The 72089-nt window shown below is 44.5% G+C and overlaps 2 long non-coding RNA genes across 2 annotated transcripts; one reads left to right on the top strand and one right to left on the bottom strand.

Moving 5' to 3' along the window:
* Positions 1-23113: 23113 nt before the first annotated feature.
* Positions 23114-32615, bottom strand: LOC132434390 (uncharacterized). The gene is made up of 4 exons (XR_009521298.1): positions 32456-32615; positions 28303-28377; positions 27342-27377; positions 23114-23374 (listed from the first exon to the last, which is right to left on the bottom strand). It is a non-coding gene; the product is annotated as an uncharacterized lncRNA (long non-coding RNA).
* Positions 32616-44765: 12150 nt separating this feature from the next.
* LOC132434389 (uncharacterized) lies at positions 44766-47377 on the top strand. The gene is made up of 2 exons (XR_009521297.1): positions 44766-44885; positions 47251-47377. It is a non-coding gene; the product is annotated as an uncharacterized lncRNA (long non-coding RNA).
* The last annotated feature ends 24712 nt before the right edge of the window (positions 47378-72089 follow it).

The following is a 72089-nucleotide window of genomic DNA, read 5'->3' as shown; positions in this document are numbered from 1 at the left end:
AGCTTGAAACCAGCCCACGTGCACAGGGTGAGACACTGCCACGCCTGCAGAGAGAGGTCTTCCATATTCCAGTGGCCAGCCGGGTACACTTGTCAGAAACTTCCCCCAGGGGCATCTGGTCTAGAGAGTGGTACTTTCTGGGGCTTGAATTATGAGACAGAACCTCTTCCTACCATGGGCAGGGTGGCTCGGCTGCCAAGGTTTCCATTTTTACCAAGCAGCTCCTGGGGTCTAGGGTGCAGGGCTCTGCATACGCGCCCCCTCCCTGTACTGATTTTCTAGCCCACCAACAGTGGACTAGAAGCCCACTAGAAGCCCACCTGGTTAGGACCTCTCGGTGGAAGCCCCGAGAGAGATCAGGATAAGTCTGTGAGATATCACAGTTGGTTGTGTAAGGAAAACCGTATACCGTCACCACCCCATAGTGCATGTCAGCATCTATTGGGTGAGTGGAAGGAATGGCAGAGAATCCAGTTTCCAGAACGGCCTTGTGGATCAGTGGCCAGGCTGCATGGAGTACTACACACAGGGACCCTATATCCTAAAATATGAAGCCAATAACATTTATCATTACCATATCCAATTTCTGACTTGATAAGGAAACCTGAAATAAGGTTATGTAAATATCCCAGACAGGGGGGAAGGACAGGAGTGTTACTCTCACTTCAGCCGTGCAGTCAGGGCAGTTTTCTTTTCTTTTGTTTTGACCCTCGTCACTTTATAACACAAACCTCCTCAAATGGCTTAAGAGTACTTCTTAATGTATTGACACCACAGTTGTGCTGAAGGATGGGAGAAAGGAGGTTTCTGTTAGGAGGGTTCCTGGAGCAAGACAGCCCCTTGTCCCTAGAGATAAATGATTTCCATCCATAAATTGACTCTGGTGGCAGATTAAAGACGCTGCAAATGATGTGACTTGCCTCCTCTTGAATCTGCGTGATCTGTGATCACTTTGACCAATAGAAGTGGTGAAAGCTGCTTTGAGGACTTGCAGTTTCTGGCTTGGTCTTTGGGACTTAGCTGCTGTGTGAATGGTCCAACTGTACCGATAAAACGACCACGTGGAGATGCTCTGAGATCTGCGGGGATGCAGAGGGGCCAGGTGACCCCAGTTGTCCCCACGGAGGCACCCGGTGTCCCTGGATATTCCAGGTCACCTGCTGAGTGCCACCGAATGACCCAGCCGGTGCGACACAGAGCAGAACAATTGCCCGGGTAAGCCCCGCCCAAATTCTTGACCCACAAAAGAGTTATAAAAACTGGTTATTGTTTTAAATCCGGTATGTTTTAGAGGAGCTTATGACACAGCAATAGATAACCGCCCACCAAACCGCATGTATGATTATAAAATTAAATTAGCAAAAAATGGTAAATTATGAACCCCACGCAATCACAGGGACCGTAATTTTCTACTTTCAGAGCGGGATGGTGATCTGGTGAGTTCAGGAGAGCCAGAGGAAACTTTTCCCCTCAAATCAGGGATATTAAAGCACCAAAGCTTAATACACAGTATCACGTTCAGGTGCTCAACAAGGAAATGCAAATCCAAGAACAGCCCCAGGGCCGCTCGGTGCTCCACCTTCAGCCACGCTCACTGGGTCTGTGGTTTTCCCCGTCCCCAACTCCCCAGAGCATAAGGTCCCCGCCTTCCTTCTTTAGGACACAGCCAGCCAGGAACCCCTCCCTTGCCTCTGGGGGGAGAGGTCCCTGTGGCTGCCCCTGGTTGGCCTTCTGAGTGACAAGCCAGCAGCCACCAGGACTGGCTGTGGAAGGCTGCCTGCTCAGAGTGGAATTATAGCAGTTCATTTCCTAAAGTGCCAGGAGACCCAGGGATGAACCTGGGGGCAGAAGTAGAAAGCAACTACTGCAGCACCCTCAGGGAGAGGCCATTCATCCTGAGCATGACAGCTCTGTCAGCCAGAGGGCCGTCCTTCTCCTGCAGCACATAAGTGATCTCATTGCCTCTGTTGCAGCAGAGGGACCATGGAAACGCAGGGACTCCTACTAAATAACTCACCCTTTCCCAGGAGTCGGGGTGGGGCACGCATGTGTGGGGATGCAGAGCAGAGGCATGTTGGGGGGCCAGTCTATGCCCGCATGTTTCCTCCAATGAACAGTGAGGACAGTTCGAAGTGAGGGTAGTGTGGGGTGGGAGTGAGAACCAATTTTGTTTCTTTTCTTGTTTTTAATTGAAGTATTCCTCCCTCGTCTTGCAGCCGCCAGCCAGATCTCTGAACACACTCTCTACATCTCAGACTTGGTGACACAGGTGGGGCACGCATGACCTTCTCGCCCCCTGCAGAGCTCCAAGGTCCTAACCAGGTGCGTGAAAGGACCAGAATTCCCTGTTGGGACACAGGCGGCTGCCGGCATCAGATCTGATCTGACTCACACTCACTCTAGAAGTGTCCATTAAAAGAGCTAACGCATGTATACGAAATCTAAAAAAAAAAAAAAAAAAAAAAAAGGTACTGATGAACCTAGTTGCAGGGCAGGAATAAAATAAATAAAGATGTAGACCGCATAGCACAGGGAGATCGGCTCGGTGCTTTGTGACCACCTAGAGGGGTGGGATAGGGAGGGCGGGAGGGAGGCTTAAGAGGGAGGGGATATGGGGACATAGGTATGCATATGGCTGATTCACTTTGGCGGACAACAGAAACTAACACAGTATTGTGAAGCAGTTATATTCCAATAAATATCTATTTTTTAAAAAAAAAAGAGCAACCCCAAGTTCTTCTGCAGGTTTTCCTGCCGAAAACGTGCAATCGGGGTTCAGGGCAATTTTTGGCAAGCACGCTGCCCTTCCTTGCGAGTTTTCCAGAGGTGTCTCAACTCTTTTGTCTTTCTTTCCCACTCCACCCGCTTCCCGTCCCGGGCCATAAACCCACTGTTTGAGGCTTGTGATGCCTTGTTCAGAAAGCCTTGGATGGAGCCTCTGTCTCCGCGTGTTCCACAGCGGACGCCCCGCCCACCCCCGCACCCCTCCCCCGCGGGCCGGAGGCCCGGAGGCAGCGCGCCCTCTAGTGGCCGGTGCCTCCAGGCCCGCGCTGGCCCACCGGGGCTGCTGGCGGGGAGGGGGGCACCCTAAAGTGTTTTGAAGTTAACCCAGGCCCAGAATCTAAGGAGGAAGAAACACGTCCTTTGGGCTTTTAAAACAGAAATCCTTTCTCTACCCAATGCAAAAGATGTCCTGGGGTCACACCAGCAAAAGCATCCACCTGCCCTGCTCCCCCTCTGCCCCCCAGCGTAAGGAAAACACCAGAGGGTAGAGGTTTGGCTTATTATTGCTTTCTCTGGGCCTCTATCTCCATCGTTCATAGGTGAAAAATAGGCCTTCCTGAGCCATTACCTGGGGTGGCTCTCCTGCAGGTACCGTCTCTCTCTCTCTTTTTAAAATTTTATTTATTTTTATTGAAGTAGAGTTGATTTACAGTGTTGTGTTAATTTCTGGTGTACAGCAAAGTGACTCAGATATATATACATATATACACACATTGTGTTTTAATGCACCCCTGTGTGCATAGCAGCACTATTCTCTCTGCCTTTCTAATTCCTCCTCCATGTTTTCCAGCAGGTTCCGTTGCCGCCTCCTCCATGGACAGCAGAGTTGTCTACATAACGGCAATCTCATCCTCTGCTGAAAACTCCTCTGCAACAGGAACAAAAGCCTGACGCTGCATGTGTCCATCCCCTCCTTGACCCGTTCCCTACCAGAACCAGTGAGCTTCAGACATGGAGAATCTTAAGAGGACTTTTAAGGAAGTTTTCTGTATGTTAGATGATAAAATTACACCCCATCCCACCCCCCAGCTCCTAACCAGGTGGGTAAAAAGTATCCCGAATTCCTGCTGGGTGCAGGGAGGTCATAAGCAAGCCCAGGTTTTGCTTTTCAGGGGTTTTCCACAGCCTCTAGAGTGAAGCGAGTTGCTTCAGTGTGGGCCCCACCCCCAGGTCTGCATCTAGGAAAGAGCCTGCACTCCAGCCGCCCCCCTCCACTGCCATCTCTTCCCTGCAGGCGCCAAGCTGCAAGAAGGTTCCTGAGGAAGAGAGAGGCCTCTCTGGTCCTCGGGGTTCCACATCTGTGGCTTCTTGAACTAGCACCCAGGCTCCCTCCAGCTTCCCACTTGGTGCTCCCATGGTGCCACCCTGCACCCTCCCCTTAGCTGAGGTCCCTCCAATGAGCGCACACTACCTTAGCACTCACCACCCTCTCCTGTAACTGCCTCATTAGCTGTCTGTCCATCAAGGCATAGATTGACGGGGCAGATGAGAGCCCCACAAACTCATTCAGCTCGTCCTGCCCATTTCCAGGAGAAAATTGCACTCGTTTTCTTTGAAGACCTTACAGAGAAATCACAGCTACAACTTCCCACCATCATACACGGTATGCCTCACCATCTTATCTTCCTCCAACTCCCAAAGCTCCTTAATATTCAGCCTCAAGTCAGATTATTTCAAAAGAAGACCGATATTTGGGAATAAAAGTATTTTGTGGTCTTGAAGATCATGATTCAGCTCTAGTCTTTTTACCCCCTCAGGCCTTTTGTTATTCAGACAAACTTCTCTTAATTCCTTGAAAACCTCCTTTAGGAGATATAAAAATTGAAGACACATTCGCAGATTTTTTTTTTTTAAATTGGGGATTTTTGCCTAAGTATATTCTGTCCTCAAAATTCTTTCCTCTTGGCATCTTCCCACAAGATTTATCTGAAGAATATAATTGATTAATAAACATGAGAAATCAGAATAATTCTCAGGCCCAGCTCTTCGGTGAGAACAGAGGAAAGGTGTGTGTGGGGGTAACTTTCTTCCAGGTTCCGGGTAAACACAAAGGGAAGAACCTGTGGGATAAAGGAATTGGATTGACACGTTTCTGGGAATGATCTCTGCTGACTTTCTCGGCCTCACTTCCTCCAATTTTTGCTTATTAATGCAAAGGCTGAACTTTGCACTGCTGCATCATGGCCACCAGAAAATGGGTCTAATAAGGCTGGTACTTCCCCCGGTCAGCACTCCAGCCAGCTGACTATACCCCAGTGAACAGCATTCAGTTCTCCTCTTTACAGAGTCTAGCAAGCCAGGGGCGCAATGGAAAGCACCCATGTTAAGTCACTCAGTAGATTCATCAAAGAGCTGCTTCCTTGGTTGAAAAAGTCACCAGCCTGAGTTGTGGTCTTGACCCTGGTTGAGTCCCTCCCGCGGTAGGGGGAGGACTCTCTGTATAAGGGTCTTGACACTGATTTCTTAACAACAGCTTTGAGAAACTATAGGAGAGGTTAGATATTGATGGAAGGAAACTGATCTCCATCCCTGGAAGAAACCTCATGAATACTGCTTGTCACAGAGCCTGGTAAACATTTTCAATCTGCAGGGTTTGTAGCTGGGAAAGTCGAGAAGCCAAGACTCCCCGTTCTGGCCCGCTGAAGAATAAGTATGAAAGAGGAGGGAAGTCTTATCCCATGGACTTTCTGTAATAACAGAGATTTTGGCGTTGAAAACTGGAGACAGTGTGGCTTGGTGACAACATCATAAAAGTTCCTTCAGTGAAATGTAAATATGCCTCCTTGGTTCAGACACATGTGCGTGTACACACAGACCCACGCGGGGCTGGAGTGAGTCAAAGACTGTTGTCCAAATTAAGGGAGTGTCTCCTGCTTGGTGGAGCGAAGCAAATCTGAATTAGAGCAGATGTCACCCTGAAGGACACCCTGGGAACCGAGGCGGGAGGAGTGAGGTCCGGGCATGAGAAGCATGTCCCTCAGAAGCAGAAGACAAGGTCCAGAGCCTGCCGTTTGGGGTTTGCCAAGCTATTTGCCTGGAGGAAGACTCGCATTCTTGTGGCGTGTGCTTTCATGCATCTTTCCTCACTCAGTCTCCTCTGCCTAGAGGGATGATAAGGCTTCACAGGAGGGGCCTCCAGTGATTCCAGGGGGTCCTGTGAGCGGATTCCTTCCATGGAGTGCAAACAAGTACCCACCAAGGAGAGTCAGCACCCCCGCTCCAGCTAAAGGGGGACTGTTTTCTGACCCTTTGTCTTCATGCAGGTAGAGATTTAGACCAGTCCTTACAGATGGCAAACACTTACCTAGACGTTTCTTTCCTGGTGTGAAGATGGTCTCCTTTGTTAGTTACTCTAGGATTTTACACAGTGTTTTCCCCACTGGAGAAAAATCAATGCCACATATGCAAATGAAAAGCTCATATTCTCCCCCCCCCCCAACCCCATCTCTCTCTTTCACAAACACACACACACATACACACACACACTCAAGCACTGGGTTTTGGTTCATTTTGCCCAAACAAAGAAGCTGCAATGCGCTTTCTCTTTGGACATCCCCAACTGAGCGGGAATGGGGGGATTGTCTACGAGGCAATATTTCATTTGGTTTGATTCAGCCATTCATTGCTCTGTGGTTTCTGGCTAATTCCTTCCTTCCCTTCGCTGCAGTGCGTCCCTTCAGGGAAAGAGAAGTTTAAGGGTTACTTGGCAGCCTCACAACCTCCATTTGCTTAAAAATGCGGAGACACCTCCTAGATTCAGAAAAAAAAAAAAAGAAAGAAAAAAATGGAGAGTTACAAAGTCTGTCGCTCCAGGGAAGTACAGTCATCCAAACCCACAATTCCGTCCAAGAACTTCCCCGGTGGAGCCAATTCTCCAAGTCAGATACAGGAGCAAAGTCTCTCGCCTGGGCACCCAGACGCTTGATGAAAGGACCCACGAGAGGAAACAGAGTGGAAACAAAGGGGGTCTACGGAAAGGTGAAGACAGGTAGCTGAGGCTGAGCTCTACTTTTAAATGTGTTGGGGTCCCTTATGAGAGTATAGGTTCTGGGTAGATTCTGAACAAAACCTAAGACTGACGTTAAGCTGCAGTTGTCAGCAGCCATGTTCAGCTGTTAATTTCCCCTGCAGGGCAGGACCATCTCATCTATATTTGGTGGGTTAATATCAACATTCACTGTTACTCTCAAAGATAGCTGACTCTATAGGTTTGCAGGTCATCTGGGTTGATAAGAAAATTGGTTAACCATCAATAGTAGTATTTACTGAGTATTTATATAGAGCATTAGAAGACAATGTATTCCGCTTGGATCATCTCATTTTATTCTCACAATATTTCTATTAGGTAGGCACTAACATTTCCATTTCCTAACCGGGCTTCAAGGGGTTAAGTAATTTGCCAAGGTCACACATAGTTGGCTTTAAACACAGGCAATGGGACTCCAGGCCAGAGTCTGATTCCTAAACTTTAAGCTATACTGACATTTGCCAGTTAGAAACTGTAACAGTAACCCTTAAGACAACTGTCTCTGCTTCTCCTATGGCTCTGATTAGATTGTTAGTTTTCCAAAGGGTAGAAGTCAACTTCTCATTTCTTTTTTTTTATTTCCTTCAAAATACTCAACACAGAACTGGGCACTAAATAATGTTGACACACTCACTCAGGGAATTTGGCCAACAATTAACTCCTGCCATCTTGCTAAGTGTTGGCCTTTCTGTTTTCCCCTCAATTACTGCTTCAGTCTGTGAAAATGCTAAAGAGGGGTTTGGAAACAGGATTGTGTGTTGATAATTCCTTGTCCTGGAAGGATGAGAGGAAGGGGGTAAGGATGAGTTGCTCAGTGAGGGAAGATAGCAAGTGGAATCTTCTTAGAAGTGCAGAAGAAGGAAAGGAGAAAGTGGGGAATGAGAATGTAGGAGAATTAAAGCAAACCATTGATAGAGAAGGATGGTTCAGGGAGAATTCCTAACAACGCTATGTTTATATTGATGACAACTTAAGCATTTGATACACAGCCTTATGAAATGTTATTTGGATAACTTGAGCTTACAGCCACTTGGCTCTGGATTTAGGCAAAGGAATAAAAATGTAGTAAACAAATTCAAGAAATCTGGGATGAGAGCTATGGGGTCGGTGAGTGATTCATATAAGCTTCCAGTAGAGGGTGGGATGGATTTGCCATCCAGCCCCTTCTCCCTCTTCTCCATGGAGACAGAAAAGCTTGGCAAAGCACTCCGCTGTCACTCTGCTTGGGCCATGTTTTCTTGAAGACATTCAAGGATGGTGGTCACAAACCTATAAATGTCAACTAGACAATCAATAAGTAGGTATTTATTGAGTCCCTGCTTTCTCTCAGCATGGGACGATCCAAAAGATATGCTATGGGGCCTTCCATCTAATTTACCTGGAAAAACACCAAAACAAGTTTGGCAAATATGTGGTATATATACTACCCTTGGCTATGTTTGTCCTTGAGGCAGATTTCTCAAATCAATCATGATGCACATTCTCATCGAATTAGGATGCTGCATGAGAAATCCTTCTCACCCCAGCTCTCCACGCAGCCCCTACCAATCATTCAGCATTGACCCAAGAAAGGAAAACTGGTTCCTATTTTTGCCCTGGACCAACATGACTAGAACAGCAACATATAGTGAATTATTCTGTGATAAATGATACAGTATTATGAGGAATTTGGAAGACACAGAGATTCTTCAGGGCCATAGGATGTGGATGTCTTGACCAACAAAGTGGAACTTGAGCTCCATGTTGGAGGAAAGGTGTGACTGGAACTGGCATAAGAGAAGGAGGGTCTCCCCATGACAAACACATGGATGAAGGCACTGGAGTGACAGAGAAGACCCAACATCCACAAAAGACAGGGAGCAGCTGAGGACTAGCTTACTCATGTACAACTATCTGACAAAGGACTAAGGGGTCCAGCCGTGGTGGTTGCCGAAAGGGAAGATGGCTGACTGCCTAGCAAGGATCGCCAAGCACTATTCACTAAGGAGGCACAGGAGGAAAGGCTAGTGGCCAGGAAATGTAGTCAGCTACCAAAGCGGAGCCCCAGACCACCAGCTTACAGGACTGTTAGAAGCACCAGATAGAAATTGTGAGCTTCCAACATTAATATACGGGAAACTTGTTCACAGCGCTGAATCTTCAGTAGAAAATGTCCAGAGTCATGTACAGAAGTGGTCACAGGAGAATTAAAACGCCTTGTGGTTTTCCATCATGGAGAAGATAGAGCAGCTGAGGGTAGGGTGGAAGGTATTTACAAATGTCTTCAGAAGGTGGCCTGGGACCCTCTGTTTTAATTTTCACTGAGGGCAGAATAAAAAGGGTTATCTTGTAGCACGAGAGATTTAGGAAAGACACAAGAAGAACTTTCTTTTTCAGAGTTGTTGGAGACTGGTTTAGATCATCAAGAGTGATATGGTGTCTCCTTCACTGTGTGTCTTCGAGAACAGGAGAAGTGTCCATATATTTGGGCTGCATTACATACAGTTCTACCTGGAGGCAGAGAGTAAACTAAATAGACCCTGAAAAGCCCATGCCAGGCAGGATGCCATCCAGGCAGGACGCCACAGCTGTAGACAGTATGTGATCCTAGACTAGCTAAGCAAGGAAGTGTCTTGGAGAAGCTCTTTCCATCCACTTTTTGAGTCTTGAATTCTGGCCTTCCTGACTCCCTAGTCCCCAGATGTAACCACATCACTGCTTGTACATGTCAAGAATAGAATGTACCCAACTCACTGACTTTGGGTGCCTCCCAAACATCTCTTCCTTGGCTCACAACCTCACGTTGTAGGCATTGCCATTCCCTGGTGTGAGTCAAGCTGCTTTGCTGGAAATGAAATTAACTCAACAGAGATGGAACCAATGTGTCCCATTTGAAAAGAGGTAGTAGTTGCCATGGAGATCTGTATGCTCGGATACAGTTGGGAAGCCTTAGACGGGGTTGGTAATGCTGTCTGATCTAAACATTTTAGGCAGGATTATATTCCACTAAGACTTTGACCCCTGGTCTTCTGAGCAGAAGATATAATGAGGAATATACCAACCAGAACTCAAATTGATTTTTATTAAATGAACTTGAGTGAAGAATTTTAACTTCCTTGTGCTTTTATGTCCATTCTCCAAAGTGGGGTTAAGGCCACATATCTACTTAATTATTCAGACAGAGTGCTTGGGGAAGAAAAAGACTTAATGACCTAAGAACCAACTGGAGAAATCTTCTGCTGGTCTTGTATGTGGCACCAGAACAGAAACAGGGTATTAGTGGTTGGGCCACTCAAGGTCAGCACCCGTTGTCCAAGTGTGAAGGGCAGGCTGACTCCTCAGGTTCATGGCAAAAACCAAAACCAGGAGCAGGAGAGCCAGAAAAAATTTGTCATGAGATATCTTAGCACGAAATGACTGTACTCAAGAAGGGGGCAATTCTAAAATTATAGGGAGACTCTCCCATTGTCTAGGAAGACCCAGGAGGGCCTAGGGTTCTGTATATCCCCACAAATTCTCATTGCTTTATTTCCTTAACAAGGGACATGGAAGGCTGCCTTTTAGAGAGTGCTGCAGACAAAGTGGGGTATATACATAGGGATGTGTATGCATAGGGATGTGTAGGAAAGAGATGTGTATGCATAGGGATGTGTATGCATAGGGATGTGTATGCATAGGGATGTGTATGCATAGGGATGTGTATGCATAGGGATGTGTAGGAAAGAGATGTGTATGTATAGGGATGTGTATGCATAGGGATGTGTATGCATAGGGATGTGTATGTATAGGGATGTGTAGGAAAGAGATGTGTATGCATAGGGATGTGTATGCATAGGGATGTGTAGGAAAGAGATGTGTATGTATAGGGATGTGTATGCATAGGGATGTGTATGCATAGGGATGTGTATGTATAGGGATGTGTAGGAAAGAGATGTGTATGCATAGGGATGTGTAGGAAAGAGATGTGTATGCATAGGGATGTGTATCTATAGGGATGTGTATGTATAGGGATGTGTATGCATAGGGATGTGTATGCATAGGGATGTGTATGCATAGGGATGTGTATGCATAGGGATGTGTATGCATAGGGATGTGTAGGAAAGAGATGTGTATGCATAGGGATGTGTATGCATAGGGATGTGTATGTATAGGGATGTGTATGCATAGGGATGTGTATGCATAGGGATGTGTATGCATAGGGATGTGTATGCATAGGGATGTGTATGTATAGGGATGTGTATGTATAGGGATGTGTATGTATAGGGATGTGTATGTATAGGGATATGTATGTTTAGGGATGCATATGTATAGGGACAGTGCAATCAAGTTGACCTGGAAAGATTCCTATATACTCTCTGAGGGAAGGTAAAGGAAAGTCTTGGAATGCTTTCCACCATTAAGATATAGAAAAGGACATTTGTTCAAAAGGAACATAATGAAGAAAGAGTAGGAGATACAACAAACGAGTTAAAATATTGATCCCAAAGATTCAAGAAATCCACAGATAGACATCCAGTGTGTAGGGTTCAAAAATTTATACTGACTTCACAGGACTCTCCAGCAAATGGGCAAATGCAGCTCAGCCTCCAAAATGGACCTATTTATTTTCTGCCTTGGGTTTGGCAGTTGAGTCTGTGTCCTGCCCTCCTAGAGTTATTTCCTTTGAGCTGGGAAGCGAGATTCCTTCTCCTGTATCCACCGTCCCTTCTACCCTAGCCTCTGCCCACCCCCCTATTTTAGGAGCAGTCAAGAATCCCAAATAGTGTCACCGTGATTCCCCCTTTAATCCATTTATGTTAGACTTCAAGGGATTCCAGCCATTCTTCTGATAGCTATGCAAAATTCATGGTGGGTGTTTCCTCCGTGGAGGGACTGGTATCTTCAACTGACTGCATTTATCCTGTTGTTGGTATTTGGAACTGGTAACAAGTTCTCTGAGGCGAAGGTAGGAGTATGCATGGCATTTAGGGCCATCCTTCTGTTCAAGCCTCCTGTCGTGTACATGCTTCTCTTCTGGCCTCTTCTCCTTAAAGGCATGGAGTCCTTAGCTGGATACTGAATGCTATTCACTGGGTTTGGATGTTAGTCTCTGAGACTATATCAGCCCCTACATTCTGGGGTAAGAGACAGGAGCTCCAAGACAGCGGTGAGTGTGGGAGGACTTCAGGGGAGTTTTACTGCTGGGGTACTGTATTCGTTTCCTGAGGCTGCCTGGACAAATCGCCACGAAGTCAGTGGCTTAAAACAGTAGAAATGCGTTCACTCACGGGTCTGGAGGCTCAAAGTCCAAATCTCTCAGAACTGTGTTCCCTCCAGGCGCTGCAGGGGAGAATCCTTCCTGCCTCTTCCAGCATTGGTGGCTGCCTCGGCTTCCCTAGCATGTCATGGAATCACTTCAATCTCTGGTTGCATTTCCACATCCCATTTTCCTGGTGTATCTGTCTTCTCTGTGTGTCTGTCTTCTCTGTGGGTCTATCTTTTGAAGTATACATGTGATTGTATTTAAGGCCTAGCCCACTTGGACAGTCCAATATAAGTTCCCTTTTAAAGGACCCTTAAATCAGTCACATCTGCAAAAGGCTTTTTTTCCAAGTAAGGTAACATTCTCAGATCCCAGGGATTTGACGTGGCTATCTTCTAAGAAAACATTTCCAGCCCACCACAGTAGGGGAGAGAACTAACGTCAATTTTGGATGGCATACAGAACTCATTTTAATTCTACAGCTGTCTGACAGTTGAGTATTCGTATTCATGAAGAAATTTAAACTCAGGGAGACTTCCCCAAGATCACTGAGCTAATCAGTAGAGGGCTTGGGTTCTGTCTGACTCCACACTCACTGTGTTCTGTAGGTCATGATGAGTTAGGGGTTGTCATGCTGTCTTTAGCTGTGAGTCCCTGGGCAGTCCACTTACCTCCCTAAGGCTCAGCCTACTCACTGGATGATGAGATGGCCAAGTCCATTCAGCAATCCTGTGCCTGGGTGTATATCTGGGAAAGACGAAAACTCTAATTCCAAAAGGTAAGTGCACCCCAATGTTCATAGCGGCACTATTTACAATAACCAAGACAGGGAAGCAACCTAAATGTCCATCGACGGATGAATGGATAAGGAAGATGTGGTGCATATATACAATGGAATATTACTCGGCCAAGAAAACAATGAAATAATGCCATTTGCAGCAATGTGGATGGACCTAGAGATGATCATACTAAGTGAAGTAAGCCAGACAGAGAAAGAAAAATGTCATATGATATCACTTATATGTGGAAGCTAAAATATGACACAAATGAATTTATTTACAAAACAGACTCACAAACATAGAAAACAATCTTTTGGTTACCAATGGGGAAAGTGGGGGTAGGGATAATTGGGAATTTGGGATTAACAGATACACACTACTATATATAAAATAGATGAACAACAAAGACCTACTGTATAGCACAGGGGACTATTTTTAATATCTTGTAATAACCTATAATGGAAAAGAATCTTAAAAAGAATATATACATACATATATATATACATGTCTATAACTGAATCACTTTGCTATACACCTGAAACATTGTAAATCAACTATACTTTAATTAAAAATAAATAAATTTTTTAAAGAAAGGAAAAAAGTATAGATACTAAAAAAATATATAGATACTAAAAAAAAATATAGTTACTAAAAAAAAATATAGATACTAAAAAAAAATGTCCCTTTCATCTTTACGATTCTAGTACCAAATATTTTTAAAGAAAGGAAAAAATATAGATACTAAAAAAATATATAGATACTTAGAAAATATATAGATACTAAAAAAAAAATGTCCCTTTCATCTTTACGATTCTAGTACCAAGGAACATCGAATGCTCAAATGAAATTACAATGTGGTTTGGATAGAGTTATTGGACAGAGAAATGGTTTTTGACCTTGCTGTCACCAAGAAGTTCTTTATAGAAACGACCAGGCTTCTTGAGGGTAGGGGCTACCTTGTTCGGTCCCTATTTTCATTCTCCAGCACTACTATAATGAGAATTCATTCACTCAGTCAATCATTCTTTCATCGCACATTTATTAAGTCCCTTCGATGTTTCCAGGAACTTTAATAGTAACTAAGAAAACAGTTGAATTTTTGAAAACCTAAACCTAGCTCCTGATGGAAATTAAAATGATCAGATTGAAGAAGTCAGCCCACTTTCTCGGCAGCAGCATGAATCATTTAATTCTAGAAACCGTTAGAGCTGTGCTTCCCAAACTTCAGCCTGCGTCAAAATCCCCCAGAGGACTTATTATAACAGAGTTTCTTTTTCAGTAAGTGTGCGTTGGGGCCTGAGGATTTTCGTTTTTAAGAAGTTCCCAGGTGATGCTTCTGGTCCAGGGACCACACGTTGAGAAGCGCTGCTACAGAGGAGCCATTCCCAATCAGTGGCCCCAGGGCCCTAGGCCTACTGTGGCATTTTATGGGCAGTTAGTGTAGTCTACTGACTGAATAAACAAGAGCAAAACTACCATTATGTAGGCTTGTTTAAATATTTTGATGTCGAAAAGAAATTCTCCCTCCAGAAATTTAATAACCCTTGAACAAAAGCCAGGAAGTCCATCAGGTTTTCTCTCTCTTGCCAACGCTAATCTTTTGACAGAGATTTCTAGAGTGTTGTCTTGAAAACAAATCAAATTCTGAATTTTGGCTCAGTTAAGGAAGAAAACCATGATTGATTATAAATATTTGTCTAGATGAGGGAGAGGAAACGAAAGTCCTGTACCATGTATTTTCCTTTCTTTGACTTAAATATTGGAGCTGTTACCAGTTAGGCTTGAATCTCCTTCTCTGCTAATTTTACACGCTTACCCTTGGGCCATCTCATCTATCCCATGGCTTTAAATATCATCTGTATGCTGGTGACCCCATCCCATGTCCTGCCCAGCTCACTCCTGTCACTTCCAGACCTGTATTTCTAGCTGTCTCCTTGACATCTCCTCTTGGCCTTGTACATGCGTCTCACAGGTAACATGTTCAACAACAAATCCGTTTTGAAAAAATTTTTATGGTAGTTGATTTACCATGTTGTGTTAATTTCTGCTGTACAGCAAAGTGACTCACTTATACATACATATACATCCTTTTTCATATTCGTTTCCATTATGGTTTATCACAGGATATTGAATATAGTTCCCTGTGCCATACAGTAGGACCTTGTTGTTTATCCATCCTATATATAATAGTTTGCATCTGCTAATCCCAAACTCCCAACCTGTTCTCTATGTCTGTGGGTCTGTTTCTGTTTTGTACATAAGTTCATTTGTGTCCTATTTTAGATTCCACATATAAGTGACATCATATGGTATCTGTCTTTCTCTTTCTGACTTACTTCGCTTGGTATGATAATCTCTAGGTCCATCCATTTGTTGCTGCAAATGGCATTATTTCATTCTGTTTTATGGCTAATATTCCATAGATATATGTACCACATCTTCTTTATCCATTCATCTGTCAATGGAGGTTTAATTTGCAACAACAAATTCTTGATTTTCCTCCTCAAAATGCTCTAATCCCATCTTAATAAATGGTACAATCAACTACCCCATTATCCTGGGAAAAGTCCTTGATTTCTCCCTTGTGCTCATTTGCAATATCTAATCCTCCCCTACGTTCTGTTGATTCTACATCCAGAGCATAACTTAAATTCATTCTTCTTTCCATAGTCAGGTGGAACAATGCACCATCATCTCTCACCTGTACTGTGTCAACGACCTCAAGACTGGTCCCTGCCACTTCCATTCTTTCTCCCCTTCAATGCAAAGTCAAAGTGAATTCTTCGCACCTTAGATCGGTTGACAGTTTCCTATTTCATTCAGGATAAAATCCCAACATTTATAACTTGCCCCCAAAGGCCCTGCATAATCGTACCACTGCCCATCCCTCCAATCTCAGTCCTACCACTTCCCTGACTGGTTCTGCTCCGGCCATACTGATCTTTCCACTTTCTCAAGCACTTTCCCACCTAAAGGCTCTCACTCCTCCCTTGTCTTCCTGGAACCTGGCTTCCCCACTCTGCTGGAGACACACACACCCATCCTCTGGTCACAACTTAAAGTACCACTTCCTCAAGGAGGCCTTCCTGGATCCCCTCAATCTAAACTAAATCCCCCAAATACTCTCTGGTGGGACCCTATGAGTTTTCATTCCACAGAACCCAGGTTGCAAGTCTTTTGTTTGATGTGTGTGTCCCCACTAGACTGTGAACTTCAAGAGCACACGGGATGTGTCTGCATGACCTCACCACCAGACCGCAGCATCTTATTCAGAGCCTGCTGGTGCTCAACTCTTATTTGTTAAATGAAACAGTTAATAAAACCACAAAATCCTGAAACACTTTGCTGCTACTCTTAGGCTGTCCTCTCTTCTGCTTCTCTGTACACTTTCTCTGGGTCTCTGCTTCCTCCACGATGGAGTCTTGACTATCCCCAGACCAGACTGTTTGTCTGATGTTGGGACAGAGAGGGTAAATGGCAGATACGGTAGCAAATGTTCTCATTTATGCCAGCAACATTGCCCGAGTTCCCGGCCTGGGAATTAGCCATCTAAAGCCACTCCAGGCCCCCTCCCGGCCCCTGAGGACGGCACTTCTGGGTGGGTTGGCGAGTTCTGTGTGTGTCTGGGCCAGATCACAGCCCCTTTCACTCCTGACCACAAGAGACCACAGTACACACTGTGGGAGAAGGGAACCTGCTTGAGGCCAGAGATCTGGGACTGTCCCCACTCCCTGGATTGCTTTTGGTTTCGCACTTACAAAGTTTTACAACTCTTGGGATCTCCCTGGCGGTCCAGTGCTTAAGACTTCGCCTTCCAGTGCAGGGCGTGCGGGTTCAATCCCTGGTCGGGGAGCTAACATCCCACACGCCTCGCGGCCAAAAAACCAAAACATAAAACAGAAGCCGTATTGTAACAAATTCAATAAAGACTTTCAAAATGGTCCACGTCAAAAAAAAAAAAATCTAAAAACGAAAACAAAAACAAAATTTGACAACTCTCTAAGCATTGTTGACATCATCCGTGGTTGGATTCCAGATTCCACAGCTTGGGTTTGGGAGAGAGAAAGAGAGCAGGTGGCATACGGTAAGGATGGGTTACCAGTAGGGCTGAGAGGCGGGAGCAGCTGGAGGAGAAGGAGGCCACTGGCGGCGGCGAGCATCCTCTCCAGCGCTCTCTCTGCACAGCAGCCTGAGCTGTGGCCAGTGGTCCCCTGCTGAGCCCGGTCCATGCTCCTCTCTCTGCTCAGGCCTCCTGGAAACAGCATCTGTGGGCTTCAGCCCCTCCAGCAACAGGACTGTGGTGGGCTGGCTTGAATTACCCAGCAAAGGAGAAAGAGCAGAAGTGGAGGCGGTGGGAAACGCAAAAACATTCACTTATTTCTTTATGCACATACTATGAACCTGGTGTTTTGCTAGATCTTAGGGATACAAAAATCAAATAAAAGGGCTCCTTCCACCCCTTAATCCAACATCTAATGAAATCAAGGTCTAGTAAAAAGTGAAAACACACTAATTTATTAGGACATTTTCAGTTTTTCTGGTATTTATGAAACTAGCGAGTCTAGTTTTAGAATTTTCTTTTTTCAAAACTTTATTGTGGTTCAAGTTTTTTAAATGTTCAAAGGACAAAGCGGGGGCAGGTCACTTTAAGTATATACCACCTGGCAAGGAGCCAGAATTAGCTAATAAGAAAACCTTCAGAATTCTGAACAGAGTAGACTGTATATTCTCGTATACATTGGATAGAGTAACATCAGGATATTCGTATGTATACCAGGCAAGATAATTCTGATTGCAAGTTTATCATTCCTGGGTTTGAATCCTGGGAGTCAGGCTACTGTGTAGATTTTATTCTCCTTCCTTCCTTCCTCCCTCCCTCCCTCCCTCTCTTTCTTTCTTTCTTTCTTTCTTTCTTTCTTTCTTTTTCTTTCTTTCTTTCTTTCTTCCTTCCTTCCTTTCTTTTTCTTTCTTTCTTTCTTTCTTTCTTTCTTTCTTTCTTTCTTCCTTCCTTCCTTCCTTCCTTTCTTTCTTTCTTTCTTTCTTTTTCTTTCTTTCTTTCTTTCTTTCTTCCTTCCTTCCTTCCTTTCTTTTTCTTTCTTTCTTTCTTTCTTTCTTTCTTTCTTCCTTCCTTCCTTTCTTTTTCTTTCTTTCTTTCTTTCTTTCTTTCTTTCTTTCTTTCTTTCTTTCTTCCTTCCTTCCTTCCTTTCTTTTTCTTTCTTTCTTTCTTTCTTTCTTTCTTCCTTCCTTCCTTCCTTTCTTTTTCTTTCTTTCTTTCTTTCTTTCTTTCTTTCTTTCTTTCTTTCTTTCTTTCTTTCTTTCTTTCTTTCTTCCTTCCTTCCTTCCTTCCATCCTTTCTCTTTCTTTCTCTCTCTCTCTCTTTCTTTCTTTCTTTCTTTCTTTCTTTCTTTCTTTCTTTCTTTCTTTCTTTCTTCCTTCCTTCCTTCCTTCCTTCCTTCCTTTTCTTTCTCTCTCCCTCTCTCTCTCTTTTTCTCTTTCTTTCTTCCCCCCTCTCCTTTTATTTGTACTTTAAAACAGCATCCTAGAATGATTTTCTTTTGCTGATGAGATGATCCCAGTTCTTCAAAGAGGGGAAGGTGTAGCCATTTTAGGCTCTTGGAACAGGTTGGAGAAATACAATAATGGTCCTGGCTGGAGTAATCAGAGAGAGGATGCTTGACACTAAAGGGGGGAGGGGAAGAGAGGGAAAGTGGCCTGACTGTCCAGGAGTAACTTTTACTCCCAGGTCCTGCCCAGGCCTGAGGTGGGAGCGGAGCTTGCCCCAGACCCCAGGACAGACAGGACAGACAGACACTCAGACTCAGTGTCTCATGAAGGTTTTCTTTCCCCTTTGTTTCTGATCCCTGAAAGGAAGTCATGAAGCTTAATCAGAAAGATACTGGACTGTCACTAGGTGTTTGTATTTCTTTACATGTTATGATTTAATAAATTTGGTACAAATATGTTGTACAATTGCTAACCAGAGATGAATTGCTATTTTTGCTTTTTGTTAACTACAAGCGACTGTTTGTAGGAAAAGCAGGAGCAGCTGGACCAGATGTAAATCCGAGGAAATGTGAAGATTCAGGCCATTTGGTCACATCTCCAGGCATCAGCACAGAAGTGATGCCGAGCTTGGTAGAAGAATGCCAGCCATCACGAAGAAAGTAAGTTCTGTCCCCTGAGCTTGGATTGAGGAACATTAAGTGGTGACAGTTGTCCTACCTACATTCCTCCCAGGTAATTTCCTGACGCAGAACCTCAGGAAATGAAGGAGTCAACTGTTTCCCTGCATGCTTCTCCCATCCTCTGTCACCTGGACGTCTTACAGGATATGGTCTGACTTGTCAGGAGGACAAGAACTTGCTGTTCACCTAGGAACTTAGACTCCCCACACAGAAAGAAAGAAAGAAAAAAGACGGGCAGGAAGGGGGAAACTTGAAAATTCTCTGAAAGAGAAAGAGCAAAACAAAACAAAGCCAAGTTCATACCAGTTCATTAGATGCCTCCCCACAAATTTGTTTGTAGGTAAAGGGGATTAGAGGAGATGTGGAAGGAAAATAAAGCCTGTAGGTTGCGCACGTTGTCACACACACTTGCCCTGATTCTGGGGAGGAGGGGCAGCGGGGGAAGCTCTGAGCTGTGCAGCCTCACCTGATACTCGAATGTGTTCTGTGTCTGGGAGATGTTACCTTGGGGGCCCTGAAAGGAGGGAGGGAGAGGCTGTGAGGAGACAGAACACTGTTAGACTTTGTGTTCAGGAAGATGTAGTGCCTCTGGGCACAGATCGACCCAATTTAGCCTCCCATGTGGCACTAGGCAATCTTCCCCCAAGAGTGGAGGAACCCGAGGGCCTCCTGAAGCCTTGAGCCTGGGTGGGTATCCATTGCTTATTCATCCAATACTGTGAGCCAAGCCTCCAAGCCCGTGGCAGCCGCTCCACTCTCCCATCACTTACAAAACACAAGTTAAAGTATAAAATTAAGAATTTCAAGATGGCGACGGCAAAGCCTTAAACCTCTGAGCATGGGGCCTGGTGAAAGTGCAGTGGTCGCACACCCTTGAAGCAGCCCCGTCTGCAATACACCCTTCTAAAACTCTTATATTGTTTAAGTGAGCTTAGTTGGTTTTGGTTATTTGTACCCAAAACTCTAAATAAGACAGAAATTGGTTCCAGACTGTGGTATCCAGGAATCTGAAGTGAAATTGGGGAATTGGGTCCAGTTGAGACAAAGCCAATGAAAATCCACCTAATATGAAGTAATACTAATTTGGCGATTCATGACTTGTAGCATTGAAACAGTTGATTGGGTTATTGCCTATGGCTACTTAGAATGTGGTGCTCATTGAAGAGAAGGCTTTGGGAGATGGGGTGGCCACTGCTTTGGAAACGTATGGACGATACAATGAAATCAAGGAACGTTCTGTGGGGTGGCTGCTTCTAGATAGCACAGAGAATGAGGATAATAAGGTGATGAAAGGGCTATATACTGAGGAACAGTAAGTAATGGTCATCCTAGATGCCTAGGGAACTTATATCATGGAAGATAAATCCGTACTATCTATATTATCCATTTATCTTCCATAATGCACATCATGGAAGATAAATCCCACACAATAATATGGGACCTGATAATCAACAAGGACCTGCCGTACAGCACAGGGAACTCTACTCAATATTCTGTAATAACCTATATAGGAAAGGAATCTGAAAAAGAATAGATACATGTACATGTATAACTGAATCACTTTGCTGTACACTTGAAACTAACACAACATGATACATCAACTATACTCCAATAGAAAATAATAATTAAAACATAAAATAAAATTCCAAAACAAAAAAATGGAACCTGTCATCTCATAGAAGTTTCTAGGAAGTTCAGGACACTGGGTTATGTTTGAATATCCATTGTAAAGGGACAGAGAAGCCGGAACTTCTATCTACTGTTAAGAAGGGGATTTGATGATTGTTTTGATTTTGGAGACCACAAGAACAAAATGGGATGTGCTGTTCCAGTCCATTCACCGAGCGATCTGAAAAGCTGCCGGCTCTGGGTGGGACACCAAACTAGAGAAGTTTCTTCAAATGGTCTAGGCTGCAATACAAGTACCTCTGCCCTGTGTCCCCAGGTGGCTCAGAATGTCTATGACAGATAACAGAATGGGGATGCTGCTGGTGTCTGTGACGAGGCCTAAGAAACTAATTCCTGAGGATGACCCTAGGGTTTTTGAGCAAAGAAAGTTATTATTAGCTTGACACTGGACCTTGGAAGAGATGGATAATATGCCATACATGGCCAGGAGACTTCAACATCAAGCGAAGCTCATGTACACAGAACTAGGGTCTGAGCAAGTACTAGATGAACCTGTCCATTGCGCGAGCAGATAATTCACGTTTCTGAGCACTTCCTCCTACCGACTGCCGTCCTTCCCTCCATCTTTTGACTCAGTGGGAGATTCTCTGTGATCATTTGCCCAAGGATGCAAAAAAAATGGAGACTTTTTTATTTTTTTGTTTGTTTTTATGTATTATTTGTGTGAAAAGTATAGTAAACCTATTACAGTACAGTACTATATAGCCGATTGTGTTAGTTGTGTACCTCGGCTAACTTTGTTGGACTTAACAAACACATGCTCAGAACGGAACTCGTTCGTATGTAGGGAACTTACTGTATAGCCAAATTCGATTTCATAGCGTCCTCTCCTATGAGTTGATGATCCCCAAGCCCCTTGGAAAATTAGAAAATTTTTATGAGTGTGAGATAGACATTGTTGATATTCTCAAAGTGGGTGATCTTATCAGTTGTCAGGGGCAACTATTAATGCATTCATTGATTGGGCACAGTTTATAGTTCTGAAATAAAAGATGACTGAGGATTAAAAAAAAGATTTAAAGGAAACTCCCCTTACATTAACATATACTGTCAGGCTGGGTTCCTGCTGGAATATATAGGCTCACGTGTAGATTCCTCGTTCATAACTGTAAAACTCCAGCCAAGCAATAATGATCATAATGAACTAAAGAGACCTCGGGTTAAACAAATGATTACAGTTGACAATCAAGGTGTAAACATGAACCTAATTAATGAATCTATAATCTCTCTTCCAAGTCTCTGGCCATTAGCCATGCTTCTAATTAAACCGAGTGCAGGAGCAGCCGTCCATCACCCGAGGGCCTGGTGCCTCAGCGTTCTGAATTCCTTGACAGACTGACCACCCCAGTCGTGATCTTTCAGCCTCTGTTTCTTTACCTGTTGAAATTCAAATAAGGTTTCATTTGTTAATAAGACTCTTCTCCCAAACACCCTCAATCATTGGTCAATCTGCCGGAATACAGAAAAGCTGGGATGGAAAGCAAAAGATGAACACTGCCACATATTTACCAGATGGCTCTGCGATGAGCCACATAGATCAAAAGACGGAGTGGGGGCTTCCCTGGTGGCGCAGTGGTTGAGAGGCCGCCTGCCGATACAGGGGACGCGGGTTCGTGCCCCGGTCCAGGAAGATCCCACATGCCGCGGAGTGGCTGGGCCCGTGAGCCATGGCCGCTGAGCCTGCGCGTCCGGAGCCTGTGCTCTGCAACGGGAGAGGCCACAACAGTGAGAGGCCCGTGTACCGCAAAAAAAAAAAAAAAAAAAAAAGACGGAGTGGGCCCTGCTCTTAAAGAGCTAACAAATGAATATTCCTAAAAATAAAAGTAAAGCAATAACAGTGTGTTCGTCTACCTCAAGGGATGTCAGAGACTTCTGGAGGTTAGTAAGGGCATCCCCTGTGTCAGAGCACAGTTCTCTACAAAAAAAGAACTGCAGAGTAACCGCAGCTTCTACTTGAGGACTGGAGTCCACCCCTGGGCTATCAGTCTGCATTCCATGTGCCTTCAGACTCTGTGAACCTTGTGGGATCAAAATACTCTAAGGAATTGGTGGGTTTCTCACATACGCTCCATGACATCTGTTCTGTAGCCTGCCAGCCATGTTCGATGCTCAGGGAGAAGGAGAGAGCTGTCTCTCAAACAGAATCCTTTGCCATACATCTATCAACGCGGTGTTGACAGTCCTTCACGCAGTGTGGTGCGGGGGCAATGATATCTCAGTAAAAATTCTTGCTGGGATCCAGTGATTTATTTAGCTAACAGCTTAGTTAATTATGTCAGTTTGACAATTTCAAGAGGGAAGGAAAAACACACACGGGCTGGATGAGGAGATGGCCTCGGTAATATTACCAAGGGATCGTTAGGAAACCCAGCGATTTCTTGGTAAAATCTTTCGGCTGTCCAGCATTCCCCTATAAACAAGACCACCACTAAACTTTGAAAGAAACCAATTCTTCTCTCCACACTTGAACAAGGCAAAGTAACGCGCAAACAATCAGCATTTAGTTTTCAAATGATGGAATGTTTCCTCTGGAAGGAAAAGGGGTCTTTTTCACTAAAAATCCGGAGCTTGGATTCCAGTCTCTGCTCTGCTTCTGGGTGACTCTCTCGACCTCAGTTTTCTCGTCGTACAAGCCAAGGGTAGGTCAGCGTGGAGGACAAGAGCCCTTGTAGTTCCTGCATGTCAGAATCTGTAAGACCATGGATGTTCAGCTTATGGGATAGTCCTGGGACAGGTTGGGACCTTGGGATTAGCAGACATCACAGGTTGTCTGCCTCAGAGCCCAAGTCATATACCCACATGCCAGGACAAAGCCTTCCTTGTCTCCTGTAACATTAGTATCAACACTTCTCCCCCATTCAAAGGCTCAACCATTGCATTTTCTTTACACAAAGTTCTTCCTGATCTCTTTCTCCCATGGGCCTTGAGGCAAGTTCTGATATATTCATCCTTCCCATACATATCTTTGGATGCCTGCTGTAAGAAAGACTGTTCCCAGTACGGAGGATACAGGGAAAACAAAACAATCTCTGTTGTCATGGAGATACCTGCTAGAGCTTTAATACTTTCCTGCATGAGAAATGGGCCAGGTGTCATTGCCGTATTAGGGAGGGAAAGGAGAGACCACAGGCAAGCTATTCCGGCACTCTGGAGGTGGAAGACAAAAATGAAGTCTGCAAACAGACTGTGATAAAATAATCCATGAGTTTATACTGCAGCCCTATTCCGTTCCACAACTAGCAATAGTGACCATCATTCCAATCACTACTGTTTACCTTGCATGCTATGGTGGAGAAATCCCTTTTACAAATATTCTATCCTTTTCTTGAATAAAAACCCTTCCAGGTATTATTTGTTTTGCCTTTTAGTAACTGAATTTGATAAGTGCACAGAGACTTTTAAACAATCAGCCCAAGACAAACAGTAAACAGCAGAGCTGAGACTGACTCTGGTTTTGACTTGAATTCTCATCTCTTTCTATTATGTTAAAACTCCTCTGAACATTTTTTTGGTCTAGTTTCTTTTTTAAAAGACTGTTTGCTGGACTGAAGCTTGCCAAAACCTCATTCTAACAACAAACCATGAAATCCCCCCTCCGTGAACTTATCAACTGGTCCCAGAGTTACTTCTTTTTCAAACTCTTTTCCCATTTAGGTTATTACAGAATATTGAGCAGAATTCCCTGTGCTGTACAGTAGGTCCTTGTTGGTCATCTATATTAAATATAGCAGTGTGTACATGTCAATCCCAAACTCCCAGTCTATCCCTCCACCCACCCTTTACCCCTGGTAACCAAAAGTTTGTTCTTGAAGTCTGTGTGCCTGTTTCTGTTTTGTAAGTAATTTCATTTGTGTCATTTTTTAAAATTTAGATTCCGCATATAGGTGATATTACTTCTTAAATCTTGTTTTAGCCATTAAATTTTGGTCTGATAGGTAAAACAGTCATTTTAACTCTATAAGAGGAACTAAAATAGGGGTGAAAATGACTAAACTCTCACTACAGTTTGCTGATTAATTGAGACAAAACAAGTCAGGGCTGGATGTAGACATCTGTCAATGGCTCCAGAGAGGAGGAGCTTTGGGGATTGTCCTCAGGTCCATCAAAGATGCCTCACTTCACTTCCACGGAGAATGGAGGAAGACGGGAAGTAATGAGCTCGTAGCATGAAGAGTTTAAATTCAAGACACAACAGAATTTCAAGGAAGAGGGAGCTGTGATTTGTTGGAATGGGTGGGTGCCGTGGGAACATGCAAAACCCTCTTCTCTTGACATGTGGTGCTGCCGAGAGGCTTGAATGGGGGACAGGAAACGGAAGGTGATGATCAAAATGACTTCATGAGGTTCTAGCAGGACCTTCATGGTGCAAGTCAAGAGAGAACATTATGCCGGAAAGAGTAATAGCGAAGGATTTAGGTGGTCTGGGCTTTCCAGGCTCTGCCACTATCTAGTTGTGTACATTAATTAGGACGTTTAACTTCTCTGAGCCTCGGTTTATCTTAATCATAAAGGAGACTCATAGCTCTTGGTCCAGCCTCCCTGACGCATCATAATGAGAAGCATTTGAGATAACTTCTGCTCTATGTAAGTTCATGAGGACAAACTTCTTTCGTTTGTATTTATTACTACTGTATCCCAACTGTTTGCCCTGAGATATGGACGTGGTACACAGTAGACATTCAGTAAACATCTGGTGAATGTATATGTAAATAGCACATGTAAAAATACTTTGAAATGTAAGGAAACAATGGAAATGGGAAGTATCGCAGCTATGGCAACTCTCTGGGGAGACTGTTCCAGTGTGTGCCTCACTATCTCGCCCACCTCCACACTATCCCATGGCCATTCCTAGCAGTCAGGGTGAGTTCAAGAGGACACAATGGCAACACCGATCTCTACAAGATGAAATCAAGCAGGTGGCTTGGGAAATACAATGTAATACATGGCAAACATTGATGTGAGGGATGCTATGATTGGTCCCTCTCTTGGACCGCCCTCCTTCCTACTTTCCATAAGTCTTTGTTGAAGGGAATGTGAAGGAACCTTCCTTGCCATATTGATCAGTACTCAACAGGGACATGGGTATAGAAAGCATGAGGAAAACCCTGAGTCTATCCTCTTTGAAGAAAGCCTTCTGATTCTGATCAGATCATCTGATTCCTAGAGAGGGCAGTTAGCTTCTGTTCCAACTGACAGTAGGCAGTTATGATCAGGCAATTGAAGAGGCACATATCTTATGTAATCAAAAGAAGGTGGTACCCGTCTCTCAACTGGATATTAATTTAGCATTTTTCCAGGCAACCTCCCTGCCCCATCACAGAGTTGCTTCTCAATATAAATGTCAAGTGAGGAAGCAGAAATTAATTTAATATGCTTTATGGGCACTGGGTAATACCCAGAAGACTAACAATGGTGGAACAGAATTATAAAAGAATGGAGACTGAGTGTGCTTTAGAGACCCTGGCGCACTGCCAACAGCACTAGAGTAAGTGGGAGAAGGGAACACTGGTACTTCGGGTCAGCAGCCAGCTTTCTTTTCAGCATGAGTGGTTTCTAGAACCACTAGACTTTTTCCTTTCAAAGGCAGCACACAGGCTTTGTGTCCTGAGGCCCACCTCGAAGACAGGATGCTCAAGTTTTCTGATGCGCAGGTACCAGGTGGCTGGAGGAGGCAATAAATCTGGTTCCATCGGGTGTGGAATGCTTTTCTGTGTGAGGAATTAGGACTGGAGCACCTAAGTGGTGTTCAGTCTGCATTGAAACATTTTAGCATATGGCTAAGTGGCTGGCTCTGAACTTAGATCACCTAGATTTAATTCCACTTTTGCCATTTATTGACTGTGTCACCTTAAGCAGCTTCGTTAACCTCTCTTGCGCCTTAGTTTTCACAGTTATAAACCAGAAATAACACTGGCACCTACTTCATGGCGCTGTTGAAGGGATTAAAGCAGTTGAGCATGTAGAACAGTGCCTGGCACGTACGTGCTCAGTTAATGTTGCTTATAATCATTATACTATCAGTAAGTACGTAATCTGACCTTTCCAGCTTTGGATTAGGAATGGCTATGTTTACCAACTTTCTCCTTTCTCCATTGGGGTCTAGAGACCATGACGCTGCTCTGATTCTGTGTTCCTGTCCCTGTTTGGGGTCTCAGTCTCCATCAATAGGAGGAAGAGATGAGAGATCCCTTCTGGAAGTCCCAGTCCTAAGTTTCAGAGCCACTCCAGCTACTAGCCTGCTAGATGACTCTAAGGTAAAGTCACTTCCCTCTTGGAGTCTCAATTTCCTAATTTTTTAAATCAGGGGGTTGGACCAGTAGATCTCTAGGAATGCTTCTAGTCCCCAAATCCAAGATATCTACTGCCCCCATGGATGCTCAGAGACCCTCCTACCTAAATCCTTATGTGACTTAGGTTGGCCTCTACTTTGTGTTGAATGCCAGGAATGCATCAGCAGTTCTCCTTTCCCAAGTTACATTTCACTACATTTTCTGCCTCACTCTCCTCCTACTTCTTGCTTTCACTTGGCAACTGGGGGGTCCCAGTATGAGTAAGGGGGGCGGGGACTGGAATTTCCAGAGTCCAACTAGCCTGAAAACTTTCCTCTCTTCTTCCCCACTTCTCCCCATAACATTTCTTGCAGTTTCTCAAGATACCTTGTCTTCTTGAGCATCCTCTCAACTGAAGGCATTCTGTAAGAGGAGAGGAAACATATGAATGGATCTTTCTCATGGAGTCATCATTTTTCCCTTTGTTTATCATCAATTCAGCCAGAAGTTGAAGTCCTAACATCATGCGTAGCCAGCATGAGCTAAACCGCTTGCCTACACATGGTCTTAAAAATCAGGATAGATAACGAAATTGTAATATAACATAATTCTTAACTGAGGACCTTGAAGTAGAAAAATGATATACGACCATAAAATGGTATGCCAGCACTCTCTCCTATTAGCATCTGTGTGTCTGTCTGATTCACGTCTGGTTCCTCCACCAAACTATAAGTCCCATGAAGGTGGGAACTAAATTTTTACCTATAATATCATCCCCAGCATTGAACAGCTCCTGATACGTCATAGGCTCTCAATAAATATTTATTGAATAAATGAATGAGTAGAGATTTTAGTCTATTAGATTAGTCATTTGGAACTTAAAATCATACAAAATTTCTGTCTTGGGAATGAGATGGGGGAAAAAAAATCCACCAAGCATGAATAGGAATAGTACAGAAGCCATGAAATGACAGAGATCTTCCGGTCACTCATCCAAAAGATTCCTGTTATATTACAGGGACTTCTTGGTTTATCCATGTGCACATCACACCATCCCTTCCCTCTAAAATGTGACTTCAGGAAACTCTCAGTCCAATAATCTCAGGAACTGATGCCCAGGAAGGTATGAGAAACCTTTACCTTTTGGGAAGGTCACAGAGAGTATATCAACTAAAATAATGTTAAAAATGAGCATGGGTATAAAAAGAACAATTCACCATGACAAAGTAGGGCTTATCTCAGGAATTCAATATCCAAAATTAATCAATATAGTACATCATATTAATATCTAAAGGGAAAAAAACCCACACAATAATAGTAATGGATGCAGAAAAAGCATTTGACAGACCTCAATATCCATGCATAAGACAAAGTTTCAGCAAGCCAGGAATAGCAGGAAACGTCCTCACCCGATGCAGGACATCTACAAAAAAGCCAGTAGCTAACATTATACTTAATGGCCAAAGACAGAATGCTGCTGGTCTAAGATCAGGAGCAAGGCAAAGATGTCCATTCTCATCACTTCTATTCAACATCATACAGGAATTCTTAGTGCAATAAAGAAAAAGAAAAGAAAGTTATCTAGATCAGACACGGAGAAAGTTATCACTATTTGCAGATTATATGATTGCCTATGTAGAAAATCCCAAGGAACCTGCAAAAAATTTCTAGAACTAATACACAAACTTAGCAAGGTCACAGCATACAAGGTCAACACACAAAAATAAATCATATTTCCAGATACCAGCAATGAACAATTGGAAACTGAAATTAAATCTATCTATATACATATATGTATAATTTACATATATATAATTTATAATAGCTCCAAAGCCCGACCATATTTAGGTATAAATCTAACAAGCATGGGTAGGATCTGCATGCTACAAAATGCAGATAGAAGAAATCAAAGAAGATTTAAATGGGAAGACAGACTCAAATAGTAAAGATGGCAATGCCAATCAAAATCCCAGCACAGCCTTTTTTTTTAAGACACTGACAAGCTAATTTCAAAATTCATATGTAAAGATAAAGGAATGAGAATAATCAAAACAACTATGAAAAAGGAGAACCAAGTTGGAGGGCTTATACTCCCTGATTTCAAAACTTCTTATAAGGCTATAGTAATCAAGACAATGAGGTATTTTTAGTGATTGGCAAATAGATGAATGAAGTGGAATAGAGAGTTTAGAAATAAACCCACACATGGATGATCAAATGATTTTTGACCAAGTTTCAAAGACAATTCAATGGAGAAAGATTAGTACTTTTAAAAAATGGTGCTGGAATAATTGGATATGCGTATGCAAAAAAATGAACTTCAATCAATGGCTGATACCACATATAAGAATCAACTCAAAGTGGATCAATAGACCTAAAGGTAAAACTTAAAATCTTAAAAATTAACTTAAAAACTTAAAAATTCTATAAGAAAACATAGGACAAAACCTTTGTAATCTTGGGTTAGACGTGGATTTCTGAGATAAAACACCAAAGCCAGACCCCTAAAATAAAACACTGTGAAATTGGATTTTATCATAATTAAGTACTTCTGTTCTTTGAAATTCAGTGTTAAAAGAAGGAAAAGGCACATTAAGAGAAAAAATTTGAAAAACATAACTCTGATAAAGGACTTATATTCAGAATATAGAGAGAACTCTCAGAGTTCAATTATAAGGAGAAAAAACAAACCAGTTTAAAAATGCGGGAAAGGTTTGAAGAAATACTTCACCACAGGGAAATATGGATGGAAACTAGACACATGAAGAGATGTTCAAAATCACAGCCATTAAGAGAAACTCAAATTAAAAACATGTGCTATTAGAATGGCTCAATAAAAAAGTGCTGACAGTATTAAGTGCTGACAAGAATGCAAAGGAACTGGAGCTCTCACACTCTGCTGGTGGGAATACAAAACATCACAGCCACTCTTGAAAACAGGTTAGCAGTTTCCTATAGAGTTAAACATATCTTATGACTTAGTAACCCCACTTCTAGGTATTTAACAGAGAGAAATGAAAATTCCTATTCACATAAAAACCTGTATATACATACTTATAGCAGCTCCATTCGTAATCACCCAAAACTGGAAATAACCCCAAAGCCCTTCAACAGGTGAATGGATAACCAAACAGTGGTCCATTCATACGATGGAATGGTACTCAGTCATAAAAAGAATAATAATGAAGAAGTGTGGATACACACACAACTCGGGTGGATCTCAAGGGCGTTATGCTGAGTGAAAGAAGCTAGTTTCAGAAGGTTACACCCTGTGTGATTTCATTTATATGACATTCTCAAAAGACAAAATTACAGTGATAGAGAAAAGGTCAGTGATTGCCAGAGGCTGCGGACATGGGGAAAGAGAACCTACAATGGGGTAGCATAAGGCAGGTCTTTAGGGTTGTAGAATTGTCCTGTATCCTGATTATAGTGGCAGTTACATGATTCTATATATGCTAAAACTCATAGGGCTCTATACTCCATGCAAAAGTCAATTTTCCCTAGGTCAAGGGAAATGAAGACATAAAAGGGCAGCCCAAGGGACTTCCCTGGTGGCACAGTGGTTAAGAATCCTCCTGCCAATGCAGGGGACACAGGTTCGAGCCCTGGTCCGGGAAGATCCCACATGCCGTGGAGCAACTAAGCCCGCGAGCCACAACTACTGAAGCCCGTGCTCCACAACTACTGAAGCCCATGCCCCAACGAAGAGTAGCCCCCGCTCACTGCAACTAGAGAAAGCCCACATGCAGCAACGAAGACCCAACGCAGCCAAATAAATAAAATAAATACATTTTAAAAATAAATAAAATAAAAATGGGGAAATAGTTCAACTATCCCTAAAGAAAGTTCTCTGAGGCACGTTTTAAAAAAAGAAAAAAAAAGGGCAGCCCAAGAGGGTCCAATGGAAGAGAAAGAAGCAGAGGCAGAATTTTCCTTGGTGCTGGGTTTATGGGCTGTCTTGAACGTGAGTCTTGGGTCTCGTTCAGCACCAACTTGCAGAAGCTGTGTCCCTTCCTTCCCTCTGGTTGCCTCTTTGACTCCGTGCATCTCTGCATGCCATTGGAGCTGGCTCTCCATCGTGGGTTGGGGTGTCAGCGCAGGACTAAAGCACAGGGCTTTCCAAAGGGTTGGGCTCTCATGAAGTGTCACTCTCACCATGATCCAGCAGCAGGAATGTCCCTCTTGCCCAAGCCCCGCCCTCCACTGCACTCTGGATGCCCTCTAAGTGGCACCAGCCCAAACCAGGGACAGTCACTTGTCCACTCACTTCCCAGATATTTACAGCATCCCTATTGGGTATCAGGCACAGCCAGGGACCCTGCTTCCAGGCTGATGCCCACAGCATATTCTGGAGGGCACAGCTGTCAGAGCAGCTGTCCTCACAAGGGCCAGCAGTGGTATGTCCTGTCCCAAAGATCCGAGGCTTTGATCTCATTTCCCATTTTTGCCAATATTCAACACTTTCCAACACTTCACCCCTTCCTCAGATGAAGAGTTAAACATAGGCAGATGGACACCCGAAATGGCAATATTTTTCTGCTGACTCACCAACCTCCCTGAGCGTGTGCTTCCTTGATTCTCTGATCCTATTCAGTTTGTATTTGGAACGACTTTTCTCAGCCTACTGGCAGAAAACTTCATTTTCTTTCTGCTTCCAGAGATAAAATATGAAGCTGGTGAGATGAGGTGTTAAACATGGCAGTGACTTGTCCAAGGTTGCCCGGCAGCTTGGCAGTGGAACTGGGACCAGAGCCTAGACAGTAAGAGCTTCAGGGCTGAAGACTGTACGACGGAGGCATCGCTAAAACCCTTCTCCACAAACTGAACAGAAATGGAAGAAGCTTTCTCCCAGATATCTACACAAGCAACATAGGACAGAAATGCTTTCAAAACACAGTCATGTCCTGGGGGGCAAGAGATGCTTTTGATATAAGTTATGATGACAGCAGCTCACAACGGAGCCACATTCAAGGAACAGTTCCAGCATGCCAGAGGTTGGGAGGCTTCTAACTCATAAATCATCCTCACACACAACACGCCAGTGAAGCTAAAGCAACGTTAAGGGGCTGACGAACCACAAAGACCAGGAAATGCAGAGTGAATGCTGATCCGGAGGAGCCAGAAGAGGCAAATGTAAACCAAGGCGCAGTCTGGGAGCACAGGCTAGCCTTCTGAGGCTTGCAAGCAACTGTGCTGATTTCCCTGCACGCACAGAGGTCTCCAGCCAGAGGCGTGGAAGGGAAGGAGGCTTTTGCCTTCGTCCACTTGCCCAGCATACAGGGTAAACGTGCTTCCTGGGGTGTCGCACGGTAAGGCTGGTCTCCTGCTAAAGCAAGGTCAGGGCTTCACCGAGGGAGAACGACACTTCTGACACTGAAGGCTTCCTTAACGTCAGTCCCCATTGCCCTGGACGCAAGAACAGAGTTAGGGAATCTGGGCTAGTTTGGGAGGGTGTCGCTGAGTGCGGTCATTCAGGCACACGGGACCACGCCACCTACCTCACCCCACCTGATCCTCTCCCTCCACCAACTTCAGATCCTTTCAGTTCCAAACTTGAAAGGCGCTTCTAGCTGCTGCTCTTTTGTTTCCAGCAAACATGCCGCCCGCAGATAAAGACATCCAGAAGAGAAAAGAGAGCACGGAGGAAGACAGCCCCAGGAACCCCGCCCTGGAGTCCCTCCCTGGCCTGCTGCGCCCCTGCCTGGCTGACGCGTTCACCACCTGACCCAGAGATCAGGCAACTGTCCACGAGCATCGATTTCCACCCGTGAGGTCTCCCCCATCTGCCTTCCTGGTTGTTTACTAAAAAGTGAAGACAAGTCAATGGCCCGGGGCCCTACCATGTCTCTAATTTTGGCGAGAACCGGTGGGACCGGTGTTGGTGGGAATGAAGTTCAGACACTACCTTTGACCTTGTCCCTTCCTAGTGGTGGGGGAGGGGTGGACAGATGTTAGCAGATCCCAGGGCTTGTCCTAGCTCTAACTAGCTGAGTGACTGAGTCACCCACCTGCCCACCAAAGTCCTGCCTTAGAAGCAACTGTGTGCTCTCCCGGTGCCCAGACTGATGAGGATGGGCCCGGCAGAAGGTTCCAGCCAGATTGCCCTCTACCTACTACCTTGCACTCTCACCTTCCGGCTTCAGGGCACAAAAGCTCTGCCAGGTTTCCAAACACCCACTAATGCCTTCTGATGGGACCGTGTTCTTAAGCCACTGTGGGCAAGTGACCTTCTGAAAAAACTTGTTCCCCAGGGAGCAGGCCACCTCCCCCAAACCACCCCACCCCCCAACACACACCTTCTCCCATGGCTATCCCCTTCCCCCGTGAATCCGTGAATCCGAATGGAGGGACCTGAGACCATTTTCTGCTACCAATGAATCCACTATTCCCTCTAAGACTGCCAGGAAGGGCTGCACCACCGGATGAGAGAAATCTTAGGGAGATGCTGCCCTCTTCTGGGAAACACGCAAAAAAAAAAAAAAAAAAAGACCCCAAAGAGCAGCAATTTCTTCCTTGTCCGTAATTCTCCTTCGTATGCAATCACATGGAAGCAGAGAACTATGGGCCAAATTCATAACCCAATCATCCCGAAACCTTCCCTGACAGATGCGCAAAGTCCTGAGGGGGCAGGACGGGATTTCAGGTAATCGCTGTCATCCCCCTGCATCTGAACGAGACCTCAGGCTCGGCCCTGTCTCCCTCCGTCTGACAAATCCCTTTCCTGCACACGAACTCAAGTTCACATGTCCTTTGGAGCAGTGATTCACTGAGTGAACAAATCAAACTAGAGCATCTACTATGTACTCAGCTTCCTAATGGAAGCCCAGCCTTGCCCTCGGCGAACCCACAGCACAGTCAGAGAGGAAGCAGAGTGGCCAAAGAAAACTACGTAAACTGTGCACGTGCCCATTGTCTTAAAAAGCAGATGCAATGCATTGGTGGGCATCGGGGTCCTGAGGGTGACCTCGTGCAGAAGACTGCCTGGCTGAGCCTTCAAGGATGCACAGGAGGTAGGAAGGGATGATGCAGAAGACAGAGGCAGAGGCGTGAGGAAGAGACGCACACCATGCAGACAGGCAGGCGCGCAGGAGAGGAAAACTGTACTTGCTCCTTTCTTTCTCTCTTGCTTTCTTCCCTGTGGGGATGAGCAGACAATAGGCCACTTCAGCGTGAGTTGGACAGCCCACCATCCAAAGCAGCCGGCCGCCATCAGAGGTTACATACCACCTTCTGTCTATAAATAGAACCCCCCGTGCACTTACACACGCCCCTCCGAAAATAGCGCTGGCCGTTCTCTCTGTGACTTTGAACTGAGAGTGTATATTTAGTTTACTCTCTCCCTTCTATTCATATTTCTTTTGTTTACATAAATACTCCTCTCCATGCATTGCTGCCATGTCTGGACACCTGATGCCATTAGAAGAAGCCATAGCAACTTCATTCCGTATGAACCGGGCAGCTAAATCCATCTCCCCCGGCCCCCGTCTGCTCTCCAATGTGTTCCTCAGAATTCCACAATTCCAGGCTTGAGCCTTGAAAAGAGACTTAAGAAGTCATTTTTTAAAATATATACACTGCCTCCAGCTAGATTCCCTGGAACTGGACTACTTGATTTCACAGGCCTCCCAGGGCGGGAGCTGAATTGGCGTTTCTCACCCTTGGCTTGCTTCTGCTGGACACCACAAACTGTTTGCTCTGCTCAAAGCTCTGTTTGCTCTGTTTGCTCTGTTTGCTCTGCTTCAAAAGCTCACAGGCTGTGTATCAGCAGCCAGTCCATTTTCCCAGCCAGCATCCCCACATTATTTCCCTTTGGGCCTCGGTTCTTATTTGTAGCAATCTTTTCATCATTTTTACAAGAAGTCTTCTCGGAAACTTCATAGGGATTCTGTACTTTCCTTGAGGGTGAAGGGTTCAGAACCCCAGTGCGGCTCTGGCTTTGGTTGAAGACCATTCTTTCAGTCTGTGGGGTGACGCCCTGAACCCTGTCCTGTATGGGGGGGGTGTCACCTTGGGGTACCATAAATGGCACTGGGATGGCTGTGAGCTCTGGTTCCTTGTCTGTCCTTCTCCCAGGAGAGCAGAAAGAACAGAGGCTTTGGACGCAGACAGCCCTGGAGGCGATACTCTGCTGCTCACAGCTGTGGGGTCCTGGGAAAGTCCATAGACCTCTCTGAGCCTCAGTTTTCTCATCTGTAAAATGGAGGTAATGATACTGACCTTTCACAGTTGTGAGGACATACGCAGAGCAGGAAGAGTGGGCATCTGACAGTTTCTAAATCTCAATATTCCCTTCTCCTCTCTTCCCTTAGGAAACCCACATGTCCCTTTGTCACTTTTCCCAACCCTATGTTAATGGAGACTCCCTATAGCTTTTGTAGGTTCTCAGGAAGCCCAGACCTGTTCTCTGAGGTGAGAGCTGGTGCTCGTAGGCAAAGTCAAGCCCTTCTCAATACAGATCAGGCCTGGAGTCCTTTCATGGGTCCCTGGAAAGAGGCTCATTTGGGGCACAGCCTTGGTGGTTTCGATGGACGGCTTGGGAAGAGCAATGAACAGAGTCCTGCTCTGTGGAGCACAGCATCCTCGGGGGAGGTGCAATCCTCCGTCACTGCTTTGGGATGAGCAGGAGATGCAGAAGCGAGATGGAGGGGAGGCAGGTGCACAGAGGAGAGGAGCCAGCCTGCAGAGCCCGCACACACCTCCTTCTCATGCACTGCCTCTCAATCTTGGCTCTAAATCCCCCTCTCTGGTTCCCATTGAACTCACAGCCAGTCTGGTACTTATTCTAGTTGATCTTGTGTTTTACTGCAACCTCAAGCCAAAGGAGAAAGGAACAGAATCAAAAACTCTTAGGAAAACAAAGTTCTAAATTACATCCAAGTAAAAACCTCTTCTTGCATATACCTGCTGGGTCCCCTGGGCCACCTGAGAGCACCAGGACTCTAAGTGCCTGCCCACCACAGTCTCCCTTGAGGCCAGGGTCAGCGATCAGGTTTCTGGAAGGTGGGTGGGGATTGAGCTTCTGGGCCCCCTGGAGAGCCAGTGGCTGAAGCAGGTCGTCATCAAGGAAAGCACACGATTCCCTGCTGGACCGAGGCCACTCATCCAGAGAGATGGTCCCTGAAGGGATCTGGTTTTGTTTATGAAATACAGAGATTCAAAGGAGCTACGTGCACTCACCCCCTCCCTCTCCCTCAGCTCATAGCTTCTGCTTCTCTCAGCCCCAAGCTCCTCCCCCAGGAAACCTGAGGATGTGTCCTGGGGAGCTGGTGCTTCCATGGTCTTTCATAGCCGTCTGTTTACCTTTGCATTAGCCTTACCCTGTGTGTTACTTCTTTTTTAATTTTTATTGGAGTTGATTTACAATGTTGTGTTACTTTCTGTCGTACAGCAAAGTGAATCAGTTATACATATACATGTATCCACTCTTTTGTAGATTCTTTTCCCATATAGGTCATTACAGAGTACTGAGTAGAGTTCCCTGTGTTATACAGTAGGTCCTTATTAGTTATCCATTTTATATATAGTAGTGTGTGTATGTCAATCCCAGTCTCCCAATTTATCCTTCCCCCCACTTGCCCTCTGGAAACCATAATTTTGTTTTCTACATCTGTAACTCTATTTCTGTTTTATAGATAAGTTCATGTGTACCCTTTTTTAAGATTCCACATATATTTGAAAGACATGATATTCGTCTTTCTCTGTCTAACTTACTTCACTTAGTATGACAATCTCTAGGTCCATCCATGTTGCTGCAAATGGCATTATTTCATTCTTTTTTTATGGCTGAGTAGTATTCCATTGTATCTATGTGCCACATCTTCTTTATCCATTTGTCAGTTGATGGACGTTTAAGTTGCTTCCATGTCCTGGCTATTGTAAATAGTGTTTCAATGAACATTGGGGTGCATGTACCTTTTCAGATTATGGTTTTCTCCAGATATATGCCCAAGAGTAGGATTGCTGTGTTATTTCTTGCTTAGCTGCCGGCCTCATGGCCCCTCATAACCTTATCCCAATCCACGTGGGGAGGGGCTGCTCGCACCAGCTTCCAAGTCCTGGCCAGTCCTGAAGGTGGATCAAGTCGCCCTTTTTCTTTCATTCAATAACTGTTTGTAAATCCTTCCTAGGAAGAGGCATCCTTCTGAGCACTTGACACCATTAATAAACCAACTAGGGGAAGCGCTCTCTGATCACGAAGCTTCCACTGGCTGCCCTGATCCACGGCTCCTTAGCAACCTTGACATTGACCTGGCCCCTCAGTCCTGATCTGTACTTTCAGCCTCTTGTCTGAACCCCACGGCAGTCTGGGAGGTCCCCTGGGAGGGTCCCGCCAGCACCACTGCAAGACGAGGGAAGAGAGGTACCAGGGCTGACGGAACCTACTTGCCGAAGAGTGATTCAGATGTGGCGTCAGAACCAGAATCCAGGGCTCTGACCCTCCACAGGGCTCTGTCCTCTGTGCTTTCTGCCTCTTGTGTTGATTTGACGAAATCGAAGTTGGCCACTTCTGTGCAGTGCCAGTCCTCTGGGAAGCCCCCCAGACCCCTTTACCTCATCCATCACCCCCTTCCCTGAGTTACTGTGACCGTCTGGTCTAAGCAGCATGCAGCGTTAGCTTTTCAGTGATGTTTTGAGTGTCACACGTCCCCGGTGAGAGTGTAAACCCCTGGATGACAATGACAGCACGGGGAACCTCTGGACTGTCACAGCATCTCCTGTCTGCTGTGAGGCAATTGTTTACCAGAGGTCCCCAGATGGCTCCTGTGGCCGCTGAGCAGGACCTGGCTGCAGGGGCCTCATCGTGTGTCCTGGTGAGCTGCACAATCACTTTATATGTGAGAAACTCTATGAGACACGGTGGGAAGCTCTGCCGATGTTCCCTAGCAGATCACTGGACACACGGTCAGCAGTTAACACATTCCCGGCAGTGTGCTGATTACTAAGAAGACAAACCTCACGTTATCCCAAAGCTGGGAGGGATGCGGGAAGCCTCTATCCAGTTACGGCAAGTGAGCACAGAGGCCCAGAGAGGCTAATGACTGCTGAGTTCGCTCAGCCAATAAGTATCAGAGCTGGGAAAGGTTTTTCCAGGAAAATGGCTTTAGGTGTGTCTGGTGGTTGGCAGACCACAGAGAGTGAGGAGCAGCAGGAACACAGGGCGGGCGGGCTGAAGATGTAGACCAGGCCTTTCTCATTAGTCCCAGACATCTGGCGTCTCAGAGGACAGCTGGGGCCAGTCGACAGAGGTCTCCACTCCCATGCAAGGCAGCATCTCTGAGGTCACAGGGACATCTGCAAACCAGATGTGATGGTCGGGGTTGGATTTTGGTACCAGCTACAAGGCACCCCTCCCCCTTCCCGCAGCATGATCAGTGAGCATAGTCGTATAAGAAGGGAAGAAAGCCTGGGCAGAAACACGGCTACTAGCATGCGATGGAGTGCACAAGGGCTGGGACCAGGTGGCCCACCGATGCCTCACTCCCTGTGGCATCTGTCCAGGCTCTCAATTAGAAAAAGTAGGAGCATCTATGGAAAGAGATGATGAGATGCCCGGACCCACAGGTTGAGTCCTGAGCCTCCGGTTAATGGGCTGAGGGGCGTCCTGAAGTCAGGTGTCATCTGATGGTGCCGTGTCCTCACCTGTGAGGACGGGAGATGTTCAGATTAGACGGTACCTCAGATTCCTTATATTTATGGCATTCTGGTTAATTCTTCTCTCTTCATGTCTTCAGGTTTTTAGCAAAGAGCTGCTAGGAATTCACACAGGTCCACTAGCCCTGTCTGTCTCTAGCAGAAAAGAACAGGTAGCACCAGGGTTATAATATAATGAAATCAATGCATGTGTTGCGATGCCTAACATAGTGTCTGGCATGTAGAGAGCTTTCAATAAATGTTTATTGAGGAAAAAAGAGAAGAAAGGAAGGAAGGGAGGAAGGAAGGAAAGAAGGAAGGAAGGAAGAGAGGGAAGGAGGAAGGGAGGGAGGGAGGGATGGCGAACTGAGGCATACTGTTTTTTTCCCACGTATACAAGTCTTGATTTCCGCCTAAATAATGAAAGCTAGCATTCCTTTAGACTTATTATACCAACGCTTATTCTAAATACTTGAACCTATTCATTATTTAATATTTACACCCATAGTGTGAGAAAGATGCTATTTTTGCCCCCATTTTAAGGGTGAAGAAATGGAGACACAGAGAAATTGACGAAGTAGCCCAAAGCCACCCAGCTAGTGAGTTGTGGGCTTGGGATTTGACTTCCTATCTTTTATTCCCTATCTGTGTTTCCCACCCTTGCCTAGTACCTACCATCATGTTAATGCAAGTAAAAGAATAAACATAGAGGATATTTAGGGCTGAGAAACCAAAAAACAGTGGGACCAAGAAGAAGTCCAGCCTCAGGAGACCCATGGCAGGCCCACTACGCCTGGATCAGGAAAATACTTAGACTCTAAGAAGTGTAAGGTGGCCAAGGCAATTGTCTGCTAATTGTACAACATAAATGGAGTTTATACCCTTAAATACCCTCACCTCCAGCACTAAAATTGCTTCCTCAGTGATATGGTTCAACAGAAAGGAATGTTGGGGCCAAAACATGTCTGGGTGTGGAGCCAGCTCTGTCATGTAATATGAAACCTCGGGCTAGTGTTCCCTCTGGGCGCCTCATCTGCTATCATGAAGGTTTTAGATAGCCTTTAAAGCACCAGACCCTGACAAAGAGTTAGCCTTTAATGACATATATTCCCTTTGCTTCTGTTTCTTGGATTCTAGAAACCAAAACCTCTGATTATATTGCTTCTTCTAAGATGGGGCAGAGAGACCCAAAGGGGCCGCATCTCTAAAGTCAATGTTCCAAGAAAGGTCCACAAGCTGTCAGGTGGTGGAAAGCATGCAGGAAGCCAGGGTGGTCATGAGCTTATCACCTTAGGCTCAGGCTAAGGCCCATCCTCTACTGCCAGGCAGGGATCCAATTAACCCACAGATGACTCACCCTCATCAAAGATGTCCTTAGGTGCAGTGCTGTGCGAGCTTCTTTGGCAATAAGTCTCTTCTTTTGTCTAACTGGCATCCCTTCTATTATAATTTGATCTCACTTCCTTTGCTCTGACTCTAAAGGGAAAGAAGAACAGCTGAGCGGCACCACCCACAGACTGGCCCTTCCGATAAAGGATGCTGGTGCCAAAACATGGGGTTCCAGAAGCCGGCACTTCCATCCTGTTGTAAAACTCAGTCCCACTGGTTTGTGGTTTAGATGTCAGTGAAGTCAATCTTGATGGGTACCGGGCGCCCTGTGGGCAGCAGGAGATATTTCCTATGCCATGGGAGTGGGCTTCAGGGTCTTACTGCGGTGGCAGGTGGAGCAGGGGCCACCTGGCATCCCCTTCACTTTCTGCCCAAGGTGTGAGGGTGGGGGAAGAGCTGCTGAGTGTGTCTGCTGGGCAGGGGGCGGGCGAGGCCACGGGAAGGAAGACCTGTGAGGCTTCCGTAGAAGGCACAGGGACTCCAGAGAGGAAATTTAAATAGCCTCTGAATGTGTGAAAAGTCATCATCCTCATTAGTTATCAAAGAATATAGCTTAACGTCAAAAGATGCCATTTTCTGCCTGTGGGTAAATTTGGGGTTTGTTTTTGATGGTGACAGTTTTAGTGGAAATGCAAGGAACAAAACTCTCTCACACGTGACTGGTAGAAGTGTAAACTGGATGAAACTTTCTGGGGGCAATGGCCAATATCAACCAAAGGCCTGGAAACATTCTTTCAGATAACATTTTCATATGTCCCATAAAAATACTGATTAATATGTATAGAATTAATTACGTTGAATTCACTGCAACATTCTTTAATAACTGCAAAAAATTTTGGAACAAATCTCATGCTCAGTGATAAGACTTTAGTTAAATAAATTAAGGCTCATTGTGGCTATGGAAAAGTATACAGTCCTTAAATACAAAAATATGTAGAGACAAAAGATAGGATATATTAGGTGAAAAACTAGGTATCAAAATAGCATATACAACATAAATCTATACATTAATATCAATATCTATCTATATCTATCTATGTAGAGAATGATCTATATAGATCTATCTATCTATGAAGGAATACACACCAAAATAGTAATTGTGATTAGATCTGGGTGGTGATATTTGAGGTCATTTTACTTTTCTTAGTTTCTGTTTAAAATTTAGATTGTGGAAAATGATATTTCTATGATAAACCTATATTCCATTAGTACAATATTATGGAAACATAATAATGTTATTTTAAGAATAGAAAAGTATGGGAAAACCCTCCACCACCCCGACTCCCTGTAAAAAAGGGAAAGCATAGATCAGCCTTGAAAAGAAAAATTCACCGAAGGGCAATGTGCAGGTTCAAGAGGATTCTGGGTAAAAGGAGATAGAGCCTCAGGCTTTGCCCCAGTTAGGAAGGGTCCCCGGAGAGCCATGCTTGAGTGTCTGCTTCTGAGCCTCAGACAGACCCTAGCTCGGTCCAGCTGAGCCAAGTCTCCCATCTGTAAATGCCTCTTTAAAGCCTAGCTCACAAAGTACCCTCTATGACACAGCAACGCCAGTCCTCCCCAAGAGAAATGGAAACATATGTCCACACAGAGACTGTATACACGTGTTCCCAGCAGCATCATTCAGAGTAACCAAAAAGTAGAAACAACCCAAATGTTCATCAACGGATGAACAAAATGGGGTCTATCTACACAATGGGATATTATTCTGCAATTAAAAGGAATAAAGTACTGATCCATGCAACAACATAGACGAATTTCAAAAGCGTTATGCTCAAGTGAAAGATGTCAGACTCAAACGTTACACGCTGCATGGTTCCCTTTAGATGAATTACCCAGAAGAGGCAAATCTACAGACATAGAAAGTAAATTAGCGGTTGCCTAGGACTGGGGGCTGGGAAGATTGGGAAATTGGGGGTGCCCGCAAATAAGCATGAGGTCTCCTTTGGGAGTGATGGAAATGTTCTAAAATTAGAATGTGCTGATGGCCGCACAACTTTGTGAATATACTAAAAAAGAGTGAACTGTACACTAAAAATGAGTACGTTTTATAACACATACATTGTATCTCAAAATAAAACTTTATAAACAGTACCCCTAGGTGATCCTGTACTTCAGGCGTACAACCCTATCCTTTAAATGCATTTGATTCATTCAAGTATTCATTCATCAAATATTTTCAAGTCCCCACGATTTGCCAGGTGTTACTCTAATATGTGAGTGAGAGAAACAGAAATTACCAACCATATCTTCATGATCTGTAAATCAGTTTACCTACTGGTATCTCTCAGTAGACTAAAATACACGGGAGGGGCGCGTCTTATTCATCTTTCCAACCCTCAGACCTTGCACATTGCCTGGCACACAGTAGAGCCTGTCCGACACCTGCTGTTGGATCCGTGAATCAGGTAGACACAAGACAGCTTGAAAGTTGACGGAGCTATGCCTTCCTCAAACAGATCCCTGGAGTACACACAGGGAGTGGGGATACAAGAGAAGTCGACAAAGCTATGGGGAGAAGAGTTGGATCTTCTGGCCTCTCGGGACCAGAGGACAGTATCACTGAAGCTCTGATCAATAGGGTTGGCCGTGGTGATGTGTGTGTGACAACACCTTCGGGCCGTATTTCCCAAGGTCCTGCCCAGCATATGGAATGTCTGAGCTCTAAGGCTCAAGCCATTATCCCCGTCCCCCCCTTTCTCGGGGGATGTACTGGACAGCTCTGCTGAGCATCTCTGCTCCACCTTCCCAGTGAGCTCGGGGCCCTCTTTGGCACTGGCCACCTGGTAGGAAACGCCTGTCATCATCAGGGCTGCTCCGCCCCCAACCTCCGCCCCGAGTGTCCAGAGCCGTCTTGATTTCACTGCCCCTCTTGAACGGGGCCTCTTGGAGCTTTGCAATGTGTGTGCGAAGCTCTAAAGAGGTCTGTTCCCTTTGGCCCAGGAATTTTACTTCTAGGGACGGCTTGGAAGAAAATGATCAAAGATGTTCACAATGATGTGAATATTGTGGTAATATTGTAACATTGGTGACATTGCCACACTGACAGCCACCTAAAGGAACAACCAGGAGGGATGGTTAATTCAGTTGTGGTACCCCTGTGTGATGAAATACACACTATGGGGTCAGAACGATCCTGTTCCAAGTGAATCTCATTGTAACAGAAGGGATTTGACCGTGACACGCTATTAGGCAAGAAATGCAGGTTGCAATATGCTGCCTATAATATAGGTTATGTCTACACTTCCTGTGTGGAGAGAGGCACGACAGGACGAGAAGGTCTACACTGAGGGGACTTGGGGTTTAGGGGACACACGTGTGCATAGGGAAAAGTGGCAGAATGTGGGTCAACCCACAAACAGTCCTTATCTCAGCTAGTGGCATTATGGAAGATGTTTATGCGTATTTGTGCTTTGGGGAATTTTCCAGAAATTCTACAATGAACAAAAGACAAATTTTTTAATTAAAAAAATAACACAGAAGCCTACTTATTCACAGCAAAAGGAGCATCAGTTTCTAAAAAAAAAGGTACCCTAAGATGTCAGGTAGAAATTTGTTCTACAAATGAACCTATCAGATGTGTCCTAGTTGCCCCGAGTCTGTCTTGAACTGAGGGACCAGGCGACAGAGGAACTTCACTCTTTCCTAATGGACCCCAGGCAGACCTCAGCCGCAAGGGAAAGGAAGATGACGGGTACTTCTCTTGCAGGTAACAATAATAATTTCAATTTTTTAGAGCCATCCCCCAAATTTAGAACCGATGCTTCATGTCCTGGTGTCGTTCTTTGCGTGATTTGGAACTGCAGGGGGGACAGTCCAACGTGAAGGAGGCTGCAGCGCCTGCCCTGCCTGCTCACTGAGTGCCCAGCACAGCCTGAAGAGGCAGATGGAGGCTCAGGGAATGGACCTCACAGTGGAGTCAGAGGATGCCTCTTCTTGCATGTTAGTCCAAGAGGGCTTCTCGGAGGAGGAGGGATTTATAGAAATGAATTGAAAGATGGCAGAGAGGGGACGAGATGATATGGGAAAAAGTAGGCGTGTGAACAATCCTCTGTCCAGAAGGAATAATATGAATCTCCCCTTAAAACTTCAACCCACGCTGGGTTTTATCTTCTCCGACCCTTTTCTTTTGAATGTCACTAGACAATGAATTAAGCAAACTTTTATTGAAGCTTAAATTGTGGTACAGAAATACATTTCAACTGACTTAAGTCTATCACCATGAAGAGAGAAATTATGGTACCAAAATTTTCCATCCTCTGTCATACAGACTAGGATTAATTTAGATTACTATGCAATGTATCATTTTCATTTTTCTATGCTTCGTTCCATATAAATCTGTGCAGCTTTTCACCGTACATAGAAAAGCCCCATCTATGTCAGACCCCCAAAACAGGATGATTGTAGCAGTGGGTGACTGCCCATTCTGGGAAAGGAAACTTGGCCAAGTATCCTGGGGCAGTGGTGGGAGGAGAGGTAGGCAACGTGATGAGGACAGAGGGAAGTTCCCCCCACCATGTCCACTGGCCAGAGTGGTGGTGATTGGGAGGACCTGGTGACCTTGTACTAAAAGGGTGCTTGGGGGACAAAACGGTCATGCACCTGTCATCCAACCCATGGAGAGTACAATGGGGATCCCCAGGATGAAGGGTCTTTCCTATGTTGTTTGCTGCTGTTTCCCAGAGCTAAGTACAGGCATGGAACAGGAGCTGCAGGATATTTCGTAATTAACAAACATGTGCTGATTGGCTGAAGACGGTGGCATCCGTTGTTCATTAGCATCCATCTTTCCTTCATTTGGGATCTCAAACTCCAGTTACACCTCCTTTCATGGGTCTCACTCAGGAGAACAAGGGTGATTCTGCCCTTTCTCCTATCTCCAAAGCCCCTCAGGGTGGCCAGGGAGAGACGGTAAGAGTGATGCACCTGTCAAATCCTGAGGGGGTCCTTCTGTCTCATCCACCTCCGTGGCTTGTAAAGTGGGCAGAGGGACTGAGGCAGAGTGGAAATAGAGGGCTTGTCATCAGGGTTTCAGTGATGTGAGGGGCGGAGTTAAACGAGGTCTGAGACTGAACGCACCTTAAATTTGTTTTTTAAAAAATCACAATCAACTGTGCTGGAGGAAGGCTGAATTGTCTTTCCTTTCCCTCTACAGAAAATGATTTCGCAAAATTGTTGCCATGTAAAGAGGTGATGGAAGAGAATGTAGGGGGAAATGTTACTAAAAATATTGTTAGTTTCCCGATCAGGAGGTCTGTTGTAGATGTCAGCTTTTTAAAACGTTTAATTTGCTGTGATTTCTTTTCTCAGTCTAAACAAATATGTTTTTGTGCTTAGTTCTGTATGTCTGATTTTTGCATTCTTTTCCTAAAATTGTGTAAGCTTATGCCTGTCTAAGGCCAGATGCACTCCTGGAGCCCCGTGTTTGCCAGGTACAGTGGCTGGCAGAGACTTTCCTTGGTAAACGTGTATTGATCCGGATGGACAGTGTCAAGCTTGGAGAGCGCAGACACAGCCCCACCGAAACACACGGAGGCAAAAGGGACCGGCTTGGGGCTCGCTTGGTGTTTAACACACGAATCTGCCTGCCTTTTCCCCGAGTTTCCACTTTTCAGTCTTCACTACGACACCATCGCTTTACTGCTATTTTTTATCCTTCCCCTTCTGTCCATCTCTGTCTCTGTCTCTCCCTCCCTCCTCTTGCCTCCTACTCTCATTTTCCTGCCGTGTCTGGAATTGAGATCTTCAGGAAAAGCTGGAGAAGGATGCAGAAGAAGAAATGGAGGCTCAGTGGCCGAGCTGGTAACCACTTCGGATTCCCAGCCAGCCTGACAGGCAATGCAGGGCATGAGGTCAGCAGAGCGCACTTACGGGCATGCAAACCTCCCCTGTGTCAGGGGTTCCTCCCTCTGGTCTGAGGGGTCTGCGGGGGCAGAGGTGGAATCTGTGCTCAGAGACTGGGAGGGCGGGATGTGCCTGAGGCATCCCGCAGTCGCTGCAGTTCTGAGTGATGCCCTTTCCCACATCTCTTTGGAGCCCTCTGCTCCCCCGGCTAGTCCTCAGAAGTGCTGTGCAGGGCCACACGGAGGAGAGTGGGCTACAAGTCAACTGGTAAATCTGTCTTCAAGGACCACGCGGGCAGCTGCGTGGGTGCCGTCCACCTGGTCAGCCTGTGCAGCCCACGCCCAGGGGTGAGAGCCTGCGTCCCAGCCTCCGCCACTGCAGACTTTGCACCCATTCTGGAAGAGGTTGACAAAGGCCTGGCCCCCTCAGGCCCCAGGCCTCAACCCTCCTGCAGGCTTCCAGAACATTCATCAGACCAGCCATCAGTGTGTACCTGGCACGCATGTCCTCGCTACCTTTTTATATGAATGACATTTGTCTCCACTACACAAAGCTGCCCTGAGGGCAGACACGGCGCCTTGTGATGTATTATTTATTTCTGTAACCCCACACCTGGCACAGTGGCAGGCGATTAAGAATTGCTTGCCAGACTTAGAAGACAAACCTGTGGTTACCAAAGGGGATAGCGGGAAGGTGGGGACATAAATTAAGAGTTTGCAACTGGGGCTTCCCTGGTGGCGCAGTAGTTAAGAGTCCGCCTGCCGATGCAGGGGACGCGGGTTCGTGCCCTGGTCCAGGAGGATCCCACATGCCGCAGAGCGGCTGGGCCCGTGAGCCATGGCCGCTGAGCCTGCGCGTCCGGAGCCTGTGCTCCGCAACGGGAGAGGCCACAGCAGTGAGAGGCCCGCGTGCCGCCAAAAAAAAAAAGTAGTAACGGTTGTTCCAAACCTAATTTCTCCAATCCTAAAATTGTCCTGAGCTTTCCCTGGTCCTGATTTGATGGATGTAATGAAGCCAAACTTTCCAAATGCCCCGTTTGGCAAATCTGAAGCCAGTTCACACCAGGCTAGAGATGCTCCTGGTTTAAGCACCTCACCCCTTGCCCCCCTCCGTTTGCCTGTGATGTCGCCACGGAACAAGGCTTGGGGCTCTGTGTGGAAGGAGGCAAAGACCAGCCTGAATAATCCAAATTCCCATGTAACCCACCTCACCTATATTCGGAGAAAGCATTAAGCAATTATTTCAAAAGCTATTCACTCTCTTAACAACGCGTTGCCTTACACTCATGGTTATGTATTTGCGCCCTGGAGCGAGGGGGGCCTGGGAGAGCCGGGTGACGTATCACTGCTGTGTGGACACGGGAGCAGTTACAGAGGGGAGGAAGGAAAGAATGGATTACATCACTGGCTTTGTCTGTACTTTTGTTTTTTAGGAGGAGGACGAGCTGAAGAGCTGAGTGGAAACCCAGGATGAGGCCTGCCTTAAGTTTACCCCCCAAGAAGAAGGATTGCACATTAATAACGAAAGAACCGACTTAATTAAAAAGCAATGTCTCATGAGCCCCTCGCTTTTTTCCAGCAAGGTTCCTTTTGAGTCACTTGCACCAGGTTTTATGCAAGGTCTCAGCCTTTCAGTGAAGGGTTTAGAGGAAAGTTTTGGTGTGGTAAGCTCGCTCTCTCTCTCTCTCTCTCTCTCTCTATATATATATATATATCTGTTATTATTATTGTTGTGGTTGTTGTTATTGACATTTTTTAAGAATCTCAGTGTATCTGCACTGAGCACAGGCATTACATAAGGTACCAAGAACGCAGAGAGAAGGGAGGTATTCTGTATCCTCAGGGGATTTACACTTCTTGGCCTCAGTGATGTACATTCCTCACTGAGTATTTTGATTCTGCTTTCTCTATGACACACCCCTCTCCCCAGCTGTCTTCACCCTTGCAAGGGAAGGCTCCAGGAATCTACAGGGCATGTACAGTGGCAGGGTGTGAGCGGGGCCATGAGAGAGAACTCCCCGCACCCGGCCCGCCTTCACTGGCCGGGGTTGCAGATGAAATACAGGACACTCCGTTAAATTTGAATTTCAGATCCATCTAACTGAGCCTCCTGGTGCTTCTGTCTTGGTCTTGCCAAATCTGGCAGCCCTGTTGGCCACAACATCGGGCTGGCCACCAAGAACGGTGGAATCTGCCTGCCAGATTCTCCCTTTTCTGTGAATTTTCCCCTTCCACCAGACTCATAATTGTGCCTCCCTCCAATACTACTCTTAAAAAAAATCTAGCTCACTCTTAATGTGAATTTAACTCTCCCAGAGATGCTTTAATTATAAGCCTTAGCTTTAATTATGGAGGAAAGTGTATGCCCCACTTTAAAGGAATGTCAGGCTCTAGTTGACAGATTAGAGGTATTAGTTCAGGCAGGAGGTCTTCCCTGGGCCCTTGGAATCACACCCCATTGACTGTAGGCCACTTAACCCACGTGTGGGCTCCGTGCTACTCACCCCTCCCTCTTGGCCACCCGGCAGCACTCGCTTCCCTTTGGGAAGGGAATTTAATTCCTGGATTCCCGCCGCACTTAACACCAGCACTCCTCTTAGTCTGTGCCTTGGACACCTTCTCCCAGCTGCAGCTGACTTTCCAGATATCCATATTCATGGAAAGCTGATGCCAACCCCTAACTCCTCTGCATCCCCAAGGAGGAAGTGCTTGAGCTGTCCTGGAGAAAGGCACTGGAGGCCTTCCCCTTCTGGCTAAGGCCAGAGGCTGCCCCCCTTTGTTCTCCATTTACTCCTGAGATGCGCCTTGGTTGAGCAAGAAGTTTTAAAGAGCTGCTTCATTTAGCAGCCGCGTCACCTCTCTGCCCTTTGCGGCAAGCTTGTTCATGATGTGTGCAAACCTGCCTCCATCACAGAGGACGGGCAACCTCACGTTGATTCATTTCCCTTCTCGGGAATTGTCTGGACTACGTCTCCTGCAGTGACCCCTCATCATAGGAAAGGTGACGCAAGAGAACTTTGATCCCTGAGGCTCACATTTAATTGTAGCCACTCTCTCCTGCACATACACTTCCCCGTCAAAAGGTGAAGACAATTTTTCACCAGTTTACTCCCCTTCTTTTCTGAGAAATGTTCATTGACCTTGGGTGACTCATCTGCCTTTGGACATCTGGCCCTGTCTAGTTGCTTTATCCCTTCTCAGAACTTGTCTTTGCTAACTAAATCCCATGATTCTTGATTAGAATGTCTGATTTGACTCAGAAAGTGTCTCATTTCTTCCTAGCGATGGCAGCCGTCTTATCTGAGGAGAAACTGTGGATCTGGGTTCTGAAACCTGGGTGATATTGATCCTTGGAGTGTTTAAGGGGCCTTGAGACCTAAAGGTACAGAATATATTGGACTTGAAATATCTTGAGAATAGAGAATACGTCTTATCCATCTCTTTATCCCCAAAGCACTAGCTAAGTGCCTGGCACATAGTTGGTGTTCAAAAGTGATTGATGAGTGAATGAATGAACTTTCGATGCTGTGTTCTTAAGTGGAAATATGAGGTGTTAGTGTGGTCTACCAAGAACCAATGTCAGTAAGGACCACTAAAGTCTCGTCACTTGGTAGAAGAGATAAAACAAAGATTATTGGTCCTCCAGAACTTGTCAGAAATTCTAACATCGCATTGTGTTCAGATGTGGGAGTGTTATGTTGGATCTGTGGAGCTGTAAGAATGAAATTAAGAAAAATTAGCAAAATGAATAACTATTATCCATAGGCTAAAGAAACCAAAGGCCAGTCTGGAAACATATCAATAGAGATGTGGGAATATCTAAGGTCATCAGAGTGACTTAGGCTAATTTCAGGGAAGCAGTCTGAAAAGTTATTGCAACTAGAATGCTGAAATGTAGTTTGGAAAGATTTTATTGACTAATAGGTGGTGGACAGCTGTTCAGAGGGAGCAAGAATTTGGAACTGGTATTTCGACACCAGCCAAGGGAGAACTTGGTCAGCATAAAGATTCCAGGTTGATATGCAGACAACTGATTTTCAACAGTGCAAATTTTCAACAGTGCAAAATCTGCAAACAGTGCAGATTTTCAAAAGTGCAAATTCAGTGAAGAAAGGATAGTCTTTTCAACAAACGGTGCCAGAACAACTGGGTATCTATAGCAAACAAATAAACAAAAACAAACAAACAAAAAGACACTTTCAATTCATACTTTACATCATATACAAATAAAAAACCTCAAAATGTATCAGAGATCTAAGTATGAAACTTAAAACTATAAAACTTCTAGAAGAAAACATAAGAAAAAAACCTTTGTGACCTTGAATTAGGCAAAGATTTCTTAGTTGTGACAGCAAAAATCATGATTCACAAAACGGCAAATTGATAAATTGAACTTTATCAATATTAAGAACTCTTACTCTTCAAAAGACTATGTTAAGAAAATGAAGAGACAAGGGACAGATTGGAGAAAATGGATGTAAATCATACATCTTGTAAAGGACTTGAATTCCGAATATTATAAAGTACTTTCAGAACTCAAAATAAGAAAATAAACAACTTGAATCATAAAATGGGAAAAAGATTTGAATACGTACTCAGAAGCTGTATGGATGGACTAAGCACGTGAAAAGATGCTCAACGTCATCGGTCATCAGGGAAATGCAAATCAAATTGAATGTACGGTGCTATTCCAGTACACACGTACTAGAATGGCAAAATTTAAGAAAAGAATGACCAGGGCTTCCCTGGTGGCGCAGTGGTTGAGAGTCCGCCTGCCGATGCAGGAGACGCGGGTTCGTGCCCCGGTCCGAGAGGATCCCACATGCCACGGAGCGGCTGGACCCGTGGGCCATGGCCGCTGAGCCTGCGCGTCCGGAGCCTGTGCTCTGCAACGGGAGAGGCCATGGCGATGAGAGACCCGCGTACCACCCAAAAAAAAAAAAAAAGAATGACCACACCAAATATTAGCAAACACAGAAAAACTAGAACTCTCATACGGAACATTGAGTGTGGAAAGGTAAAATGGTACAACCACTCTGGAAAATTTTTGTATTTTCCTAAACAGTTAAACATGCATTACCAGCCGTTCGACTACTATTTACCCAGGAGAAAGGAAAGCATATATCCATACAAGACTTGTACACGGCCATTCAAAGAAGCGTTACTTTTAACTGTCCAAACCTGGATACAACCCAAATGTCCATCAGCAAGTGAACACACAAACTGTGGTACATGCATACAATGGAGCGCTACCCAGCAATGAAAAGAAATGGAACAGTGATACATTTAACCACATGGATGCGTTTCCAAATAATTTTCCTGAGTGAAATCAGCAAGACAAAAAGTGCATCCTGAGTGATGACACATTCAATAAAATACAAACGAAGCTTTAGCGGCAAAAAGCAGGTTGGTGATTGCCTGGGAACGGGGGTGGGAGAGATTACAAAGAGACATGAGGAAGACTTGGGAGGGGATAGAGAACTTCATCATCTTCATTGTGATGACAGTTTCATGGGTGTACACATATATCAAAGTGTATGAAATTGTTCTCTATGATATGAAAGTAATTGTATGCCAACTATGCCTCAATAAACCTATTAAGAGCACAGACATCTCTTAACAAGTCTGGCAATTTCCCTATTTCTTACTGCTTCACAGCCTGCTTTGAAATGCCTGATGCCTTTCTTTTTCCTTCTTGGTGAACTGGGAGGGGGAATAGAAGCTGGGATTTTTTTAATCACTACCTTGGCCTAAGGAGAAATCCCAGACAATTTCTGGGCTGCATAGAATTTGTTTCCCCACAGTCATAAGGAATTTCCTACAAATTACACACATATACACATGTACTCCCCAAAGACAATCGGATAGAAAGTTAATGGGCAAGTACTCCAAGGAAGCAGTACATGAATTTCAGCTAACCATTAGGAAGTATAAATTAAAAACACATTGATAAAACCATTTCACACCCCTTAAATTGGGGAGAAAAGTTTAAATCAGACAGCACCAAGTGTTGGCTTGGTGCTGCCCTAAGAGGTGGAACAATCAGAAGTCGGATACTTTGCTGGGTGCCCGTTGGGAAAACCAATTTAGAGAGTGGTTGGGCGAAGCTGGAAATTCTCATACACAAACAAGCAAAAAGCCCACTCCTAGGTATACGCCCGAGGGCAAGCATCCACACAGCAAATAAAACAGAACACTCTAAATGCCCTTTAACAGGTGAATGCATGAATAAATTATGATCTATCCATTCAATAAAATTCTATACAGCAGCAAAAATGAATGAGCTAGAGCTCTGTGTATGGATGAATGTTCAGAGAAACACAAGTTATAGCATTATGTACAGAGGAAACGGTCATTTATTTAACAGGTAAGTGCCTGTTTTATGTGCGTAGGGGGCATACGCCTGTAAGAAGAAGTAGAATGACATGCATGGGAATTAACATAAACACCACATTCAAGATAAGAGCATCGTGGGTGATTTCAATCATATTGATAATGTTTTATTTATTCATTTCAATTGCAGATACTTGTATTATTCTTTATACTTTTTGTACATCCAAACTATTTCATGATTTTTTTTTTCAAAATAAGGACTCTAAGCTGTTTGCTTTTCATTGCTTCCTTTGTCATATCACGAGATGAATCTACCAAACGTGCGGCAGCTTAGGTAGATAGCTGATCGTGCCCCTGAATGCATCAGTCACACGTGCACTGGCTTCTGTCCCAGCCTTTCTCTCATCCAGCCTCCATGATTATGGAGAGAGACTAGCAGAGGGCTCATAAGCTGGGTGGTTGTGCCCTTCCTCTTGACACATGGTATGAGTTCCATCTGTTCCTCCATGACCTCTAGTCTTCCATCAAGGATCACCGGTGCTCTTGCCTCTAAGGATTGCTTTGATCCTGACTGCTGCCTGATTTCAGCGCAGGCTGAAGAACTGTAAACGTGCTGAGATTAGAATGACTCTACGGTACAAGGATGCCACAGTGCAGGGAAGTTGGGATAGGCATCAGCTTGGCTGGTGTATTTGTTTTATAAACGTATATCCTTCTTCCAAACTTCAACATGCTTTCCTTTGGAGAATCGCATGGGAAAGCCCAAGTCTCTATGTGAGAAAAATCTCCAAATGACTGTGATTAGAAGTTATTCTATAAACACCTGATCATCCCAAGTGCTGGCAAACAGGTAAACGTTCATAGATTTTTATAAGGTGTGTTGGGCATATAAACTGTTATAACACCTTTAGAGGATAACCTCTTGGCTCTGGTAAAGGTAAATATACGAATATCTTTCAACCCATCAAATCTACTTCTAGGAGGATTCTAGAAAATGTGAACAACAGAACGTATACAACGATGTTGATTGCTGCATTGCTAGCGACAGTGGCAACTCGAACACAGCCCAAGTATCCATAACCAGTTGAATCCATGAAGAAATTGTGGAATATGTTTATAATGGAAAATAATAAGGCAATGAAATAAGTGGCCACATCTACGTATTTGGGATGAATACATCTCAAAATGCTAACGCTGTATAAAAAATAAGTTACGGAATGACGCCTGCTGCAGAACACCGTTTGCAAAAGTTTCAAAGAATCGAAAACTAATACTATGTGTCACTTATGGATACATCCACATGAAGTAATAGAAACAAGTATGGGCGGAAGTAATAAACATCACATTCAGAGAGTGAGGGAAGAAAAAAAAGGGAGATCAGAGGAGAGTTTGCTCAGGGGCCTCAAATCTATCTGTGATGTGTTGTTGCTACTGTTTTAAAGCAAATGCCTTAATTCAGTAGTCCTCTCTAAAATTGGATACTTTCGGGCTTCCCTGGTGGCGCAGTGGTTGAGAGTCCGCCTGCCGATGCAGGGGACACGGGCTCGTGCCCCGGTCTGGGAAGATCCCACATGCCGCGGAGCGGCTGGGCCCGTGAGTCATGGCCGCTGAGCCTGCGCGTCCGGAGCCCGTGCTCCGCAACGGGAGAGGCCACAGCAGTGAGAGGCCCGCGTACCGCAAAAAAAATAAATAAATAAAATTGGATACTTTCTTATATAACCATAATGCTATTATCAAACCTAACAAAATGTTCAACAATTTTTGGCATCATCTAAAATTTCTAGTTGATATTAAATTTCCATAATCATCTCAAAAAAATCTTTTTACACTAGGCTTGTACAAATCAGGACCCCAGCAAGGACCACACACTGTGTTTTGTTTTAATGTGTCTTAAATTGCTTTAAATCAAGAGCAGGCTCTCCTTCCCCGCCCCCCGCCCCCCGCCCCCTTCCTTTTTCATACTTTTTTTGGTAAAAGATTGGGACCAGCCTTTCGACTGTTCCACATTCTAGATTTATCTGTACGTTTTCTTCTGGCGCCATTTAACTTGATTCTTTCTCCCCTATATCCCCCACACATGGATGTTTTCTCTAAAGATTTGGTTAAATTCAGGTTCAATTTTTTTTTGGTAAGAACACTTCCTAAGTTATGCTGAATAATCCCATTGTGCCATCGCAGGAGACACACCACGTTTCCGTCTCGTGAAGCTGATAAAAGTGACAAAGGTGTTGGCAGCCTAATCCCTCCTCTATGAAGTTCCCCATCAACCTTTCATTTGTTAGTTTCATCCATTGATGATTTCATTAGAGGTTACAAAGTGGCGATTTTCTTTCATTTATTAGACTGAAGTACTCTGCAAACCAAACCAGAACAAGAAACCTTCCTTCATTTTCAGGGGCCGTTTAGTTGTCCTGAAATACAGTTAACACAAGAATCCCACTTAATTATTTTCTGTTAACTACCAAGTTTCAGAATTAGAAGTTGCTTTTCTTTCTTGAAAAAGAACTCTGAAACAAATATGGCTAAATGTTAAGATTTTATAAAGCTGGGTGGTGAGTATCCAAATGTTTATCCTATTCTCTAAACCTTACTATTAATGTCTGAAATATTTTATGTTGAAACGTTTAAGTGAACAGAAACAAAACCTCTATTTTTTTTAACGTTTCAAATATACTGAGGTGCTCATCCGACTTTAAAAGGGAAGCTTGGCTTAAGCTTTGGGAGTAGTGGTTATATAAAAATTTTAGAGGCCTAATAAAATTTGTTTAAAAGGTAGAAAGGAGGGGGGAAAGAAATAAGCTAAAAATATAAACCAGTCCAGCGAAGAGGGACGTGACAAATGTAGCCACTCAAGAACCGGGTGGGGAGGTGAGCCTGATTGACGACAGCACCACACATCCCTGGGGAGCCTCACTGTGGTCCAACTGCCTTTCTGAAACCAGAAGAGGAAAGATCAGTAAACTAAGCAACCACACAAAAACAACCACAGGGGGAAAAAGAGACTAAAAAGAGGTCTGACCCAAAGAGGTCAGACTCAGGAGGAGAAAGAAGCCACAGTGGGCAGCGCGCAGTGAGAGGCAGCGAGTAGCTGGCCCCAGCGCCTCCAGGGGAGGGGAGAGGGAAATGGTATTTGACATGCGCCTGGAAGGAGAATCGGCAGAAGGCTGAAGACCCTAAGAGGGCATCCGGCTCCGCTATTTAGGGACCTGAGAGGGAAACCCACATGTAAACTTAGAGCTGTGTTCTGATGAAACTGGAGAAAAGGCAAGGAGTCAGGAACGGGGCTGGGGAGCTGGGTTCCTGGGGTCAGGAAAATCCGTGTTTGAATCAGGAGTCCACACTGCCCAGCTGGGGAACCCTAAACCTTTTACTTAACCACCCTAAGCTTCAGTTTCCTCAGTGACAAAACGGGATAAAAATAATGCCTCTTCGTAGGGCTGTTACAACAGGGTTGAATGAGATTGTTGTGCGGTAAGGCAGCAGGTTTTAAACAACGAGTTTCTACTCTTGCTACTATTATCAGTATCGTTCCTGTTTATTTAAATGTGCAAAACAGTTGATACAAATGCTATCCTAGGTTATAAAAGCGACCCCGATGGTGTAACCAAAAGTCGGGTCTGGCTGCTCGCCACTCAAAAGCCAACACAGAGGCCAGGTTGGTGGAGAGGAGAGTTTGCTTTATTCTAGATGCTGGCAACTAGGAGGGAAGACAGATGCCTGTCGAAAGGCCGACCACTCCCATGGACAATCGGTGGGCAAGAGCTTTCACAGGAGGAGGGAGGGGGCTACTGCAGAAACAGCCTAGTCAGCTCTGACAATCACCTTGAAATTGGTCATGGGTGGTCTGACCAGCGTCATCTTGATTGTTTTAGGTACAGTTAGTCTTCAGTTCCAGGGTTGGTTTGTTCCCATTTCCTTGAGGCCATTTCTCGGAATTGTGGCAGCTTATGTCATGGCTACAGTCTGGTCATCATGCACTTAACTTCTTCCACCTGGTGGAGGTTTCAGTGTCTATAAGACAGCTCACAGGGTATGGCTCAGAATATTATCTATAGCCCTTGAGGAGGAACTAAAGGTCTTGACTATGCTTAATGACTAACCTTTATTATTTGGTCTCCTTTAACTGTTTTCCTTTGTTTCTGCATTTTCTCACTTCTCTGATTAAACTTATTCTTTGGCTAAAGTTCTTCCACAGACAAAAGGCAGGCAGAGGACATGGGGGGCAGGGAACATAGTGGCTCTGTTGCAGTAGGATGGGCCTTCCCAAAATTATGTGCTGCGCTCTAAAATAATTTTCACCAAAAGACTATTTGTAAAACTAAAAAGGAGAAAGTCCGCGTGTGTGTCTGTTTAGGTTTTTGTGCACACCCAGATGCACAGGATGGCTCAGGATGTAGCCGAGAGCTTTTTTTGTGAAAGAGGAACAGAAGGACCCGTGTTCAAGGGATTTCACCTCCTGGGCCCCAGGGTCCTCATCTGCAGAAATCCACTCACTTGAGATCCACGTTCAATAAATAGCATTTCTAGAGCATCTTCCTCCATGTATCTTTGCACACACCTGGCAGAGAAGCGACCACCAGCACGTACAACACGTGACTGTTCCACCCACCGAATATGCCTCAATAATCAGCAAAAATTCAGGGAATGTGGGCAGCAGGTATGTATTTATGCCTCTGTCCATCACAAACACATTCTGATGTATCGGCTGGGCCTGGATCAAATGGAAGGTGATAACTCAGAGGGACGGTACAACGATTGGAAAGCCCTGAAAGCAATTATGATTGCGAGCCAGCAGCCCTGGACCTCCGTCGCATCCTGGGAGGCCTCCCTGGGGAAGGTGCCGGCTCCTCGCCGTGGCTGGTTTAGATGTTACTCTTTCTCTCGACCTCTTATCTCTCATTTCCTCTGAATCCTCCCCTCCCCACCCCACCTCTCTCTGCCTGGTAGATTCTGCGGTGGTGAAGTGCACGGTGCAGGTAGCGGCTGCGTGTATGACTCTCCTGCTGTTGCGCTCGGAGCCCACCTCTCTGCAGCTCACGTCTGGGAGGGACCTTTCAGCTCCTCCCCCACCCTTTGTTTACCCCACGGGGATGCAGGTCAAAGGGTGCTAGCGATGTCCATCTAGAGCCAGGACACCTTCACTCTGCCGGCTTGAGCAAGTAAGAGAAGAGTAACAAGAATAGAAAAGTGTTTTCTTTGAGCCAAACTGAGGAGTAGCCTGGAAGCCCACTTCCCAGATGACTCTGAGAAACTGCTCTGGAGAAGCAGGGTTTCCACCACAGTTTTATACCTTGTTTTATATCTTCACCAAGGACATTAAACAAGCCAGGGTTACATTTCTTCAAGGTTTAAAAAGAAAAAGAACAGACCAGCATGTACACAGCAAATCAGTATGACCTTGGCACCTAGGAAGGGGGTCTTATCCAAGAAGGACCAGCATTTGTGTCCCAGGAAGGGAGGCATTTAATCTTTATTTTTAACGTGGACATTCTTTCCTTTTGGTCAACGTGTCCTTTTCTCTAATAATTAAAGCACACGTACACTGTAGGTGTGACAGACCACACACAGGCTATTTTAGTTCGCATCAAATTCAAGTTAACACATGGATAAGCCAGAATGACTTCCCTACATCTCCACATGTGAACATTTCGTTTATCAGTTCCCAGGGAAAGACCACCCTCACTTATTTGTTCTCCCTTCACAGATGCAGGATGTCAGACAAATGCCAAACAGCCATGCCTTTGAGTGAGGGAGGAAAGCATGCACTGGGAGAGACCGGCACACAGCAACACCTGCGCCCTTGTGTGCGGCTCTTCCATGGGACAGAAGGGGCTGTGGACCTGGCCCTGTGGGGACAGGATGCACACGGATGACTCAGCCCAGCCGTGCTCACTTGGAAACACGTGACCAGAGCAGATTCAACTGGCACAGACCAGGGAGAGAAATTGTACAAGCATGCAGATTTTAGGTTGGGAACAAAAACAACATTTTTTGACATAGTCATGGAAAAGGATGTCTGAAGGCTGTGCTCGCTGGTGGCTCAGGTCTCGGTGACAACGGGGCCACACTCGGCCTACAGGTGGCCTGTTTGGATGGCCCTGGACAATCACATCCTGGGAACGAGGCCATAAGAGGAAAAGGTGACATGAGCCCCTTTCCAGAACAGGAACTCAGTATTTCTGCGGGAAGAAAGTAAGCAACCTTTGAAGGGGTTTTTCTCACAATTCTGGCCGAGTTAAGAAGAGAGTGTAGGAGAACAGCTATTGCCTATTAAACTCAGGAAACAAAAAATACATACTGCCTACCTCTGGCCTTCAGGACAGCATCTCAGGAAAGAAGGGGAGAAAAAGATGAATAAGCATAGGACCTGATCTTGAGGTAGGACATGAATAGAAACACAGTAGAAAAAGATAAAAGTAACAGTCAAAGAACAGATCGGCTTCCATGGGAGTCCTCAGAAGGGAGTCACGTACTCAGTCAACAAGCATCCTCATGCCCGCCTGTGACAAACAATTTTTCATACTTTCCTTGTTAAAGCAGCTGGACCAGCTGGCCTTTAGACGGATCCACATCCCAGATTTCTCTGTTTGCTTTCTTCTGGTGCCCTTTAACTTGATTCTTTCTCCCCTATATTTTCCCATACATGGAAGTTTTCTCTAAAGCTATGGTTAAATTCAGGTTCAACTTTTTTGGGCCAGGAAAATCCCTAGGTTATGAGGAATGATTCCTTTGCACCATCACGGGAGACACGCCATGTTTCAGCGGTGCTAAGATTGATAAAAGTGACAAAGATGGTGGCAGCCTTATCCTTCCACTGCAAAGTTCTGCATCAGTCTTTCATTTGATAGTAGACAGTGTTGTAGGCAAATACGTTCAATACAGGTTCCTGGAAAGGATGGTTTGGTTCCTTTAGGAGGTGTTAGGAGAAGAAACATTATGTCGCGATGGCTGCGCTTGACATGAGATGCCTAGGGAGAAACTTCTAACCCAGGGGGCAGAACACAGCTTTCCAGGTGGGATAAGCCTTCCAGTTCAGGATGTTTGGGGTCAGAGTAACCTCTGACGTGTGGGCTTTGTGGATGCCTTTGCCTTATTTCATCTTGTCTGAAAAGTGCTACAGACACACCATGCACACCTATGGTTCCAGAAACACAAGATGGATCGTGACAGCAGAATCAGAAAGGTCAATGGTGTCCCTGAGAGGTTACCTGAACCTCACTTCACAGAACTGTAAAATTTTTTAAATTCCCCCCTTGATACATAGGAAGAAGAGTTAAAGAAATACCTAAAAATTCCACACAGAGTCCAAGAAATTTTATATAACAAGACCTGAACACTTGGAGAAATTTTTTTAACTTATTTTATTGAAGTATAGTTGATTTACAATGTTGTGTTCATTTCTGCTGTACAGCAAAGTGACTCAGTTATACATATATATACATTCTCTTTCATATTCTTTTCCATGATGGTTTATTACAGGATATTGAGTAGAGTTCCCTGTGCTCTACAGTAGGATCTTGTTGTTTATCCATTTTACATATAATAGTTTGCATCTGCTAATCCCAAACTTCCAATCCATCCTCCCCCACCCCACTTTAAGCAATTTTTAAAGTTTAGCGAGAGATTCATATTGCCATGTCCCCACCACAAATGCATACAGGCACGCATGTACACACACAGATGCAGCATTTTCAAATGAGGTTAGTGTCAGCCCCGGTGCAGTGAAACAAGCATGGGCTTTCGAGGCAGGTGGATCTGAAGTCGATTCTGGCTCTACGACGCGACAGCTGTGCAGCTTGGGCGTACTCTTTAACTTCTCTGAGTTTCCATTTCCTCATGGTATAAAGAATAACCAGTCCCACTCCATGGCGTTGTTATACATTTTAATGATAACTTTATCACCATCTATTGAACACTGCCTCTGAGCCAGACCACGAGCAAGGCACCTAATCTACATGATCTCATTTTGCTCTTAAAACAACCCTGCAGTGTAGGAATTATTACCCCCCACTTTAGACATGAGAAAATTGAACCTCAGAGAGGGTAAGAAGCTGGCGTGAGAGCACACAATTAAGAAACGCTGGAGGTGAGATCCAAAACCTTTGTTTATAAAAACTGCTCTGTGACCCCCTGCAAGGAGCCCAAGGCACTATGTGGAGAAAGGAAGTCACCCAGTGAACCGGATTTTCCACATCCTCCCCACCTCTCCTTGCTTCTCTCTAGCATCTTATTAACCTTTAATTTCTCTCCATCTCTCTCAGTGTGTGAGTCTAAAATGTGTGGGCTTCTAATTCATTTAACTGAGTCTCTGTTCATAAGCCCCGTGCGTGTGTTTATTTCTCTATTTCTCTTGGAGTGTCTGTGTGTATGTGCATGTGTGTGTCTCTTTCTATATGAAAGAGTTTCTGTCTATGTCTCAGCCTGGCTATATCTGGATCGGTTTCTCTATATCTTTGTTTATAACTGGATCAAAGACCCAGTTTTTTCTTTTTACTCTGCTCCGTCCCCCACCCCCCATCTGCTTTCCCATTCCTCTCTTCCTTTTTTGCTCCTATATCTTTCTCTCCTAACCGGTCATGGTATAAGACAGTCGTAATTCAATTTCTTTGCTGAACAATAAAAATTGTAATTCCAAAAGGAGATGAAAAGACCTTTTTCTTTGTTTTACTGTAGTTTGTATGCCCTTAATTATCCCCCTGCCCCTTGGGAATCAGTGGTTACTGTTTATAAAAATGGAAAAATCTCCTACCTCTGGTGAACTATAAGCTCAAGGACAGATTGATTAAACTGTTGTTTACAGTTTCAAAACAACCAATCCGGTAAGAAGTTGTTCTAGGCCCATTCCTGGTCACAGGCATATGCTCGAGTAGGAAACAATTTATTTGAGGTTTTTCATGGGAACACTCGCCTATATAAGCCCATTCTTGGAAGAAGAGGCGAATGCTTCATTTTTCCTTATTTTTGAGGAAGAAAAACCATCCTCCAGTCTCGCTTGTTTATGTAACCTTTCATAAGGGAGCTGGAGATGTGCTTGATTCCACAGAAAAAAAAAGTTAAAAATTATTTCCCTCATAAAACTTGAAAACCCACATTTATAAACAAAAGAAACCTAGTATAGTCTACCACTGGAGAAAAAAATTTTCTCAGCCTGATGCAAGACTATGTCGTGTGTGGCCAGTGAAGAAAGTTTGTACAACAGAAAGCATTCCATCACCAGAAGGGGATCAGGGGTCAACAGGGTAACGATCCCCCTGATCGAACCTACCCGTGCCTTTCGGGAAGAAGAAGTCTTGGGGAACCACGAGAAAGGGGGACTTTCTTCCTTTCTCAGAAATTGGAAAACTTGGCTTCCCTGGTGGCGCAGTGGTTGAGAGTCCGCCTGCCAATGCACGGGACACGAGTTCGTGCCCCCGTCCGGGAAGATCCCACGTGCCGCGGAGCGGCTGGGCCCGTGAGCCATGGCCGCTGAGCCTGCGCGTCCGGAGCCTGTGCTCCGCAACGGGAGAGGCCACAACAGTGAGAGGCCCGCGTACCGCAAAAAAAAAAAAAAAAAAAAAAAAAATATTGGCAAACTCACTGCAAATGAAAGTCTTTTCCTGGTTTGGCAGAGAAAGGACAGGGTGGGGATGGGACGTAAGGGTTTATATGTTTGATTCCTGTAAAGAAAATGGTTAGGGTACGTGGATAGAGGATGTCAGTGCTCAAAATGTATTTCATGTATGACATTCTCTGTATTACGGCATAATACCATACTTCATCATAGCCTGAAAAACTAAAAGCATCTCTACTAGTCATTTTTTACATCAGTATTTTCCAGAAACCCTAATCTGGGGATTGCCATCTAGCGTACATGCTAGAATCTCAGACTTCCAGACCTTATCAGACAGCAAAGTGTAATCGTCTATGAGAAATTCTAATTTCCTCTTGCAACAACTGCAAATTTGACAGATGAATGACTGAAATCCAAACACTTCATTTATCTCACATTTGCCTGACGTCCCAGCAAGAAATGTTTCTCACTGGATCCATCCCACGGTCCATCCTTTGTGTACTCAGATGGTTCCTAAGTGATCAGGTCACTCCCTTCCTGAAATTCACAAACTATCTTCCAGAAGTCCTTTATGAAAAAAAAAAAAAAGGTCCTTTATGGAATCTGCCCTGACTCCTAGGACTCCTAGGCCTGACTTGGAGGTTGAGGTCCACCATAGCTCCCATCCTCTCTGGATCCTAGTTATCCACTGAAGCGTCCATGTCCTTCTGTCCTGTCCATTCCCATGGGAGGGTCATTCTGGTAGACAGGGATGCAGGAGGGGGGTGAAAGAGAATCACGCACTCTCTGCTGCCTCTTGATCTAACAACCTTGTGCTTGACTCAGCTCCAAATGTAGCTGAAAAGCCCTTTGGGTTGTTTTACATGTCATCGTCCATAACTTCTCAAAGCTTTGACAAGAGTTCATTTTGGAACAAGTTATAGAGATGTTGGAGGAGAAACTCTTTTTCCTTTTCTTCAAAATGGTAAGTCTACCCTACACGGAAGGGTGGGGATAACCTAGGGGGTTGAGGGTGAACAGGAAGCTCACCTTCACGACTTCTTATCCCGGCTCTTCTAGGTACCTGGGAAAGATTTTCCTCTTACACATCCAGCCATTGTCACGATCTCCTTGTCCCTATGGAGACTCAACTCGAATCTGTCCCCTTGATCCTGTGTCACTATTAGACAGCAAGACACCCAAGACCAGAGACCTTTTTTATTCTTCTGCATTTTGAGTACAAAACCCCACGCAGGATGGACACTGTCATTTTGACCAACAAACAATGGTCTTGGCTACTCTGAACCACAAGTAGTTGTTAGGAATGTGACCTTCGAACATAAGTTCAAATCCTAACTCTATGACCTTGGAATCATTTCTTAATGCTCCTATGGTTTAATTTTCACTTATGCAACCAAGCTGATAGGTTGGTTGTGATGAATATATCAGATAATATATGAGTGGTCAATAAACTGTACTGATGATTTGTATTACTTATCAACATCAACAGTAAAAGGAGAACTTGGAAGTTACCTCACAAGGTTATTTCGAAGGTTAAATGAAAAGACATAAGCTAAAAAGGACCACATTGCAGGTATTTAATAAGTGTTAGTTTCTTTTCTTCCTTCAGAAAATGCATACTATATAAATTATCCTGGCAACAATTTTATAGCTCAATTGAATAATATGATTAAAAAAAGAATTAACCTACAAACCACAACTAAATATCCATTTGAAATTTATTGGCATATTCAAATAAAATATCCTTCACTCTAAAATTGTCTCGAACTTAATTGAATTAACTTTGATTTTTTCAAGAAGCACTTTGAGGTATGGGGGGTGTAGTGTTGTGTGGTGTGGTATGGTTGGATAGTGGAAAAGGCAAGGAATTTTTCTCAGAAGATCTGTGTTTTTACTCATATGACATCAGGCAGGACACATAACCTCTGCACTTCCTCAACTGCAAAGTGAGAGTTATAATAATTCTTGTTCGATTATTATATAGGGTACAGGTGTATAAATCAAATAGGTGAAAACATTTTTGTAAACCATAAACAATTTAGAAGTTAATTATTGTCAGGGATGTGACTATATGTGCAATGCGAATTATACATAGAAGGTTTAGAAAATAAAATTAGAGCTACACATAAATCGCTAATCTTATTCTGTTGATTTACCAGGGTCCTTACCTAGCCCCTCTTGATGGACATGAGCTATTTTAGGCCAAAAATCAACTACCAAATTATTAGAAGATGATTTTTTAAAGAGGATATAATCATGGTTTTTGTCTAAGCAGAAAATGAAATATCATCAAAGACTTTTACTTAACTCATTAATTAATGAGGGAGCCAGTAAGATGTCACAACTGGTCAAAGGAGAATTAAAATAACCACATGTTTATATGAAGTAAAGGAAGTGAAATGAGTTTACAACTAGATGCAAAACTGGTCCACCCACAGGGCAACAATCAACTGAAATTTACTGGACACAATGTATTTGTAATATGCAAGAAGTATATGCATTAATATCAGTTTTATACAGCTGAAAGGGTTGTAAAATAGTTCAAAGAGAATGAAAGAGAAAGATACTCTGGATGGGTGAGCTAGTCAAGACGCCCATAAATACAGATATATATGTTCATTTAAAGTATCTTTTCAATTTTTCCTGACAGAGCTGTTAAAAGCAAGACAACAGGCCCAAAATGGAGTTGCTTATGCTAAGCCCCACATCACCAATCTGAGACTTAATGTAATTACAAGTTCGGATCTCCCAGAAATGGAATCTGAGTCCAGTCAATCAGGAATCACCTCGTCAGCATTCCTAGTTAGATAATCTGTCGGATCAACCCCTACCATCCTCTAAACGAAAGAAACCTTGCAAGGACCAACCTGCTTTTTTGCCTCAAATAACCTTGTTCCTGCTTCTTTCTGCCTTTCATTTCCTTGGAGCTCCTTTTTATCTGCTAGATTGGATGCTACCTGATTCATGAATTATTGAATAAAGCCAATGAGACCTTTAAAATTTACTCAGTTGAATTGTGTTTGAAAGAGCTAAGGAGTAGGTTAAGCCAATAACTAATTAGTTATTAGATGAATGCTGAGTACTTTCTGTGTTTAGGGGACAGACAGGGATGGGGAAGGAGAGTATTTCAATTACATATCTGAATATCAAGGCATTTACATTTTGGTTACGGAACTATGAAAAGGGAACAGGTAATGGACAATCCCACCTTCTCTTTCTTCTACCTTCAATCATCCCCACACCCACCCTAAGAATGCTCTGGTCCACCAATTCAGAATTATTTAATGCCCTTACCTAAGGAAGGCTGCCATAGGAATCAAACATGGACAGCTGCCTACACAGGTCCTGACAATTCCCAAAGATTGTTTTTTGAAGTCCCTCTTAAAAAATCTCTGTGAATGGCCTGTAATTGTTTGTAAGACATTTCAATGCCATGGGAAGCCACAAGAGCAGACAGGGGGTGTATCATTCCCTTGAGCTGCTCAAAAGCGGAGATTTTGTAAGAACAGGGGAGGTAGGGAGGGAGATGGTTAGCCCTTAGTTTTGAAAGTTACTTTCAGTGAGAAAAACAGTCTTTATCGTCACCACCATCATCACCATTACCTACATTCAGAAGTAGCAACTCCATACAGTGAAAACCTTTACGGAGCTTGAAGCAGCTATAAAATCAGTGGGATAGTTTTGAATGCATCTGTTCACTTCAGACAAAATTATATGGGGAATAAAAGGCACCAGTCAAAGCATTTTAAATGTATTGAGCTGGACCATTTCCAATCATCTTCAAGCAAGTTCCCTAAGTTCTAATAAAGTAAGTAAAATGACCATACCCTTCATAAAAATGTGACTCTCTGTAACATATTTTAAACCCATTTAATAAAATTGAAAACATATCTTTGCTGTTTCCAATCATTTTATTCATTTGTTGTTATTGTACAGTGTCCTATAAGACATGTAGTCAATCATTAGCTCTGATCTAAAGCCCAGTATTTAGTCAGGAATGTAATCTCCTAAATTACAACATTGTTCAGAAGGGAAAATTGGGGCATGCTTTACATTAGTGCATTTTATTACAAGATTTCCCAGGATGCCCTGTGTAGAAAGTGGAGAGTCCCTACAGCAAGAGATTCTCAGATTGGGAAATAATTTAGTGACTTTTGAAGTTAAAAAGTGACTTTTTCAAAATTATAAAACACTCATCAGGTTATTCTGCCAACACTGAGCTGTATACAGGTTGTTGAATGGTCGGTCAACTCACTGATATTCATTCATTCAAGAAAATATTTTTAAGCGTGAATTATGTTCCAAACAGTTAATAGGAGCTGGAGAATACATCAATAGCTGAATGATATTGTCATTGCTTTCAAGAAGATAAAATCTGTGTAGAGAGACAGACCAAGCAAGGGGAGTCTACATAGATGGTGAGCTTGGAAAAATGGTATCTCAGGCATGCACCTAGAAGAAATCAGGAGACAGACCAGAGAAATATGCAGGGACAGACACTGTGGCCGAGGATTAATCCAAAGTTTCCAGGCTTTTGACATCATTAGCATGGAAGAACTTGGACGTAGTTTGGGAGATAATTACAGCAGGCGAAGGAGCTCAAAGGCAGCAGTTCTGCATGAACAGGAGAGGAATTAATCGGTTAGCAAGGAAAAATTTAGGAGGTTTATGTGCATTGTGTTTTTCCGAAGAAAATAGTTAACTTGACTTTTTTCCCCAAAATTGAAGTCCTTCTTAGGTCAGACTTCACTTATCATCATATCTACTTCCTGCTCACATAGGTATTTGAAAAATTATCCTCATTGCCTTAAATGAGTAATGAACAAAGGGATGGTGGAGACCACGGGACGGTTGGTTGGATTGGGAGCTGAAGAATCACACCCAGCCCATAATCCAAAATCAAAACAGGGGTTCCTTCTCTACCTCCTAAACATCTGTGTCAAAATACTCCCCACTTGCAAAGTGAGGGGTCCTCAAGGACTTCGAGAGTTTTGCCAAATATGCTTGAAAGCCCAGATGCCTAAAATCAACCTGTGAGAGATGAGATTTAAGACCAGGAAAAGAAATAAAATAGGAAAATGCCTATGGTACCCTTACCAATATTTTAACCCCAAATTTTCTCCCCTTTTGAGACCCCCGTTTCCCCATCAAAACCCAATCTCTTGAAAGTTTCTGCCATGATCACAAACATTTAAATCACCAAGTTTTCTATGCCAGGAATATTTGCAATTTAAGCCTTAAATTTATAGTAGAGAGAGACTCTGTTCCCTATATAATGATCCTTTGCGCTTCCCCTTTTCCATCTCATCAGGATCCCAGAGGGAGCTTCTGACTGGTCTGTTTAAGCCAGTGGTTCTCCCTACTGGCCGCTCAGCAGACTCACCTGGGAAGCTTGGTGATGCCTTGTTCTCATCCCCTCAGAGATTCTGATTTAATTGCTCTGGGCTATGGCTTGGACATTGCTCATGTTTTCAAATACCCCTGGGTGATGGTATATATTCAGGCTTGAGAATGATTAAGTCAGTCTGCATAGAATATCTCTCTGCACACACAGTGCTGATTGCAGCTGTCGGCCATCTCGTACCCACAAAGAGAATCAGCCTTACACGAAACCGACAGTATGGACTGTTTCTCGGTAGTTACTACACGACTCTGCCAGAAGTAGGAGAGAACCTAAGTCCTTGAAATCATTATTGATGCCTTCTCTGGACTTTCAAGGTTTTTTTAAAACAGTAAGTGTATTCTATTACGTACAACAAAGAGAATCTAAGTTGTTCAGTATAGAATAAGCTATGCCACAGTAACAAACTTCAACGTTTCAGAGGTGAAACACACCTAACGTTTATTTTTCGCCCCAAATCCAAAGCAGCCTAAATCATCTGCCTCCGTTTTGTAGCTATGCTAAATGGGACACATCTCCTCCAAGGGAGAAGTGTGTGGTGGGAAGAAGTGTGTGACTTTATGGGTCAACTTGGCTGGGCTATGTTCCTCAGTCATTTGGTCAAACGCTAGATGTTGCCATGAAGGTATTTTATAGATGTGATGAATTTTTACCATCAGTTGAAGGCCGTGACATCAAAGAGTGAGATTTCGGACTCGCCAGCCTCACAATTGTGTGAGCCAATTTCTTCAAATCTTTCTCTGTCTCTTTTCTGACTCTATCTCTAGTGGAATAAACCTAGTTTTGCAACCTACTAGATGTATGGACTTAAGCGATATAACTTCTTTTAAGCCTTAGTCTACGTTCTGATAAAATGAGGACGGTGACACCTAACCCATTAGATACTTAAAAGGTTGAAATGAGGTGATCTGTGTGACATTCAGTACTCTTAAACAAATAGTGATTAAGCAAGCGTTGATCTAGAATTCCTGATCATAAACGAAGGCAGTTTGCCAAAATTAGGTGTTCTCAAGGGCTAGTCATGCGGGATACCAGGTGCCTTGGAGACAGAGTTTTTGGTGGTCTGTGGCGTCTCCTTGGGGGTCACTAGAGCCTTGGGTTAGATGGAGTGTCCTGGCATTTTCTAGCTTTATTCTCTGTTTCCAACAGAAGTGCATCTCCACACCCCCATACACACATATACGTACCCTATATTCTAGCTTATACAGGCATCCCCTTGGTGCTTAGGAACTTGGCCATCCCATAGGTGTTGGTTCCATGTGAGAACAGTTCTTTCGGAGCCCTGAGTTGACTGGTCGGAGGGTAACAAGGGAGGTGGTGTTGGGGGGATGAGGAGGTGAATGGAGAGCCTTGATTTTACTTGCCCTCCACCTAGGCCTTGGTTTTCTCTGAAGCCAGGAAGAAAAAGAGCAGGAGGAGAGAGTTGAAAATGGTACCAAAAAACAGCTAGATTTTGAAATATGAGGGAGAGAAAGAAAGCAATAAGAGAAGGGGGTAGAGCTGTCCCTGGAATCTTGACCCAAGTTGACATTCTTTTAAGTCATTTATAAAAATAAAAGAGAAGGGCTTCACAGGTGGTGCAGTGGTTGAGAGTCTGCCTGCCGATGCAGGGGACACGGGTTCGTGCCCCGGTCCGGGAAGATCCCACATGCCGTGGAGCGGCTGGGCCCGTGAGCCATGGCCGCTGAGCCTGCGCGTCCGGAGCCTGTGCTCCGCAATGGGAGAGGCCACAGCAGTGAGAGGCCCACGTACCGCAAAAATAAATAAATATATAAATAAAAATAAAAGAGAAAACGTAGTTTTATTGGACAAAGGCTACTGCTTTCAATTCTCCCATGGCAAGAAAGACAAAAGCAAGACACTCATTCCTGGACTTTGTCAAATCATAGAAAAGCACGTAAGAAGGAGAGTCTAATTCCCAGGCGGCATGATAGAACACATCAGAGTGAATGAAATCTAAGCCTGAATGCAAACATCTGTGGAATTTTTACTAAGAGAAGGAAAAAAAAAGTGAGATTAAGACCTACAGCATCTGAAAGAGTAGGTTAATACAAATAATAAGTATTTACCACAGTTTTGTAACTCAAATGGCAATCCCACCTGCCAAAGATTTTCTGAAACCTCAACATCCTTGAGAAACCACACTGTTTACTCTCTGTTTAACAAGCACAAAATGTACCTGTGAGTGTTGTTTTTGCCTTCCTAGACGTCTTTCATCCCTCTCCTGTGACAGAAACCTTCTTTTCTGTGAGAATCTATTCCAAGCGGTTCAGGTAGATGGCCCAACACCCATCTGCCCATCCTACGTTCTGCCAAAGGGGTGCTTGGTGACCCAGGCCTGCCTATTGCAATACTTCAGCCCTCAGGCCAGAGTGAATTGCTTGGAAATGGGCACATAACCCAAAGAAGGGCCAATCAGGACCTTCCCTGTGGTTGGATGTATAGACTTTGGGAAAGAGCAGGGACCTTTCTTCTCTGGGGTCCTGAAAGCTGAGGACCACGGTTCCTGGAGAAGCTTGGAGTCATCTTGTCATTGGATGGTGCATGCCTGCCGAGAACAAAAAGAATGAAGAGGAAAGGAAGCAGATTCAAGACACGGAGAGACTCAGGTTTGATGATAGCCCACCAACAGTGAGCTGTGCTTTCTTAGTCCTGAGGGGAAGCCCTGCGTGACTAGCCCCATCAAGAAAAGGACTGCTGAAGTGGGGTGGACCCCCGAAGGAATGCCTTCCCCATTAATCTCCTGAGGTGGGCCCATGGAAGATGAAGGAAATGGATCTCCCTGTTCCCAAGAGTAGAGCCTAATAGCCAGCATGACTCACCAAGGAATTCTGTCAAGAGTCAAGTGATGTCTGCACCATGGCCAGCTCTCTTCTGCTCCTTTGAATGGGAGCCTTTGGTGAAAAGTCTCTTCAGATAAAATCTTATCTGATGGAAGCCATATGAAAGGACATGTCCCCAAATGCCCCAGCATCTTCTAAGTCTCTCAGTCATGAATATCAACACAATTTCTTAAAAAGCAACCACAGGTATAGTTACAGGAAATAGAGGGAGTGGCAAGTGTGCACTTAACCTTAAAATAAGGCTTTTCTACGAGGGACTCATCATGATGGTCTTAAATGGAGGCTTAAACTGGTGTGTGTGTGTGTGTGTGTGTGTGTGTGTGTGTGTGTGTGTGCGCGTGCGTGCATGTGTTTGTGCATAGAAAGGAGAGAGATTGAGAGAGAGGGAAAGGGAAAGGCAGGATCAACCAGATTGGGCAGGGGCTCTTTGACCCTTGAAGTCAGAGAGGTGAAGCAAAGGGGCCAGGGGGTCGGGGAGACAGGGGTCCTCAAGGGACAAAGTCCATCTCAGAAGTGGAGTCTATACTGACTTCAGGGCATAAACGGGGCAGCAGCCAGCATACTGCCCTGATTCTGAAACTTTGATCCCAACAGATACAAGTCCCAACCTCAGTTGTGTGCCTCACAAATGGCTGTGGGGGAACCATGAGACTGTGACTGCCCCTGGAGGCTGGGCCAGTCCAGCACAGGTGAGGTCCACCTGCCCCGCCAACATCACCTCCTATTGGCCCAGTTGTTCCACGGTGATCACTTTCATGCTCACATCAAGCAACTCATGGGGCTTAAGTGGAATTGCAGATTGAGAACCAACCACAGCAAATACCTCTTTTCCAAAACCATATGCTGGGCCCCAGGCCAAACAGCAGGATCTGTGCCTGCCTCTGATTTCCTTAAATCAGCTGTCAGTGGCTTTGCAGCTCTGCCCCCCAAGCTTCTGGTAAAAGCAGCTTAAAGGGACTTCCCTGGTGGCGCAGTGGTTAAGAATACACCTGCCAATGCAGGGGACACGGGTTCGAGCCCTGGTCCGGGAAGATCCCACGTGCCGCGGAGCAACTAACCCCGTGCACCACAACTACTGAGCCTGCACTGTAGAGCCCACAAGCCATAACTACTGAGCCCGAGAGCCACAACTATCGAAGCCCACACGCCTAGAGCCCATGCTCCACAACAAGAGAAACCACTGCAGTGAGAAGCCCGTGCACCACAACGAAGAGTAACCCCCGCTCGCCGCAACTAGAGAAAGCCCAAGCACAGCAACAAAGGCCCAATGCAGCCAAAAATAAATAAATTAATTAATTAATTTTAAGAAAAGCAGGTATGACTTTCAAATAAGGTATGACTGTACAGATGCAAAGGAATGGCTGGTTTGCCAAAATATTTCCAGGGTACCGCCTTTGTGTGGGGTGTGAGGGGGTGGAAGGTTGGTTATCCCTTCACACACAGGTGTCTAAAGATGCAGATCTTCCTGAATGCCTTAAAGTAGTGGGTGCCGTGTAGAAAGAGAGGGATGGGAAGTTATTCTTTTTTAATAGCTCATTTTTCTAACTTCAAAATCGATATGTATTTAATGTAGAAAACCGAAAACCCATATGTTAAGTCAGGGTCATTACCATTAGCTCCTGTAACAAATAAACTCAAAATCACAACAGAGTAAAAGTGTATTTCTCATTCACACAAATTTGAACAATGGCTCTCTTTGGTGACTTCCCTTCAAGCAGTGACTCAGGGATCCAGGATTCTTTCATCTTTCTGTGATGCTGTTCCCAGTGTTGCAGAGCGTTCAGCTAGATCCTTTGCATCACTTGACCAGTCAACAAGCTGAGAGAGAGAGAGAGAGAAAGAGAGAGAGAGAGAGGAATTCTCAGGATTTTCTAAAGTCAGGTCTACATCACTTTTCCCACATTCCATTGGCCAGAATTCAACCCATGGCTAACCTATAAGCAAGGAGGCTGGGAAATGTCATTTTCCTGGGTGCCTAGGAGGAAAATGGCATAGTATGGCTAATCAGAGCTCAGCCTCTGCCCCACACCTAACAGCACACAGGGGACAACAGATCACCTACAATCCAATGACCCCAGGACAGTTCACTGTTGACAATATGGCTTGTATAATTTGTGACTCTATTCTATGCGTAGATGCCATTTT

Source organism: Delphinus delphis, chromosome 11 (assembly GCF_949987515.2).
Source record: "Delphinus delphis chromosome 11, mDelDel1.2, whole genome shotgun sequence".
Lineage (NCBI taxonomy): Eukaryota > Metazoa > Chordata > Mammalia > Artiodactyla > Delphinidae > Delphinus > Delphinus delphis.
The sequence above is the reverse complement of the archived record's forward strand: the minus strand, read 5'-3'. Positions and strand labels throughout refer to the sequence as shown.